The sequence below is a fragment of the Ipomoea triloba genome, chromosome 13 (assembly GCF_003576645.1).
Source record: "Ipomoea triloba cultivar NCNSP0323 chromosome 13, ASM357664v1".
In the NCBI taxonomy this organism is placed as follows: domain Eukaryota; kingdom Viridiplantae; phylum Streptophyta; class Magnoliopsida; order Solanales; family Convolvulaceae; genus Ipomoea; species Ipomoea triloba.
The window spans coordinates 13,419,500-13,471,125 of record NC_044928.1 but is presented as its reverse complement, the minus strand read 5'-3'; the positions used below and the strand labels follow the sequence as shown (position 1 = coordinate 13,471,125).

The following is a 51,626-nucleotide window of genomic DNA, read 5'->3' as shown; positions in this document are numbered from 1 at the left end:
GTTTTGGTCATTTTGGTCCGCGAATAAACACAGAAAATTCCATCTTTTCCCTTGGCAGTGTGCTGTCCGGAATTTTTCTCTCTCTGGACCAGTTTTGGAGAAAAATTCGAAAACCATACTTCCACTACTCCGATCATTATGAAATTTTATATGCGGATTCTACACTTATAGAACTACATGTCTAAAAAAAATAGGATTAAAATACCTTACCAATTTTTCCCAATAAATCTCGGAAGTTACTGCCAGAATCTACCCTGATTTCCTTTCACTGTTTTCACAAGTATAAGCCTATATGGACATAAATATAACATATACAAGCATATCCAAGCTATGAACATGTATACAAAAATATTCCCAAAGCTCCAAAAACACCATATTTCAACCAAAATCAATTATCCAAATTCAAGTGACTAATTCCAACTTAAGGGAATTCCTTACCTCAAAGGTTTATTAACACCTTAGGAAGAAATTCTTGGATCTTTCCCCAACTTTCACCTTAAAACCCTAGGTCCAAATCAACACCAAAACATCAAATATCAAGAAACTAAGCATAGATTCATAACCTAGGAAGGATTACAAGGCTTTCTACCGAATAAAATCGAAAACTTACCGAATAAAATTGAGAGTTGAGAAGGATTTTGGCTATGGAAGCAATGGAGGAAGAAGAATGGTGAAGATGATCTCTCTCTCTCTCCTCTCCTCTTCATTTCGGCAAAAGCAAGGGAAAAAGGAAAAAAAATTGGCTTTTATACTACATCACAATCTTATGTGATAAGATTGGAAAAAAATAATAAAATAATAAAATATCTTCCAACTTATCAGTTGGGGTCCAAACAGATAAAGTTTCGGTGGAAAATAATCCAGATAGAATAATTTCCGAAACTAAAAATTTATTCCAGACTAACCCTCAAAATTGGGCTAGGTTCGGTACACCGCGAAATTTAGCGATGTACGATCAAAATAAATTTTCGCTGCTATGGGCTAATCTAATTAAATAGGAAATTCAAGAATAATAGTATGGTGTCTAGAAATCCATTTCCTAGGACAAACAAGTCCAAATACTAGTTCCTAAAAATTTTACGGTTCGTGACCGGTACGTAGGTTCGCAGCTTAATAACAACTATACTCACTTATAAAAATTCTTTTGAAATATCTGAAGATCATAACTTAGGAATGTCAACGCCTTAGGATAATGTTAATAAAATACGGGGTATTACAAATTTTCAGTTCGGATTTCCTTAGGAAATGGATGATTATGCATATTAGGACTAAGTATGAACTTCCTGCTTAGTTAAGTTGAAATTGGACGGAGTATAAGGGTGAAAATTTGTTGTGATCGTAGCATCGCAGAATTTCGCGGTGTACCGAACCTAGCCCAATTTTGAGTTTTAGACTGGAATAAATTTTTGGTTTCGAAAATTTTTGGATTTAGATTATTTTCTACCGAGAATTCATCTGTTTCAATCCCGGTCAGTATAAGCTAAGATATTTATTCTACTTACCACTAGAAAGTGACACATGTCACTAATTTTCACCATGTATTATTATTATATCATTTTAGAGATGATATAACTAGCTTAAGTCTTCAATTTTATCCATTTTCCCCTCAAAAATTCGAAATTTCCAAGAGGAAAACAAGAGAGAATATTTCATCTTCATTCTTGAGTTCAAGCTTCAACAACTAGGGTTTTCCACATCAAGATCATCTTTGTTCGGTAAGACTTCAATTTTATTCGGTAGAAAGCTTTATAATCCTTCCTAGAGCTTGAATCTAAGTTAAGATTTCTTGTATGTTGTGATATGTTGTTGGTGGAATCATAGGATTTTAAGGTGAAATTGGGGAAATCAACTCCAAGAGTCTTCTACGAGGACTAGTAACCCGGTGGAGGTAAGGAATTCCCTTAAGTTGGTTTAGTCACTTGAAATTAGATAATTGATTATTTGGTTGAAACATGGTGTTTTGGAGCTTTGGGAATATTTTTGTATACATGTTCATAGCTTGGATATGCTTGTATATGTTGTATTTATGCCCATATAGGCTTATACTTGTGAAAATATTGACAAGAAATTAAGCTAGTCTCTGGCAGTGACTTCCGAGAATTTCAGGGAAAAATTGGTAAGGTATTTTGATCCAATTTTTTTTAGAGAGGTAGTTCCATAAGTTTAGAAGCTGCCTATAAAATTTCATAATGATCGGAGTAGTGGAAGTATGGTTTTCGAATTTTTCTCCAAAACTGGTCCAGAGAGAAGAAAATTCCGGACAGCACACTGCCAAGGGCAAAGATGGAATTTTCTGTGTTAATTCGTGAACCTAGGTGACCAAAACTTTTTATGGACATCAAGTACTTTGAGTTGGGGTTCTACCATAAAAATTTCAAGTGAAAAAGAGTTCGGGAACTATTTTTACCGGCTCAATCTTTTGGACTGCGCCAAGCTGAATTACTGTCCAGAATAGGCGGAACGTGTTGGACGCGGCCCTGGACGCGCGTCCAGTGGAGTCCAGTAGGTTCGGGAGTAAGATCAAATTGTATAAGCTTTGATTATTATTATTGATGTTTAGATGATGGGGTTGTAATGAACCTAAGAGGTTATGAGAATGATTATAGATTCAGGATGAATGAGTATCATGGGTTGTTTAATGAATTTTGTTAATTAATGATGGCGGATTAAGGTAATGATTAAGAGTACTTAAGGATTAATTATGGTGATTATTGAGTAATGAGAGGATGCTAAGAATATGATATAGATTGGTGATTTGGTTCACGTTGAAGCCTAGTGATGAGGATAATGTTGGACTAATGACTAAAGGTTTATGTTAATTATAGATGGGTAAGTTGTTGAATGTGAGAAATTGTGGTCTAATGATGAGTTATGGTTTAGTGATTTAAGGTTTGAAATCAATTATGAATTATGGTTAAGGGTGGTGATTATTAATAATGGTGATTAGGAACTATTATTCTTATTACTAAGTAAGGAAAGTTATGAAGATTATGAGCTTATAAGGATTATGATTAAAGATTGGATTAATGATGGAATTAAATGAGGATGATGGAATGATGGATAACGTTATTGATAATGGTGATGTCATTATGTTGTTGAGCTAAGATGTTGAATTATAATTATGGTGGTGATATATAATGCTATAATTATGGTACATGAGTTATGAATCGGTGATTATGAATTAATGGTTTAGATTAATGGATAATTATGGATTATGGTTAATAATGGTGTTAATGCTTTCGATGACTTGATAATGATGTTATAATGTTGTTGACTTGTTGTCGATGATGGATTACAAGGTTAGTAGTTACTAATGACAATAATTAATGCTTAAGAATGATTAAGGTTCATTGTTGGATTATGGGTGACTAAGTGTTGTTTATAGATGTGTGATTTCCTTAAGTTATAATGGTGTTGATGATAGTGAAAGTTGTTGATGACGATAGTGACAAAGACAACTATCTATTATTAATTAATGGTGGAACCATGATTATGGATCACCGATGATGATTGGATTGTAAGAGGAACTGAGATTCATGATAAGGAATAAGTATTGGGAATGGATATATGTAGTGTTAGTAGAAATATATAAGTATCCGATGAGTGACCAGCTTGTGTTCAGTATTTTCTCAACTTTGTTTTCTTCCAAATTTTGCTCGTACTTGAACTACGTTTGAAAAGCCTTTGGGCAAGTGAAAATGTTTATGAAAACTTACGGTGAAGAACCAAAGGAAGTGGAAGAGTGAGCGTCTAGAGGAAGTTAGTAACATTTTCAAGAAGATAAGGTAATCTTTATGTCGACCAAAACCTTTTTCCACCATGATATTCATGAATTTCTTGATACCAAAACCTTTTTCCACCATGATATTCATGAATTTCTTGATAAAGTATGGATATAAAGATTTTAGTAGATGAAAGATTGGTGTGATTGTGGTATATGATGAATATATGTAGATATGTGGATGATTATATGAGGTAACTAGTATACGATTATGTTGTGATGAATATATGTAGTAGACATGTATATGTGTTTACAACCTTATATATATATATATATATATACAAAGGTAGACCTATATTGTTGCATAAAGCGAGAAAGTAAAGAATGAGACAAAATGAAATCACGGTGTGAAGTTGGAGGATATTCCTTTTTAACATTCATAATGGAATTACAAACATTGGGCCCCAAAATGATTGGTGTTAACCACTTGAGTAACCTTGTAGAAACATATCCAGGGTTACTAGAGCTAGTGACTAACCTGCGGGCTTGGAATCCCGACAAGGGGTGTGCACACTAAAGGTCCTAGATCTGCTTCCCCTAGTTGGAATAACTAGGTTGTGGTGAGATGATGGAAATGAGAAGGAAATTATGGTGTGAATTGGAATATCTTTAACTTCATTATGGTAAAAACTGGTTATTTCTATTTAAATGCTTATATGATTATGATGATAATTATGACTATGAGGATGAGTATGAGTATGAGTATGATTATGAGTATGATATGGTGCATACATGTGGAAGTTGTGATTATTGGCACATATTTTATTTGAAACAATAATGAGGAAATGAATATCTCTTCTATGAGAAAAACTTTACATGATTTAACGTATATACACTATTATGCTATCTACGAATCATTTGGTTGCAGGTGGATTTTCAAATCAAGGGAAAAACTTTATAAAGCTTTCAAATTGTTATGTTTTCAAACCTTTGTCTACTTTTAAGTGACAATGGATTTCCTTACTTAGCCGTCGTGCTAACTACACTTCATTATGTCCTTTATTAGATGCAGTCTAGCGTGGGCCCCTGTGGCCGATGAGCTCAGAATAGGATGGGAGTCGAGGTTGAAGACTACTCTATCCTAGAATAGACACCCTGGAAGAATTATTTCCATATGTATTAAGTTGGAATATTGATGTGGTTATTCGATGTTGTAAGTTTAGCCTTAGCGTTTGGGTATAGGAGAGATACCTAAGCGTGGCGGTAACCCCCAGTTTTTTTGCTGGTTAGATGCTTCCGCAATGTATTATATTTTAAGGATTTTGTAATAAATCCAAGATGTGAAAATTGGGGTGTTACAAGGAACTAGAGGGCGTGTTATTGCCAATACTATCTAGGAGGGCTCCTAACCTTATGCCAAATATGAATGTTTTAAATATGCTTTGGAAGTTACACTTTGCACCAATTTGCATAATATGACACAAAATTGAAAATTTTTATGTGTGCTTGCATGTTCTTCACCTTGCATTTTGTTTGGACCTCAATCAAGGATCTCTCTGTTAGGAACATCATGTAATAGGTTTTGATGATACCAACTGTAAAATAGAATCCCCAAAGTCTCGAAGTATAGGCAAAACGTGTAAGTTCGACAAGTAAACCAAGAGCAAAAATACAACCGGGTAAATGAGCCCAACTCGGAAAATATTTAAGCTCAAAGTAAACTTGGATGAACATTTTAGAAGTTTCGTGTTGTAAGTTCTTAATAGATAGATCAGAAGAAGGCACAAAACATCACTGGAGTAATTAGGGTCTGCGAGACATCAACTAAGTCTCGAGACATAAGTTCGAGACATCAGATCCGTTCGAGACATCGATCCGGTTCGAGACATAGGATCGAAACATCAACGTGTCGAGACATCAATCATGATCTCGACAGGTTCTTCTCCTTTTGCCGATGTACGATCAACACTCAGATAAAGTAATCTAAGTTTGGAGAAGAAGAGTATCACGGAGATAAAATATTGAGGAGGTGCCAAATGAATATTCTACGTATGGGAACGCAAGATGACCGGAAGTGGATAACACGTCAGACTTCCACATCAAACAGTCAGAAGGAACACCAACCTCAAGCTGGTCTTATCCCCTAAAAAGGCCTTAGTGGGAATATAAAAAGGGTAACTTTTGTCAAAAAGGAGAAAGTGGAGCATGGGCTCAAGAAAGTGAAATATGGAATATTCACTACAAGACAAAAGGCACAAGTTGCAAGGCCACCACTCCATGAAACATGCTGAAAAGCTTTCAAGACCCATGATCGGCATGGGAGCCAGATTTCAAACGGAATAATTTTCCCTCTAACGGAATTATTCCTCAAGTCTCATATATAAGCACTGGAAGACATAACAAGAGAAAAAGGGACGCGAACAATAAAAAGAGAACAAAAAGGTGTCTGAAACGAAAGGAAAAAGTGCAAGTGCTTAATTTGGAATATCACTTTGATATTCACTAGTGCGAGAAAACACATCTTAGTGTTTGAGAGAGTTACATTGCTTCAACGACAATCATATCCAGCAGGTGATCAAAGCTGCTCAACAAGGAATACCATCCAATGATAGCTCTTGATCAAATTGGAGACTGTTACGCAAACCGTGACAATCAAAGGTCCTTGCTTTGGAGAAAGCAAGAAGAGGCGGAGTAACCTGGAGGCTGTCTTGTGAAGATCCTGAGGCTTGACGCGGGCTTGGTGATAAAAGGTCAAGTGCTCGATAGGTGGAGTAACAAGAAGCGGTGCGAAAAACCTAAGGAGTGAAGAGGCGGAGTAACCTGGAGGCTGTCTTGTGAAGATCCTGAGGCTTGACGCGGGCTTAGTGTTCAAAGGTCAAGTGCTCGATAAGTGGAGTAACAAGAAGCGGGGCGAAAAACCTGAGGCTTGAGGTGACATTCTTGATCAAAGCTCAAGCGCTCGATATTGTACTAGAAAGGGAAGTTTTTAGTGCAATCCTTCCAGGGAGTTTCTGGAAGAAGAGTGGACGTAGGCGGGTTAGCCGAACCACTTAAAAATCTCTCTCGCATTTACTTTCTGTTTTTATCTCTCGCTAACTCTCGAACTGCACTGCATATAACCACACCTCTCGAACTAACCTCAAACTCGTGCGCATAAAACCTTGTCTTCATCTTGTGAGGTATAAGACTTAAACATCCTAAGTCCAATACACACGAGAGGTCGAAAAGATTTGCAAAATCTTATACAAGTCTATTCACCCCCCCTCTAGACTTGTACCCCATCCCCTCGGGACCAACAATTGGTATCACAGCAGGTTCTTTGATCGATATAAACCTTTGTTTATATTGCCTGGAGATCTTTCTTTGAAAAATCTTTAAAAGTTTTAAAGCACAAGATAATCTTTTCAATATGGATAGCATGTTGTCGAGGCATCTTCTTTTTTATCTCAACAGGTTCGACGACTGGAAATCACGCATGCTTGCGTACTTGTCAGCTCTTCATGACGAGATGGCCGATGTTATCACTGAATGACCAGTCAAGATCTTAATGGTAAACATTGCTGCAGAGCAAAACAAGGATGCACCAAAGTACGTCCCTAAGCCCAAGGAAGAATGGTGTAACCCCTCGTCTTTTCCGATAAGTTTAAGGTTCGGAAAATATATCTTTAAGCTATGATATTCATAAGATGATCTCCCGATATGTCAAGGTAATTTTTTTTAGTTGTTATTAAGCTATGATCGTTCGTGGCGGTCACGAACCGTAAAATTTTTGAGGACGAATTTTAAGTTCGGATTTTCCTAGGAAATGGATGATTATGCATATTATGACTAAGTATGAACTTCCTGCTTAGTTAAGTTGAATTTGGACGAAGTATAAGGGTGAAATTCGTTTCGTTCGTAGCATCGCGAAATTTCGCGGTGTACTGAACCTAGCTCAATTTGGAGCTTTTGACTGGAATAAAGTTGTGGTTTCGGAAATTATTCTTTCTGGATTATTTTCCACCGAAACCTTATCTGTTTGGACCACAACTGATATGTTGTGGAGATATTTTATTAATATTATTATTATATATATTGAGGATAAACATCCCACATATTATATTTTATTATTATTATTATTATTATTATTATTATTATATATAATATCATATTTCGTATATATATATGTATATGATAAGAATGAAGTCAATTTTCATTTCTTCATTTCCATATCTTCATTCCAGTTCGTGAGTTCGTGAAGGAGGGAGAGAGAGAGAGAGAAGCAAGTTTCAAGCTTGGATCGCGATTTGTTCGGTAAATTTCAATTTTAATCGGTTAAAAGTTATGTTTTTACCTCATAGTTCATAGTTTTGGGTAGAATTTTGTTGAACCATATTTGTATTACCGTGTTTTATGTTAGGGTTTTAAGGTGAATTTGGGGAAAGATCCAAGATTTGCTTCCTACGGAAGGTAAGGAATCCCTTTATTTGGTTGAGGTTATTTGAAACTAGATAATTGATAGTTAAGTTATGAATTATGATTGATTTGGGTACATGAAACCTATGTGTTATGTGCATTAGGGAAATTATGAATTTATGTGTAAATTATATGTGTATGTGCGGTGAATATATATATATATATATGGTGTATGGGTGTGTGACGCAAAATATATATATATGTGTATATATTGTATAGTGTATGTGGGTGTGACATGAGGTATATATATATTACATATGGGTGTGTGCGTGTGAGATATACATATATATATATAATACGTGTGAGTGTGTGTAATATATATATATTGTGTGTATGTGATATATATATACTGTATACGTAGGTATGTAAGTAGTATTACATAATCATATATATATAGTATGTGTAGTGTAACATATATATGTATATATATAAGTAATATGTACATATTATATATGGTATGAGGTGATTGTTAATGTGCCTAAATACTTAAGTTAAGCATGCTATGTATATTATAATGTGTATGTAATGTATGTACAAATGTTGTATTATGTATATTATAAAGCATGTATGTGTAGTTTATATATACTTATACGTATTATGTACATATACTTAGTATGTAGGTACGTATAGTATATATGTATAGTATGTATTTATGTATATATATACGTAAATGTATATATATTGTGTGTGTGTGTATAGGGTAGTATATATATATATATACGTGATGTGTGTATATATATATGGTATGTGTGTATATATGTATATACGTATATTATGTATATATGTATTTATACGGGTGATGTGTGTATATGTAAACTGTATATATGTACATATATGGGTATGAATGTATAAATAAATGTTGTAGTATATATATGTATATGTAACACCCCAATTTCTGCTCCGACAACTATTACAATATGCGTAATATAACACTGCGGAAGCTTATACATCTTACAGCAGTAAACTGGGTGCTACCGCCACACTTAGAGTGAAGCCTATCACCTCTTTGATAAAACTTCCACTCTAAGTGCACAGGCTAAAAGAAACACACTCAACATCAACACCCCAAACATCAAAATATAATATTCTAGGCATATATATTAATATCAAAAGGTATTTATAAGAATTTGCCCGACGGCTGTTACTTACAAACTTCGGGTCCTCCACTGCCCTAACAGACTAGAGCCAGCCAAAACTAAGGCTACCAAAAGATATATATACACAAAAAGAGAAAACCATCCAAAAACTTCCCAACTCTAGCCCTCTAATCCAAACTTCGGTACACCGGTGTGGTGTACGTGCCCCAAACGAGGTGCCACTCTCCCTCGAACCACATGATGTGATCGAGGAAGCGACACTCGACTAACATCATTGACCACTCGTCACGAAAATCTCGTGGGTCGGAGTCCCACGGACACGGGTAGCGGACAATGAACTCGATAGGGTCAGAACCGGGAATAAGCTCTATGGGGTAGTACCCATACTGAGCATTTGACTCATCTACTAAGTCCAAAAAGGAATAAGGATTGACTGGGCTGACTGGGGTTGCTGGAGTATAGTCAGGGGCCGCTGGAGTATAGTCTGGAGAGCTTTGAGAATCGGGTGGAGAATAGGGGTCTCTGTCCGGCGTGTCATGCAAAGTCTGACCAACAAAAGTAGGTCCCGGGCAAACATGATCAGGAGTGTTTGCCGGGCTACAGGATCCTTCACTGGATGACATCTGAAATGACGTACACGGTGAAGTGTAATTAGCACAACGGCTAAGTAAGGTAATCCATTTGTCACTTCCATCAGATAAAAGTTTTGACAAATAATTCATAAAGGTAAATACACATTACCAAATATGGTGTCCAGGCCTTTCATTACTGCAATCAACAATTAATGCCATATAATCACAAGCATATAATGAGTATATAAGTCACAACACATTTCCTTATCAAACTTCCTAGTTCATCAAACTAGGTTGCCTTTGATTTCTTTTCATACAGGATAGGTTTTCAGAACTATCCCTGTCTATCACATATGTCAATGCCACAATTATGACTTCTAGTTGTCTTCAATTATGAAAACGTTACTTAGTTTCTGACTAGAAGCAAGAGACCTTATTGAGGATACAAATTTCTTTGACTAGACCGAAATCGGATCTGGACATGGGGATTACGGTCCTGCCCCAAGTCTCGTTCGTGATCCCTTGGACGAAGGTTCATCATTATGGTCCCTAGTTTGGCCCCACCTAGGTCCATAAAGCTGATACCAACCCGAAATGACATGAGTATCTATACTTAAGTGTGCACACCCCCACGGCCTACGCCTGACTGAGTGATATAGAAAACTCCCCTGCGCCTGACTGAGTGACGCAGAGCCTCCCTTCGCCTGACGAAGTGACGTAGAGACTCCCTACGCCTGACGAAGCGCCTGACGAAGTGACGTAGAGACTCCCTACGCCTGACGAAGTGACGTAGAGACTTGGCGAATAGCTCCCTACGCCTGACGAAGTGACGTAGAGACTTGGCGAATAGATCCCTACGCCTGACGAAGTGACGTAGAGACTTGGCGAATAGACTTCGACGCCTGACGAAGTGACGTAGAGACTTGGCGAATAGACTTCGCTTTACGTATGAATAAAACCTGCGCCTGACTGAGTGACGCAGAAACTCCCTACGCTTGACGAAGTGACATAGAGGCTTGGCGTATACTTCCGTACATATATTGAAGAAGACCATCGGTACTATAGCCCGAGGTAATATAAATGACAAGGTCCTCTTTAACTTCTTGAAACTAAGGTTTTAAAAACATTTCCCCTCCTTTCTCATCTTCTTTTGGACATTTTCCACAAAATCAAGTCCCTATTTTGAAAACAATTACCATTCTCAACTTGGTTCACAAGTCTCGTCTCTCAAAACATCTTTCTCAAAACATTTTCCATCATCACACTACACATTTGTATATATGCATACCACGTAAGCCTAACACTTTCCACATATTTATGCATATTCACTTAAGGTACACATACCAAATATATACATATTACAACACTCCATTTAAATATACATACATACTCATATATGTACATATATTATAATACACACATTACACGTATATATATATATACATACCACATATATATATACTTAATACTCATACCATATATAATATGTATATATTACTTATATACACATACGTAGGTTATGCTACACATCCAATATATATAAATATGTAATACTATTTTCATATATATAAATATATCACACACATACATATACAGTATATATATACCACACGCACACATCATATATATATTACACACACTCACAATTATCATTAACACATCAATAATCATACTAAGCATAATTCAGAAAATTCAGCTTGGCGCAGTCCGAAAGATTGAGCCGGTAAAGATAGTTCCCGAACTCGTTTTCACTTGAAATTTTTATGGTAGAATCCCAACTTATAGTACTTAATGTCCATAAAAATTTTTGGTCATTTTGATCCACGAATAAACACAGAAAATTCCATTTGTTCCCTTGGCAGTGGGCTGTCCGGAATTCTGTCTCTCCCTGGACCAGTTTTGGGAAAAATTCCGAAAACCATACTTCCACTACTCCGATCATTATGAAATTTTATATGCGGGTTCTACACTTATAGAACTACATGTCTAAAAAAAATTGGATCAAAATACCTTACCAATTTTTCCCAATAAATTTCGGAAGTTACTGCCAGAATCTACCCTGATTTCCTTTCACTATTTTCACAAGTATAAGCCTATATGAACATAAATATAACATATACAAGCATATCCAAGCTATGAACATGTATACAAAAATATTCCCAAAGCTCCAAAAACACCATATTTCAACCAAAAATCAATTATCCAAATTCAAGTGACTAATTCCAACTTAAGGGAATTCCTTACCTTGTAAAGGATTTCTAACACCTTAGGAAGCAATTTTGGATCCTTTCCCCAATTTTCACCTTAAAACCTAGATTCAAAATCAACACCATAACATCATGTATCAAGAAATTAAACATAGATTCATAACCTAGGAAGGATTACAAAGCTTTCTACCGAATAATATCGAAAACTTACCGAATAAATTGGAAGTTTAGAAGGATTTGGCTATGGAACTTTGGAAGAAAAAATGGTGGAAGATGATCACACCTCTCTCTCTCTCTTTTCGGCATTTGGGGAAGAAAAGGGGAAAAAAATTCCTTTTATATTTAATCCCAACTTATGGGATAAGCTTTAGGAAAAAAAATAATAAAATAATAAAATATCTCCACAACATATCAGTTGTGGTCCAAACAGATAAAGTTTCGGTGGAAAATAATCCAGAAAGAATAATTTCCGAAACCACAAATTTATTCCAGTCAAAAGCTCCAAAATGGGCTAGCTTCGGTACACTGCGGAAATTTCGCGGTGTACGATCAGAAATAAATTTCGACCCTTATAGCTCATCCAATTTCAACTTAACTAAGCAGGAAGTTCATACTTAGTCATAACATGCCTAATCATCAATTTCTAAGGAAATCCGAGCTGAAAATTCGTCCTCGAAAATTTTACGGTTCGTGACCGGCACGAACGATCGCAGCTTAATGACAACTATACCTCCGTATAAAAATTCCCTTGACATATCGGGAGATCATCTTATGAATGTCATAGCCTAAAGATATATTTTCCGACCCTTAGACTTATCGGAAAGACGAGGGGTTACAGTATATATATGAGTATTATGTATATATATATATACATATAGTATGTGTACTTTATGTGAATATGCATATGTGGAAAATGTTATGATTGAATGCATATATACATATGTGTGGGTTGTGACGATGGAAAATGTTTTGAGAAACAAGACTTGTGAACCAAGTTGAGAATGGTAATTGATTTCAAAATGGGGACTTGATTTCGTGGAAAATGTCCAAAAATGATTTCGACTCAAGGAAGATGAGAAAGGAGGAAAATGTTTTCAAACCTTAGTTCTAGTAAAAGTGGTGAAGGACCTTGTCTTGTAGCCTACGGGATAAAGATGTGCTTAAAATGCCTCACCCGTATGGTGGTTATGTGATTGTATGACCAGTTCATACTGTTGTGGGCGAAGTCTATTCGCCGAGTACTATATCACCCGGAAGGAAAAGGGTCTCCTGCGGGGGTGTGCACACTTAAGTATAGTAACTCTATTTTCGGGTAGGAGTCGTTCTTATGAACCTAGTGAGGCTAGCTAGGAATCATTCCAACGCTCCTATAAGTCCAGGGGATCAGTATTAGACCGGGCGATGACCACTGAACCCGAGTTGAACGATCCAAGTGGTCAGTCAAAAGAGGAGAAAGGATACTCCAAAGGCTTCACACTCACTTACTATCTGGAACTAATTGGATTTTGAAGTATGAATGTAGTTACGCTGTAGCTACGGAAAAGAGATGGTGAAACGTGAAAATGCCCAAAGGTTGTGGGTGATCTATTTTTGAAATGTGAAAAGTGATGAGAATGTCCTCTTGAGGAAAGGTTTTTCAAAGAATATGTTTGAGAACAAATGTGGGATTTGTGTTTTCCATTACTTGCTTATATGCTTAAATGTTTAGCATTATATGCTCTGAATAAGCAATGATTATTATATGACCTCGTCTAGAGCGAAAGTGATTCAAGATTGATATTGTAATTGTTGCCTATTATGTGTGCAAGTTGCTATGTGTAACTGTTGCGGGTAGAACCTCGGCCGATGAGTAAGGATAGGGTTTTGATGTAACAAAGTTTTACAAAACCTTTATTTAGTTTTGAATAACCCGTGGATATCCTTACTTAGCCGTCGCGCTAACTGCACTTCAATGTGTTTCTTAACAGATGCAGTCTAGTGTGGGCTCCTGTAGCCCGGGGAACTCCACTAGTTCCTCAGAGTTCTATTTTCCCCTCTTGGGCTACGAAAGCCATGTACAGATGCAGTTTAGTATGCCCCAGGCTACGCTCCAGGTCCTCCTGCTCCAGTCTATGCTCCTGACGCAACCATGCTCCTGACTTTTGTGTATATATATCTTTTTATAGCCATGATAGGTCCTTAGTTGGCTAGTAAGGTTGTGCTCTGAATAGAAGAGAAGTGCAGGTTGAGGTCTACTATGATGTTGTTGTAGTATGTTGGTGTTGTAAGTTTAGCCTTAGCACTTAGAGTGGAGTTTGTCAAAGAGGTGATAGAATTCACTGTAGGTGTGGCGGTAGCACCCAGTTTTCTGTTGATAAGATGTAAGCTTTTGCAGCGTTTGATTACGCATTTGTAATAAATGTTAAGGTGTAGAAAACCGGGGTGTTACAAAGTGGTATCAGAGCCTAGGTCAAAGCCTAGGTGGAACCTTTGGGAATCGGGTCGAAGCCGAGTTTAGAGCCTAGATTAGATTCGAGTTTCGAGTCAGCCAGTTTCGAGTTAACCAAGTTTCAAGTGAGCTTAGGTTCGATGAGATTAACCTAAGTCGTTGTTACGGTGTAATGAGCATAAACTTTGGAGCAGAGCTGGAACGGAAGCCAGGCAGCATAAAAGGGGGGTATTTTACTTTTATCCTACAGGATCTCATGATTCTGGTAGTTGAATATGTGATCAATACTTGTGATTTTTGTATGTGATAATCCTTGCTTAGGATGATTGTGAGTAAGCTTCCTGGCATAATGCACTAATTATCACTGTGCTAAGTTTGAACCCCGGCTTAGGGGGTATGTCGAAGTGAACGTTAGGAAACGTTGTATAGGACTTGTATAGGTGCTATACTGACTGCCTAACGAGCTAACGTCTTACTAATTTGAAACTATCGTCCAATGAGAATGCCACCGAGACGAAATGTGCCTGTCAATCAGGGAGATGACATATCGACGATGGATCGTATGGCTCTCGCGATGGAACAAATGGCTGGATTCATGATGGCTCAACAAATCCAAAATCAAAATCACGGGCAGCCGCGAGTTGATTTTGCAAAAGCCATAGCAAGTAGGCAGCCACCATACTATGTGGGGGAAGAGGACCCGGTAATCTTAGAAGAATGGATCAGAACGTTTGACAAGCTGCTCAATGCAGTCAACTGTCCTGCAGATCAGCGAGTACCTTCCGCCGTGTATTATCTGATAAAAGCGGCAGACAACTGGTGGTCGACAGCTGGACCCAACTTTCTGCAAGACCTAGACTTTGGCTAGGAGGAGTTTAAGGAAGAATTGCGAGGACAATTCTACACAGAAAGAATCAAGGGAATTAAGTGCGAGGAATTCCTGCGATTGAAACAAAAGGGAGCAACTATACAAGACTATCATGATCGGTATGTGGAGCTGATGAGATTCGCTCAGGACATCGTACCTGATGAAGCCAGCAAGGCGAGGAGGTTCGTACGTGGACTAGATTGGAACGTGAGAGGGGCGATTGCACCGTTTATGTGCACTACTCTCAAGGAAGCGTATGACAGAGCATCCGACCATTACCAAGTGTACCTGGATCAACAGAAGGTCTACGGCAAGAACAAAAGGAAGGGTGATGATAGACTGGGAAAATTCAGGCCGGACAACAGGGAACCTAACCAGGGTAGATTCAATCCAATGCAAGGAGAAAGGAAGGGAGGAATGAATCAGAGGAGAAGTTCTGCTTGCCGGAGATGTGGACGGGATCACCTTGGAGAAAATTGTCAAGGGGAGAAAATCAAGTGCTACCGGTGCGGTTTCTTGGGGCACAGGTACTACGAGTGCCGAACCTGAATGGGCAATTTTCAGGGGAGACTGACTAACGCAGCTCCAAATTCCAACAACAAAGAGAAAGCACCCATGGGGGAAAGCAGCGCAGGAAACCTAGGGCAAGATCTACGTCGTCAATAGCAGACAAGCTCAGGCTAACAACGTTATGACTGGTACATTTCTTATTAACTCGGTACCGGCTTAGTATTGTTTGGTACGAGAATTATCAGTTCATTTATATCATCTGCGTTGCGGATAGATTGAAGTTAAGGTCTGCTATTGAGTTAGATTTGAATGTAAGAACTACCTCGGGAATAGTGGTGGTCTTGTGAAACCGTAGATGGTAAGAAGGAAGTTTCGGGGACGAAACTCTTTTAAGGAGGGTAGACTGTAACCCCTCGTCTTTTCCGATATGTTTAAGGTTCGGAAAATATATCTTTAAGCTATGATATTCATAAGATGATCTCCCGATATGTCAAGGGAATTTTTTTTTATTAGGGAGTATAGTTGTTATTAAGCTATGATCGTTCGTGGCGGTCACGAACCGTAAAATTTTTGAGGACGAATTTTAAGTTCGGATTTTCCTAGGAAATGGAGGATTATGCATATTATGACTAAGTATGAACTTCCTGCTTAGTTAAGTTGAATTTGGACGGAGTATAAGCGTGAAATTCGTTTCGTTCGTAGCATCGCGAAATTTCGCGGTGTACTGAACCTAGCTCAATTTGGAGCTTTTGACTGGAATAAAGTTGTGGTTTCATAAATTATTCTTTCTGGATTATTTTCCACCGAAACCTTATCTGTTTGGACCACAACTGATATGTTGTGGAGATATTTTATTAATATTATTATTATATATATTGAGGATAAACATCCCACATATTATATTTTATTATTATTATTATTATTATTATTATTATTATTATATATAATATCATATTTCGTATATATATATGTATATGATAAGAATGAAGTCAATTTTCATTTCTTCATTTCCATATCTTCATTCCAGTTCGTGAGTTCGTGAGGGAGAGAGAGAGAGAGAGAGAGAAGCAAGTTTCAAGCTTGGATCGCGATTTGTTCGGTAAATTTCAATTTTAATCGGTTAAAAGTTATGTTTTTACCTCCTAGTTCATAGTTTTGGGTAGAATTTTGTTGAACCATATTTGTATTACCGTGTTTTATGTTAGGGTTTTAAGGTGAATTTGGGGAAAGATCCAAGATTTGCTTCCTACGGAAGGTAAGGAATCCCTTTATTTGGTTGAGGTTATTTGAAACTAGATAATTGATAGTTAGGTTATGAATTATGATTGATTTGGGTACATGAAACCTATGTGTTATGTGCATTAGGGAAATTATGAATTTATGTGTAAATTATATGTGTATGTGCGGTGAATATATATATATATATATGGTGTATGGGTGTGTGACGCAAAATATATATATGTGTATATATTGTATAGTGTATGTGGGTGTGACATGAGGTATATATATATTACATATGGGTGTGTGCGTGTGAGATATACATATATATATATAATACGTGTGAGTGTGTGTAATATATATATATTGTGTGTATGTGATATATATATACTGTATACGTAGGTATGTAAGTAGTATTACATAATCATATATATATAGTATGTGTAGTGTAACATATATATGTATATATATAAGTAATATGTACATATTATATATGGTATGAGGTGATTGTTAATGTGCCTAAATACTTAAGTTAAGCATGCTATGTATATTATAATGTGTATGTAATGTATGTACAAATGTTGTATTATGTATATTATAAAGCATGTATGTGTAGTGTATATATACTTATACGTATTATGTACATATACTTAGTATGTAGGTACGTATAGTATATATGTATAGTATGTATTTATGTATATATATACGTAAATGTATATATCTTGTGTGTGTGTGTATAGGGTAGTATATATATATATATATATATATACGTGATGTGTGTATATATATATGGTATGTGTGTATATATGTATATACGTATATTATGTATATATGTATTTATACGGCTGATGTGTGTATATATGTAAACTGTATATATGTACATATATGGGTATGAATGTATAAATAAATGTTGTAGTATATATGTATATATATGAGTATTATGTATATATATATATACATATAGTATGTGTACTTTATGTGAATATGCATATGTGGAAAATGTTATGATTGAATGCATATATACATATGTGTGGGTTGTGACGATGGAAAATGTTTTGAGAAACAAGACTTGTGAACCAAGTTGAGAATGGTAATTGATTTCAAAATGGGGACTTGATTTCGTGGAAAATGTCCAAAAATGATTTCGACTCAAGGAATATGAGAAAGGAGGAAAATGTTTTCAAACCTTAGTTCTAGTAAAAGTGGTGAAGGACCTTGTCTTGTAGCCTACGGGATAAAGATGTGCTTAAAATGCCTCACCCGTATGGTGGTTATGTGATTGTATGACCAGTTCATACTGTTGTGGGCGAAGTCTATTCGCCGAGTACTATATCACCCGGAAGGAAAAGGGTCTCCTGCGGGGGTGTGCACACTTAAGTATAGTAACTCTATTTTCGGGTAGGAGTCGTTCTTATGAACCTAGTGAGGCTAGCTAGGAATCATTCCAACGCTCCTATAAGTCCAGGGGATCAGTATTAGACCGGGCGATGACCACTGAACCCGAGTTGAACGATCCAAGTGGTCAGTCAAAAGAGGAGAAAGGATACTCCAAAGGCTTCACACTCACTGTAATACCCCGTATTTTCCTAACATTATTATTTTATCCTAAGGCGTTGACATTCATAAGTTATGATCTTCAGATATTTCAAAAGAATTTTTATAAATGAGTATAGTTGTTATTAAGCTGCGATCGAACGTCCCGGTCACGAACCGTAAAAATTTTAAGAGCTAGTATTCGGACCCGTTTATCATAGGAAATGGATTTTTAGACACCATATTATTATTCTTGAATTTCCTATTTAATTAAATCAGCTCATAGCAGCGAAAATTTATTTTGATCGTACATCGCTAAATTTCGCGGTGCACCGAACCTAGCCCAATTTTGAGGGTTAGTCTGGAATAAATTTTTAGTTTCGGAAATTATTCTATCTGGATTATTTTCTACCGAAACTTTATCTGTTTGGACCCCAACTGATAAGTTGGAAGATATTTTATTATTTTATTATTTTTTTTTTCCAATCTTATCACATAAGATTGTGATGTAGTATAAAAGCCAATTTTTTTTCCTTTTTCCCTTGCTTTTGCCGAAATGAAGAGGAGAGGAGAGAGAAAGAGATCATCTTCATCATCTTCTTCCTCCATTGCTTCCATAGCTAATTTCCTTCACATCTCTCAAGAACGTTCGGTAAATCTTCGATTTTATTCGGTAAAAAGTTCTATTTTCCTTCCTAGAGCATGAATTTGAGAGTAATTTCTTGAAATCTCTTGTTATGGTGGTGCTTTTGATCCTAGGGTTTAAGGTGAAATTGGGGAAATCAACTCCAAAAGCCTTCTACGAGAACTAGTAACCCGGTTGAGGTAAGGAATTCCCTTAAGTTGGTTTAGTCACTTGAAATTAGATAATTGATTATTTGGTTGAAANGAGAGAAAAATTCTGGACAGCACACTGCCAAGGGTAAAGATGGAATTTTCTGTGTTCATTCGCTGACCAAAATGACCAAAACTTTTTATGGACATCAAGTACTATGAGTTGGGGTTCTACCATAAAAATTTCAAGTGAAAAAGACTTCGGGAACTATTTTTACCGGCTCAATCTCTCGGACTGCGCCAAGCTGAATTACTGTCCAGAATAGGCAGAACGTGTTGGACGCGGACCTGGACGCGCGTCCACTGCGCGTCCAGTGGAGTCCAGTAGGTTCGAGAGTAAGATTAAATGGTGTAAGCTTGATTATTGATTATTGATGTTTAGATGATGTGGTTGTTTGATGTTCGTGAGATCAACCTAAGCTTGATTGTTGTTGATGTTAGATGATGGATTGGTAAGGCTCCTAAGAGATTATTAGGAGTATAAACATGATGATGTTGGACCGATTTTGATACTGATGATGGTGGCGTTTATTAAGCTTAATGGTGATTAGTATATTGCTAAATTATGGGTTATGGTGACTAATTAGTTTGATTATGGACTTATAATGATTAAGGATGCTTAGGGATAGTTGAAATAGGAATTTATGAGCTTTATGTTGAGGGGTTTAAGTGCAAATATTATTGATTTTGGGAATGATTAAGGATTAATGATGAACTGATTATGTTAAGTATATTGATGATTCGGTGCTGATAATTAAATTTTGATGAAGTAATAATGAGGATGAGATTATAAATTAGTGGTGTTGAAGGTACTGTAATGTTGTCATTGATGGTGGATTATGAAGAAATTAAGGTTAAGGGTTAGATATGGATTAAGTATAGTGAGGAGGTAATTAGTAGTTATTAAGTATGAATTACTTATGGGTTATGGATGATGTTGTTGCTTGAAGCTTAGGGATGATGTTAATATTATTGTTGTCGAAGTGATCTGTTTATATGATTTGTTAGTGGTGAAATTACTGCTAAGGATAGAGTTAAATAAGGATGATGGAATAATGAATAATGTTATTGATAATGGTGATGTCACTAAGTTGTTGAGCTAATTGACGATTATAGGTGAGGATGCATATTACCGTATGGTGATAATGAAGTGTGTGGCAATGAGGGGTTCATGGTTTAATAGTAATTACTAAATGTGAAGCATGATATGATAATTGTTGGTGATGATGCTACTATAATTAGAGGATAATTAGGCTTAGTTTCTAATCATGGTAATTTTTGACATTGATGATGGGTTAAGAGATCATAATTACGTTATTATATATATATATATATATATATATATATATATATATATATATATATATGCGAAAGTATGTTTATACTGTTTAAAGTGCATAAGTGAGAAAGTAAAGAATGTGATAAAATGAAATTATGGTGTGAAGTTGGAGACTATTCCTTTTAACATTCACAATGGATTCACAAACAATGGGCCCTGAAGTGATTGGTGTTAACCACGTTGAGTAACCTTGTAGAAACATATCCAGGGTTACTAGAGCTAGTGACTAACCTGCGGGCTTGGAATCCCGACAAGGGGTGTGCACACTAAAGGTCCTAGATCTGCTTCCCCTAGTTGGAATAACTAGGTTGTGGTGAGGTGGTGGAAATGAGAAGGAAATGGTGGTGTTAATTGGAATATTTTTAACTTTATTATGGTAAAAGCTGGTTATTACTATTTAAATGCTTATATAATTATGACTGTGATGATGAGTATGATTATGGAGTACCGATGAGAATTGGATTGTAATATGGACTGAAATTTATGATAAGGAGTAAGATTAAGGATGTTAATATGAATGGTGCTAGGAATCGATTGATTCATAAATGGTTGACTATGGGTTCGTACCATTATAATAATAGTATTAAGAATGGATATATGTAGTGTTAGTGGAATTTATATAAGGGTATAACTAGGTAGATGGATTTCAAGTAAGAGACAGGTGAATGTTGATTCACTAAACACTTTTTGTACAAGTCTTCATTGTTAACTTATTTTCAGGTGAAATCTCATCAAATGGGTATAGTTACAAAACTCTCTTATGCGTGTTTTCAAACCTTTGTCTACTTTTAAATGACATTGGATTTCCTTACTTAGCCGTCGCGCTAACTACACTTCAATGTGTTCTTATCAGTTGCAGATTAGTGTGGACCCTTGTAGCCCAGCGAGCTCTGAACAGAAGGGAAGTACAAGTTGAGGTCTACTCTATCTTAGAATAGTTACTCTGGAAGGAGGACTTCCTTATGTATTAAGTTTGATATTGATGTTGTAGTTTGATGTTATTTTGAGGTTGTAAGTTTAGCCTTAACGTTTAGGTATAGGAGAGATACCTAAGCGTGGCGGTAACACCCAGTTTTCTGCTGGTTAGATGTAAGCTTCCGCGACGCATTAGCAGTGATTTTGTAATACAAGTAAGAGTTGAAAATTGGGGTGTTACACTTACTATCTGGAACTAATTGGATTTTGAAGTATGAATGTAGTTACGCTGTAGCTACGGAAAAGAGATGGTGAAACGTGAAAATGCCCAAAGGTTGTGGGTGATCTATTTTTGAAATGTGAAAAGTGATGAGAATGTCCTCTTGAGGAAAGGTTTTTCAAAGAATATGTTTGAGAACAAATGTGGGATTTGTGTTTTCCATTACTTGCTTATATGCTTAAATGTTTAGCATTATATGCTCTGAATAAGCAATGATTATTATATGACCTCGTCTAGAGGGAAAGTGATTCAAGATTGATATTGTAATTGTTGCCTATTATGTGTGCAAGTTGCTATGTGTAACTGTTGCGGGTAGAACCTCGGCCGATGAGTAAGGATAGGGTTTTGATGTAACAAAGTTTTACAAAACCTTTATTTAGTTTTGAATAACCCGTGGATATCCTTACTTAGCCGTCGCGCTAACTGCACTTCAATGTGTTTCTTAACAGATGCAGTCTAGTGTGGGCTCCTGTAGCCCGGGGAACTCCACTAGTTCCTCAGAGTTCTATTTTCCCCTCTTGGGCTACGAAAGCCATGTACAGATGCAGTTTAGTATGCCCTAGGCTACTGTGACACCCCCAACCTCACACCGGCTGAGATAGCTAAACTTTAACACAAAAGCTGCCAATCTCAACTATAAAACGAAAACATAGCGGAAGCGATTTCAAAACTTAAGGGGCATCATGCCAACATAGCGGAAGCGATTTCAAAACTTAAGGGGCATCATGCCACATCTAGGTATAACACAGCCTAGATGCACAGGCTTCATGCCACATCTAGGTATAACACAGCCTAGATGCACAGGCTAAACACCACATCTAGGTATAACACAGCCTAGATGCACAGGCTAAACATAAAACGGACTAAGCTCACAGCCTAGATGCACAGGCTAAACATAAAACGGACTAAGCTGTCATAGATATAAACCAAGATAAACATAAAACGGACTAAGCTGTCATAGATATAAACCAAGATAAAATTCTCAAAACATAAACCACAATCATCGAAAGTACTCAAACCACTAATCCAAAGTATACTAATAATATCTCAAGGCACACAGGCCAAAACCAAAGTCTAAACAAGGTAAACTAAGGCTAAACATCCTCATAAGGAAAGCTCTAGCGCGCTCTCGCATAACTACTCCATACCTGGAAAACACACAAAGAACCATTAGCAAAAGAATGCTAAGCAACCACCATTCACACCCGCAAGGAGATATAGATATACATAAGCTTGTAAATAGGTTTACACACCCATATAGAATATAAACACCAACGAACTGTTCAGTAGTTGAAAACGATACTCAACAATAATAAGCTGAACGAATCACAAACCAAGACTCAGTCAAACAAAGCCAATAGCCAACAACAAAGCATAATGCAATAACGAACCGTAACCGAGATCCATAAGGTATCGACCGAATTAGCATAAAGAGCTCATAAAACGGACCAAGAAGGAACCCCAACTCCAACCTCCAAACCAAGTCAACCCAACCACCAAACCAAGTCAAACCACATAGGCAGAAGTCAGGAGTCAAGAGTCAATCCCGGAAAAACCGGTACACAGGGGTGACCAACCCAAAGTCAGTGGTCAAGAGCCAAACCCGGAAAACCGGTACACAGGGGTGACCAACCCAAAGCCAGTGGTCAAGAGCCAAACCCGAAAAACCGGTACACAGGGGTGATGAGCCCAATCACAGGGACCGAAGTCCAATCACAGGGACCGACAGTCCAATCACAGGGACCGAAGTCCAATCACAGGGGTAATCAACCCAATCACAGGGACCGAAGTCCAAAGTCAGAAGTCAATAGTAGCACAGTCAAACCATAGTCAATAGTAGCACAATAGTCAACTCCAACCAACAACCACCAACAACAACAACCGAACCACCATCACAACCTCATACTCCAACATCACTCAAAGCAACCAAAACAAAGTGTTCATCTCAAATATGAACACAAACCAACTCCCAGATAATGAATCAAAGGATCAATAGATCAAGAATACCAAAAATGGAAACCAAAGACATGAATCAATACTCCAAACTATGGTATCAAATACCCAATAAATGACATGAATAAATACTCCAAAGACATGGTAAAATACCCAACAAAACAATCCAACAATAATCAGAACAAAGGAGAACAACAGACAACAACAACAGCGAAACTGCTCACTGGAAATCAATTCCCAGTGGCCTAACGGAACACCGCAACGGAGCACACCTCTCCGCCGACCTCCTCCGCAAAGAGGAGACGGTCTCCCTCAACGGGCCTCTCCCCTCCGCCCGACACCACCGTCGCCACCTTGCGGATCGCCCTCGCGGGTTACATTGTGCCGTCCGGGTCTTCCGCAAGGCCAACCCAATTTCCAGATTCCAGAACCGAGAACAGACATGAACAAATCCAACTTCCAGAATACAAAATCAGACCAAATACACTCACATTTCATCCAATTTAGAGTCCAAAAATAAGGAAATCCATAACATCATTGATCATACAACACAAGGCAAAAGATCAAGATGAAAACCAACAAAATACATCCAAGAAATAGGCTAACAACAAGAATTTTCAGGATTTCCAACACCAAGAACATTATATATAGAATAGGTGAACAAAATAGATTTTGATGGACATAGTGGTTACCTCAAAGAGCTTTCTCCAATCTAAACAAGCCTCAAGCTAGCTCACAAAGCCCCACCACCTTGTTGATCATCTTTTACCCAACGAACCCCAAAAGAACATTATAAGAATATGCAAAAAGACTAGCAAAACCATAAAATGCAAGGTAGATTCTAGGCTAGATGCACTTACCCAATCCTAAACAAGCTTAAAGTAGCAATCTTGACTTGAAAACTTGTAGGAGAAATGAAGATCAATTTTAGGGAAATATGGAGTGGAAAGTGGCGTGAGAGAGTATAGTAGGGAGGAAGAAAGGAGTGAAAGTTTTTAGGGTATTTTGATCTTCAAAATATATACTAAGAATACATACAATATTTAGGGTGTAAGACATTAAATGATGTGGGCTTAAGTAACTTATAGAATAGTGGGTGTAGGAAATTAAATATAATCAAGACTAGTAAGTTGGGCTTAATAAATTCACCCCTTACAAATTAAATACAAGAATTAGCCCATAAGATGTCTTAGAAACAATATATATATATATATATAATGTATGATCAAGAATGTGGGCTTGTAGGATTATTTAATTACAAAGGTTGTAAGGGTCCAAATTAAATAAAATCCCTTACAAGAATAAATTCAATTAGTTGGGCTCTTGATTAGAATAATTAAATTAGGCTCAAGAAATATATACATATATATATATATATATATCAAATTGAAGGAATTAGCCCAATTGGAATTAAATTAAATTGCCCAAGGAATTAATTATCGAACGAAAGGCTTGAACGAATTTACGGGGTGTTACAGCTACGCTCCAGGTCCTCCTGCTCCAGTCTATGCTCCTGACGCAACCATGCTCCTGACTTTTGTGTATATATATCTTTTTATAGCCATGATAGGTCCTTAGTTGGCTAGTAAGGTTGTGCTCTGAATAGAAGAGAAGTGCAGGTTGAGGTCTACTATGATGTTGTTGTAGTATGTTGGTGTTGTAAGTTTAGCCTTAGCACTTAGAGTGGAGTTTGTCAAAGAGGTGATAGAATTCACTCTAGGTGTGGCGGTAGCACCCAGTTTTCTGTTGATAAGATGTAAGCTTCCGTAGCGTTTGATTACGCATTTGTAATAAATGTTAAGGTGTAGAAAACCGGGGTGTTACAAATGGTCAAGCAAAGATAGGAAGAGAAATAACCTTGACAACATTGCCAAGGATCTCCTCTTCAGAGCCATAGATGAGACTATCTTCCCCAGAGTGAGAAAATGCAAAATGGCCAAAGAGGTATGGAATACCTTAATGCTGATAGGTGAAGGAGACGAACAAGAAAAGGAGAACAAGCTCACCGTGGCCATGAAGAAGTTTGAAGATTTCAAGATGAGGCCAGGGGAAAGCATCGACAGCATAGAGTCTCGGTTCACGAAGCTTACAACCGAGATCAGCGATCTTGAGAAGGAAATACCACAGAAAGAGCTAAATCTGAAGGTTCTACGTGGCCTAACCAAGGAGTGGGAAGTGAAAGTGATAACAATGCGGGATCACAGAGATCTAAGGGAAACCAAAACCGACAAACTCTTCCGGGATCTCAAAGCTTTTGAGTTCGAGATGTTCCCAAGAGACGAGGACATGGTGGACAGACGAAATGTGGCGCTTGTCGCCGATCAACCTACCACTTCGTCCAGGTTAGACTCGAACCCGAAAGATATTTTTACTGATGAACAATTTGCTCTTTTTATGAGAAAGTTCAGGAAATTCATGAAGAAGAATCCAGAGAGCAACATTAGTTCACCTTCCTCCTCAAGAAGGAAAAACGAGAGATATCCATCCAGAAGGATGGAGGAGGAGAACCAGGGCCTATGCTACAACTGTAGGAGACCAGGACATTTCAAGGCTGAGTGTCCTTATCCTCCTGTAAGCAAATATCAAGGCCAAGAAGGCAAAGACTCCAAGAAGGTGGAGGAGTCTAGGGATAAGCCAATACAAAGAGGCTTCAAAGGTCTATCAAAGACACATTCGCGCTGGAAGGCGCTTGTCGTCAAGGAGATCGAGAGATCAGCCGAGGAGTCTAAGATATCGAGCTCCAGTGAAGGCAGCAGCAGCTCAGAAGATGAGAGATGGCTCATCTGCTTGTACACCGAGGAAGAAGAGGATCAATGCTTAATGGCTATTAACAATGAGGTAACCTCTACTTCCACGTCTCGCTGTTCTACGTCTACCTCTCGTTGCTCTTCTTTCAGAAGCGATGAGGATCCTTTTGAGATCATGGAAATGCTCAGAAAGAATCTTAACATCGCTAACAGCACTCATGATAAAGTGATGAAGGAAAACAGGAAACTAATTGCTGAAAGAGATATGCTTAAGAATGTCTCGAAAGATAATTCAGAGCTTACTCTCAAAGTAAGCAACTTAGAAGCTGAAATAATCCAACTCAAAGGAGAGTGCAAAGCTCGAGAGACTCGAGAATATAATCTTAGACAGGTCATTGCATCATACACCAATTCCTCTAAAGTAATGGAGAAAATGGTGAATGATCACAGACCTACCTGTGATAGAACCGGTCTCGGGTTCCGTCAAGACAGTCTCTCGAGAGCTAAGCAGACCAATGGTTTGGGAACTTCAAATAATGAAGGATCTCGACCCAAACCTAACAAGGGTCATAAAGGACCATCTAGAGAGACCAGAGTAGCTATTCACAAACCGTCCCTATACACCAGAAATGGGAAGTATAGGAAAGCTGCAAGGAATGGCTGGGTAAAAATTATCGAGAGGTCACCTAACCACCTCTCGCAAAGCCATTCTAAGTACAAGAAAAGCTACACTCCATATAATGCGGCTCAAGGCAAATATTGAGGGTCTGAGATCCATAGAGTTAGGAACTCACGGATCGTAGAGGGCAGACACTACCCATTCAATGAGGACTGGTCACAAGATTACAAACCGTGGAAGAAGCCTCAGTTCCAACGGTACCACGTGACCAAACATGCCATGAAGGGCTTGGTGCGCAAGTCTGAGGTCAGTCCTCAACCTAAACTGATCTATGCGCCTAAAAAGCCCAGAGTCTTTGCTAGCATTCCTTACGATTATCAAACGTATAATGGCTACATTGCACCTAGGCCCGGAGTGATGGGTCAAAGGTATAAATGGATGCCTAAATTAACTAACCATCCAGGACCCAAAGTTTGGGTACCTAAACTTGCTTGATTTCCTTGCAGGACACCAGGGACGTGTGGTTCATTGACAGTGGATGTTCGAGACATATGACTGGAGATCTGACTCATCTAGTGAACATCCAACCTATCGAAGGTCCCTTGGTGACATTTGGCGACAACGAGAAGAAAGGACGCACGAAGGCTGTTGGTGAGATTCATAAGAATGAATTGGTTATCAAGGAGGTATCATATGTTGAAGGACTCAAGTTCAACCTCCTAAGCACAAGCCATTTCTGTGACAAAGGCTACAAGGTCATCTTCACCAAAAGCAAATGCCGGATTATCAGTGAGGAATCTCTCGAAGTCGTCTTGGAAGCAGCAAGGAAAGGAAACATGTACATAGTGGATTGGATCTCTGCCAAACCATCCCTATGTATGCTAGCAAGGAGCAAGGAAGACTTATGCTGGGATTTGCACAGTAAGCTTAGTCATCTGAACTTCAAAACCATCAACAAGCTTACTAAGAGGGATCTAGTGGAAGGACTGCCCAAAGTGACGTTTCGAAAGGATAAAATTTGTGAGGCATGTCAACGCTGCAAGCAGATCAAATCCTCTTTTAAGTCAAAGGCCGAGATGTCATCTACTAGACCTTTAAGTCTTCTTCATATGGACTTATTTGGCCCATTAGTGTAACCCCTCGTCTTTTCGAATAAGATTAAGGTTCGAGAAATATGTCCTTAAGCTATGACATTCATGAGATGAGTGACCGATGCGTCAAAAGGATTTTTATAAGGAAATATAGCTGTTATTAAGCTGCGATCGTTCGTGCCGGTCACGAACCGTAAATTTTTCGAGGACGAATTTTCAGCTCGGATTTCCTAGGAAATGGACTATTAGGCATGTTATGACTAAGTATGAACTTCCTGCTTAGTTAAGTTGAAATTGGATGAGCCATAGGGGTCAAAATTTATTTCTGATCGTACACCGCGGAATTCCCGTAGTGTACCGAACCTAGCCCAATATGGAGCTTTCGACTGAAATAAATTTGTGGTTTCAAGAAATATTCTATTTTAATTATTTTCTACCGAAAATTCATCTGTTTTGACCCCGAACTGTCTAAATTGAGATATTTTCTTAAAGCTACCAATAGGAATTTGACATGTGTCACTCAAATGTGATCCCAAAGATTTTATCTTGATTTATAAAGACTTTTCTCCTCCCATTTTGGCCATTTGGCCGAAATAATCACAAGGGAAAAGGGAAGAGAAATTTCCATCATCTTCTTCATCCAAGTTCAACCACCATAGCCAATTCCTTCACACCTCTTCAATTTATTTGGTAAATTGTTAATTTTATTCGGTAGATAGTCTTATATTCCTCTCTAGATTCATAATCTAAGTTTAGATTTCCTAAATTGTGTTGTTATGATGTTGGATTCTAGTCTAGGTTTTCAAGAAGAATTTGGGGGAAATCACTCAAAGACTCTTTCTAAGGATTTTAGTAGCTAATTGAGGTAAGGAAATCCCTTAAGTGGGTTGAAGTCACTTGAAATTAGGTAATTGGTAATTGATTTGTGATTGTGGAATTTTATGTGAAGTTACTATGTTTATGTTTATATATATACTAGAAATGACTATGTTCCACATAATATACATATGTATATGTCATGTTATGGTACTAGTATGTGTAATTATCTATACTATGAAATATGTTATGTTATGTTGTTAGTATGCCAAATTACCTATATTGTGAGTATAGTATATGTCAATATATATATATATATACATATATACGTGTATGTAGTATATATATATCATATGTATAGGATGTATATATGTACATGTATTTATATAGTATACAACAAGTAGGTACAAGTAGTATAAAGTATGACATCATGTATACATAATTGTAGTATATGTACCGTATTATATATATATATATATATATTATGTGTGTGTATAGGGTAGTATATATATATATATATATATATATATATACGTGTTGTGTGTATATATATATGGTATATGTGTATATATGTATATACATGTATTATGTATATATGTATATATACGGGTGATGTGTGTATATATGCATAAATATGTATAATTAAATAAAGTGTTGTAGTATGTATATATTTGGTATGTGTACCGTAAGTGAATATGCATAAATATGTGGAACGTGTTATGTGGTATGCATATATACATATGTGTAGTGTGATGATGGAAAATGTTTTGAGAAAAATGTTTTGAGCGACAAGACTTGTGAACCAAGTTGAGAATGGTAATTGATTTCAAAATGGGGACTTGATTTTGTGGAAAATGCTCAAAAATAATTTTGACTCAAGGAAGATGAGAAAGGAAGGAAAATGTTTTCAAAACCTTAGTTTCAAGAAGTCAAAGAGGACCTTGTCATTTATATTACCTTGGGCTATAGTACCGATGGTTTTCTTCAATATTCTATTCGCCAAGTCTCTACGTCACTTCGTCAGGCGTAGGGAGTCTCTGCGTCACTCTGTCAGGCGCAGGTTGTATTCGTACAGCAAGCGAAGTCTATTCGCCAAGTCTCTACGTCACTTCGTCAGGCGTAGGGAGTCTCTACGTCACTTCGTCAGGCATAGGGAGGCTCTGCGTCACTCAGTCAGGCGCAGGGGAGTTTTCTATATCACTCAGTCAGGCGTAGGCCGTGGGGGTGTGCACACTTAAGTATAGATACTCATGTCATTTTCGGGTTGGTATCAGCTTTATGGACCTAGGTGGGGCCAAACTAGGGATCATAATGATGAACCTTCGTCCAAGGGATCACGAATGAGACTTGGGGCAGGACCGTAATCCCCATGTCCAGATCCGATTTCGGTCTAGTCAAAGAAACTTGTATCCTCAATAAGGTCTCTTGCTTCTAGTCAGAAACTAAGTAACGTTTTCGTAATTAAAGACAACTAGAGGTCATAATTGTGGCAATGACATATGTAATAGACATGGATAGTGCTGAAAACCTAGCCTGAATGGAAAAGAAGTCAAAGGCAACCTAGTTTGATGAACTAGGAAATTTGATAAGGGAATGTGTTGTGACTTATATACTCGTTTTATTCTTGTAATTATATGGCATTAACTGTTGTTTGCAGTTATGAAAGACATGGACACCATATGTGGTAATGTGTATTTACCTTTATGAATTATTTGTCAAAACTTTTACCTGATGGAAGTGACAAATGGATTACCTTACTTAGCCGTCGTGCTAACTACACTTCACCGTGTACGTCTTTTCAGATGTCGTCCAGTGAGGGATCCTGTAGCCCGGCAAACACTCCTGATCATGTTTGCCGGGACCTACTTTTGTTGGTCAGATTCTGCATGACACGTCGGGCAGAGACCCCTATTCTCCACCCTACTCTCAAGGCTACTCTCCAGGCTATACTCCAGCATCCCCTGACTATACTCCAGCAACCCCAGTCAGCCCAGTAAATACCTTTTGGTAGCCTTAGTCTTGGTTAACTCTAGTCTGTTAGGTTGTGGAGGACCCGGAGTTTGTAAATGACAGCCCGTCGGGCAAATTCTTGTAGATATCTTTTGATATTAATATGTATACCTAAAATATTATATTTTGATGTTTGGGGTGTTGATGTTGAGTGGAACTTCTTCTAGCATGTGCACTTAGTGTGGAAGTTTTATCAAAGAGGTGATAGAATTCACTCTAAGTGTGGCGGTAGCACTCAGTTTACTGCTGTAAGATGTAAGCTTCCGCAGCGTTATATTACGCATTTTGTAATAATTGTAAGAGCAGAAATTGGGGTGTTACAAGGTGGTATCAGAGCATGGTTTTGAGGTCCTTATTTTGGGCAATAGAATGAGTTAGGCTCTGTCACAAGTTAGTATAAGAGCCTACGATTCGAGTCAGCCTAGGGTTCGAGTCAGTTTAAGTTGACCTTGTTGGAGTTGGAGCTGGAGGCCGGACAGAGAAACGGGTACCTTGTCATTTCGTGCATAATCTGTGATTTAATTGTTGCGTAGTATAATTACTACTTGTCAATGCATATATATGCTGATTGTTGGTCATATTGGTTTAGGTTGGCTGTTGGCATGATGCCTTGCTACTGTTATGCCATGGTATAAGGGGAGTAATTCGGACTGAGAGTCTGAAAATTTGAATTGTAAGTGTCAAAGCCAAAAGGAAGGGCTTGATAGTATTAATGGTTAGGTTACCTCTTGACCGAGGATGACTTCTAGTTTTCTTTTAAAACCGAATTCCTCGTACTCCTTGGTTAGTTGAAAAGCTCTTTCATTTGAAAACTGTGGCCCGAAATGCTTTTGAGTTTCGGGGACGAAACTCTTTTTAAGGAGGGTAGACTGTAACCCCTCGTCTTTTCGAATAAGATTAAGGTTCGAGAAATATGTCCTTAAGCTATGACATTCATGAGATGAGTGACCGATGCCTCAAAAGGATTTTTATAAGGAAATATAGCTGTTATTAAGCTGCGATCGTTCGTGCCGGTCACGAACCGTAAATCTTTCGAGGACGAATTTTCAGCTCGGATTTCCTAGGAAATGGACTATTAGGCATGTTATGACTAAGTATGAACTTCCTGCTTAGTTAAGTTGAAATTGGATGAGCTATAGGGGTCAAAATTTATTTCTGATCGTACACCGCGGAATTCCCGTAGTGTACCGAACCTAGCCCAATATGGAGCTTTCGACTGGAATAAATTTTTGGTTTCAAGAAATATTCTATTTTAATTATTTTCTACCGAAAATTCATCTGTTTTGACCCCGAACTGTCTAAATTGAGATATTTTCTTAAAGCTACCAATAGGAATTTGACATGTGTCACTCAAATGTGATCCCAAAGATTTTATCTTGATTTATAAAGACTTTTCTCCTCCCATTTTGGCCATTTGGCCGAAATAATCACAAGGGAAAAGGGAAGAGAAATTTCCATCATCTTCTTCATCCAAGTTCAACCACCATAGCCAATTCCTTCACACCTCTTCAATTTATTTGGTAAATTGTTAATTTTATTCGGTAGATAGTCTTATATTCATCTCTAGATTCATAATCTAAGTTTAGATTTCCTAAATTGTGTTGTTATGATGTTGGATTCTAGTCTAGGGTTTCAAGAAGAATTTGGGGGAAATCACTCAAAGACTCTTTCTAAGGATTTTAGTAGCTAATTGAGGTAAGGAAATCCCTTAAGTGGGTTGAAGTCACTTGAAATTAGGTAATTGGTAATTGATTTGTGATTGTGGAATTTTATGTGAAGTTACTATGTTTATGTTTATATATATACTAGAAATGACTATGTTCCACATAATATACATATGTATATGTCATGTTATGGTACTAGTATGTGTAATTATCTATACTATGAAATATGTTATGTTATGTTGTTAGTATGCCAAATTACCTATATTGTGAGTATAGTATATGTCAATATATATATATATATACATATATACGTGTATGTAGTATATATATATCATATGTATAGGATGTATATATGTACATGTATTTATATAGTATACAACAAGTAGGTACAAGTAGTATAAAGTATGACATCATGTATACATAATTGTAGTATATGTACCGTATTATATATATATATATATATATATATTATGTGTGTGTATAGGGTAGTATATATATATATATATATATATATATATATATATATATACGTGTTGTGTGTATATATATATGGTATGTGTGTATATATGTATATACGTGTATTATGTATATATGTATATACACGGGTGATGTGTGTATATATGCATAAATATGTATAATTAAATAAAGTGTTGTAGTATGTATATATTTGGTATGTGTACCGTAAGTGAATATGCATAAATATGTGGAACGTGTTATGTGGTATGCATATATACATATGTGTAGTGTGATGATGGAAAATGTTTTGAGAAAAATGTTTTGAGAGACAAGACTTGTGAACCAAGTTGAGAATGGTAATTGATTTCAAAATGGGGACTTGATTTTTTGGAAAATGTCCAAAAATAATTTTGACTCAAGGAAGATGAGAAAGGAAGGAAAATNTTATATTTTGATGTTTGGGGTGTTGATGTTGAGTGGAACTTCTTCTAGCATGTGCACTTAGTGTGGAAGTTTTATCAAAGAGGTGATAGAATTCACTCTAAGTGTGGCGGTAGCACTCAGTTTACTGCTGTAAGATGTAAGCTTCCGCAGCGTTATATTACGCATTTTGTAATAATTGTAAGAGCAGAAATTGGGGTGTTACAAGGTGGTATCAGAGCATGGTTTTGAGGTCCTTATTTTGGGCAATAGAATGAGTTAGGCTCTGTCACAAGTTAGTATAAGAGCCTACGATTCGAGTCAGCCTAGGGTTCGAGTCAGTTTAAGTTGACCTTGTTGGAGTTGGAGCTGGAGGCCGGACAGAGAAACGGGTACCTTGTCATTTCGTGCATAATCTGTGATTTAATTGTTGCGTAGTATAATTACTACTTGTCAATGCATATATATGCTGATTGTTGGTCATATTGGTTTAGGTTGGCTGTTGGCATGATGCCTTGCTACTGTTATGCCATGGTATAAGGGGAGTAATTCGGACTGAGAGTCTGAAAATTTGAATTGTAAGTGTCAAAGCCAAAAGGAAGGGCTTGATAGTATTAATGGTTAGGTTACCTCTTGACCGAGGATGACTTCTAGTTTTCTTTTAAAACCGAATTCCTCGTACTCCTTGGTTAGTTGAAAAGCTCTTTCATTTGAAAACTGTGGCCCGAAATGCTTTTGAGTTTCGGGGACGAAACTCTTTTTAAGGAGGGTAGACTGTAACCCCTCGTCTTTTCGAATAAGATTAAGGTTCGAGAAATATGTCCTTAAGCTATGACATTCATGAGATGAGTGACCGATGCCTCAAAAGGATTTTTATAAGGAAATATAGCTGTTATTAAGCTGCGATCGTTCGTGCCGGTCACGAACCGTAAATCTTTCGAGGACGAATTTTCAGCTCGGATTTCCTAGGAAATGGACTATTAGGCATGTTATGACTAAGTATGAACTTCCTGCTTAGTTAAGTTGAAATTGGATGAGCTATAGGGGTCAAAATTTATTTCTGATCGTACACCGCGGAATTCCCGTAGTGTACCGAACCTAGCCCAATATGGAGCTTTCGACTGGAATAAATTTTTGGTTTCAAGAAATATTCTATTTTAATTATTTTCTACCGAAAATTCATCTGTTTTGACCCCGAACTGTCTAAATTGAGATATTTTCTTAAAGCTACCAATAGGAATTTGACATGTGTCACTCAAATGTGATCCCAAAGATTTTATCTTGATTTATAAAGACTTTTCTCCTCCCATTTTGGCCATTTGGCCGAAATAATCACAAGGGAAAAGGGAAGAGAAATTTCCATCATCTTCTTCATCCAAGTTCAACCACCATAGCCAATTCCTTCACACCTCTTCAATTTATTTGGTAAATTGTTAATTTTATTCGGTAGATAGTCTTATATTCATCTCTAGATTCATAATCTAAGTTTAGATTTCCTAAATTGTGTTGTTATGATGTTGGATTCTAGTCTAGGGTTTCAAGAAGAATTTGGGGGAAATCACTCAAAGACTCTTTCTAAGGATTTTAGTAGCTAATTGAGGTAAGGAAATCCCTTAAGTGGGTTGAAGTCACTTGAAATTAGGTAATTGGTAATTGATTTGTGATTGTGGAATTTTATGTGAAGTTACTATGTTTATGTTTATATATATACTAGAAATGACTATGTTCCACATAATATACATATGTATATGTCATGTTATGGTACTAGTATGTGTAATTATCTATACTATGAAATATGTTATGTTATGTTGTTAGTATGCCAAATTACCTATATTGTGAGTATAGTATATGTCAATATATATATATATATACATATATACGTGTATGTAGTATATATATATCATATGTATAGGATGTATATATGTACATGTATTTATATAGTATACAACAAGTAGGTACAAGTAGTATAAAGTATGACATCATGTATACATAATTGTAGTATATGTACCGTATTATATATATATATATATATATATATTATGTGTGTGTATAGGGTAGTATATATATATATATATATATATATATATATATATATATACGTGTTGTGTGTATATATATATGGTATGTGTGTATATATGTATATACGTGTATTATGTATATATGTATATACACGGGTGATGTGTGTATATATGCATAAATATGTATAATTAAATAAAGTGTTGTAGTATGTATATATTTGGTATGTGTACCGTAAGTGAATATGCATAAATATGTGGAACGTGTTATGTGGTATGCATATATACATATGTGTAGTGTGATGATGGAAAATGTTTTGAGAAAAATGTTTTGAGAGACAAGACTTGTGAACCAAGTTGAGAATGGTAATTGATTTCAAAATGGGGACTTGATTTTTTGGAAAATGTCCAAAAATAATTTTGACTCAAGGAAGATGAGAAAGGAAGGAAACAAAAATAATTTTGACTCAAGGAAGATGAGAAAGGAAGGAAAATGTTTTCAAAACCTTAGTTTCAAGAAGTCAAAGAGGACCTTGTCATTTATATTACCTTGGGCTATAGTACCGATGGTTTTCTTCAATATTCTATTACCTTGGGCTATAGTACCGATGGTTTTCTTCAATATTCTATTCGCCAAGTCTCTACGTCACTTCGTCAGGCGTAGGGAGTCTCTGCGTCACTCAGTCAGGCGCAGGTTGTATTCGTACGGCAAGCGAAGTCTATTCGCCAAGTCTCTACGTCACTTCGTCAGGCGTAGGGAGTCTCTACGTCACTTCGTCAGGCGTAGGGAGTCTTTGCGTCACTCAGTCAGGCGCAGGTTGTATTCGTACGGCAAGCGAAGTCTATTCGCCAAGTCTCTACGTCACTTCGTCAGGCGTAGGGGGTCTCTACGTCACTTCGTCAGGCGTAGGGAGGCTCTGCGCCACTCAGTCAGGCGCAGGGGAGTTTTCTATATCACTCAGTCAGGCGTAGGCCGTGGGGGTGTGCACACTTAAGTATAGATACTCATGTCATTTTCGGGTTGGTATCAGCTTTATGGACCTAGGTGGGGCCAAACTAGGGATCATAATGATGAACCTTCGTCCAAGGGATCACGAATGAGACTTGGGGCAGGACCGTAATCCCCATGTCCAGATCCGATTTCGGTCTAGTCAAAGAAACTTGTATCCTCAATAAGGTCTCTTGCTTCTAGTCAGAAACTAAGTAACGTTTTCGTAATTATAGACAACTAGAGGTCATAATTGTGGCAATGACATATGTAATAGACATGGATAGTGCTGAAAACCTAGCCTGAATGGAAAAGAAGTCAAAGGCAACCTAGTTTGATGAACTAGGAAATTTGATAAGGGAATGTGTTGTGACTTATATACTCATTTTATTCTTGTAATTATATGGCATTAACTGTTGTTTGCAGTTATGAAAGATATGGACACCATATGTGGTAATGTGTATTTACCTTTATGAATTATTTGTCAAAACTTTTACCTGATGGAAGTGACAAATGGATTACCTTACTTAGCCGTCGTGCTAACTACACTTCACCGTGTACGTCTTTTCAGATGTCGTCCAGTGAGGGATCCTGTAGCCCGGTAAACACTCCTGATCATGTTTGCCGGGACCTACTTTTGTTGGTCAGATTCTGCATGACACGTCGGGCAGAGACCCCTATTCTCCACCCTACTCTCAAGGCTACTCTCCAGGCTATACTCCAGCATCCCCTGACTATACTCCAGCAACCCCAGTCAGCCCAGTAAATACCTTTTGGTAGCCTTAGTCTTGGTTGACTCTAGTCTGTTAGGTTGTGGAGGACCCGGAGTTTGTAAATGACAGCCCGTCGGGCAAATTCTTGTAGATATCTTTTGATATTAATATGTATACCTAAAATATTATATTTTGATGTTTGGGGTGTTGATGTTGAGTGGAACTTCTTCTAGCCTGTGCACTTAGAGTGGAAGTTTTATCAAAGAGGTGATAGAATTCACTCTAAGTGTGGCGGTAGCACTCAATTTACTGCTGTAAGATGTAAGCTTCCGCAGCGTTATATTACGCATTTTGTAATAATTGTAAGAGCAGAAATTGGGGTGTTATAATTAGATCCACCCAGCTTGAGAGGAAGGAAGTACACTCTTGTGGTAGTAGATGACTACACAAGATTCAAATGGACCGTGTTCTTAACCAAGAAAAGCGAGACAAAGGTTGCCTTACCTAATCTGCTAAGACAAGTTCAAGTGGAAAAGGATGTCTCGATACTTAAGATCCGGTCAGTCCAAGGAGGAGAATTCGTTAATCAAGTCATCGAGAGCTACTGCACAGAGAACGGGATTCATCATCAATTGTCAGCTGCTCGAACACCTCAACAGAACGGTGTTGCCGAAAGGAGGAACAGGACTCTCAAGGAGGCAGCAAGGACCATCTTTTCACAAGCTAACATATCACAAGGATTTTGGGCTGAGGCAGTGAACACAACATGCTAAACCCAAAATCGGTCCTGGAAAAACTCCGTATGAGCTGTGGAACGAAAGGAAACCGAATGTAAGCCATTTCCATACATTCGGATGCAAATGCTATATCCACAACAATGGAAAGACCCACCTTAGAGCTTTCGACGAAAAGGCAGATGATGGAGTATTTCTGGGATACTCATCAACAAGCAGGGCGTTCAGAGTCTTTAACAAACGGAGATTGGTGGTCGAAGAATCCATAGCTGAAAAGAGTGAAGAAATCTAGCCAGAAGCATTCGAGAGATCAATCTTACCTCTCGATGGAAAACAGTTTGCAGTTCGAGACGTTGCAGAACTCCACTCAGAATCGGACGATGAAGAAGAAACGAAGAAGGATGACCCTCAACCAGTTGATCAGATCCAGATCACAGAGGAACCCCAATCATCTCAACCCATCATCGAGGAATCAATTGAGGAACCACAACCTGACTTAAGATGGCTAAGAAGTCATCCCGCTGATCAAGTAATTGGAGATGTACATGATAAAGTCCGGACCAGATTAGCATATAGAGAAAGCATGTTTGCCTGCTTTCTTTCTCAAATAGAGCCTAAGGTGATTGATGAGGCTCTAAATGATCCAGATTGGGTGCAAGCCATGCAAGAGGAACTTCATCAGTTCGAGAGAAACGATGTGTGGGAACTAATTTCGAGACCTCATCATCAGAACGTGATTGGAACAAAGTGGGTTTTCAGAAACAAGATGAATGAGGATGGAGTCATTGTTAGGAACAAGGCCAGACTTGTTGCCAAAGGATACTACCAAGAGGAAGGTATAGACTTTGATGAAACCTTCGCTCCAGTGGCACGTCTCGAAGCCATTCGAATCTTTCTCGCATATGCCGCCTTCAAAGACTTCAAAGTGTATCAAATGGATATCAAGAGCGCTTTCCTGAACGGACTTCTTGAAGAAGAGGTGTACGTTGAACAACCTCCGGGTTTCTTGAAGGACGTGGGAGCTGACAAAGTATACAAGTTGAAGAAGGCACTCTACGGCTTAAAGCAAGCTCCGAGAGCTTGGTATGATACCTTATCCTCCTTTCTAATTCAGTGTGGGTTCACCAAAGGCCTAGTGGACAAAACACTATTTAGGATCAAGGATGGGGATCATATCTTATTGGTGCAAATCTATGTGGACGACATCATCTTTGGGAGCACCAATCCAGATCTATGCGAGAAGTTCTCCAGCTTGATGAAAGGGAAGTTCGAAATGAGCATGATGGGAGAGCTCAATTACTTCCTAGGACTACAAGTCAAGCAGCTCAATGAAGGAATTTTCATCAATCAGGAGAAATACACCAATAATCTGCTCAGGAAATACAACATAGAAGGGAAGTCCTCAGTCAAAGTACCAATGGGAACCTCTCTACGTATCGATGCTGACAGTGAAGGTCGAGAGGTCGATCAGACTATGTATCGAGGTATCATCGGATCTCTTCTTTATTTAACAGCATGTAGACCAGATATATCCTTTGCAGTAGGTGTATGTGCTAGATTTCAGGCAAGTCCTAAGGAAAGTCATCTTAATGCATCTAAAAAGATCCTAAGATATCTCAAGGGTACGCAAAGTGTTGGGCTTTGGTATCCGAGAGGTGGATCTTTCGAACTTACTGGTTACTCAGATGCGGACTTTGCTGGTTGCAAAATTGATAGAAAGAGCACATTTGGGACATGTCAGTTTCTAGGAGGGATACTTGTCTCATGGTTCAGCAAGAAACAGCACTCAATAGCTACAAGTACCGCCGAGGCAGAATATGTAGCAGCTGGAAGTTGTTGTGCTCAGATTTTATGGATGAAGCAACAGTTAATGGATTATGATGTTGAGTGTAAAGAAGTTAGGATTATGTGTGACAACACAAGCGCCATAGCCATCACTCAAAATCCAGTGTTACACTCAAGAACTAAGCATATAGATATCAAGTATCACTTCATCCGGGACCATGTTGAGAAAAAGGACATTGTTTTGGAATATGTTGCAACGGAGAAACAACTAGCAGATATTTTCACTAAGGTTTTATGTGAAAATGGATTTTCTCAACTAAGGTTAGAATTGGGAATGTTAGAATTGGGTTGAATAGTCAAATCTTATCTTCTTGTATTAAGTGCCAAACACTGTTTCGCTTGTGAGGGGCGGTTACAGCAACTTTATGGCAGCCTTGGAGTTACATGACATTGAATGGTCATTCAATAGACCATCTCGTGACTCAACAGTTCCTACTTTTTGCTATAAAGAGGTGTTTCTTCCTCATAATAAATCACAATTCTCATTTCAGTTTCAACATGGAGAAAAAGAAAGGAAAAGATGATGATTCCATTCTTTTATAGAGGAAAGAAGCCAGCAGTCAAGACCAAGGATTTCCAAGGAGAAAACTATCCAGAGTTGGTGAAGGACGAAAAGATTGCGGAGCTTCCTAATAATCCAAGCAAGCATCCTATTCCCACTAAAGGTGAATGGATCCCCAGATGCAATGAGATCTTCAAGGGTGAGACACTGGAGTCAGGAGAAGGATCTCGCATCAGTGGACCTTCCACAGCTCCACATTCTGGAAAAGGACCTTCCTCAACCAAATGGAGAACCAAGGGAAAGGGAGAGGAAGACCAGATGGGACTTTCTGAGGTCTGCAGCAGTCGAAGGAGTAGAGAAGAACAAGAAGGGGTGGTCGTCTCTAATCCAGAAACCTAGAGAGGATTAGCGATGAAGATGGTCACTTCATGCTACTTGAAGCAATCCCTAGCGAGCAGCATACCGTTCAAACCTATACTGAGGAAGCTGCTAAAAGAGTCTCTAGTAAATTAGGACATGTATAGATTCATAAGATATGTAATTGGAAGTCACTAAATGAACTAATGGAATTGTTCTAAGTGATATCTTTTGTTTGAATCTATCTTCTCTATCTTACTACTCATTCGCAATCTATAGTCGAAAGGTCATCCGAGAGATACATAGTCAGTTTGTCCAAACACAGTATTGTTGGTCCCGAGGGGATGGGGTACAAGTCTAGAGGGGGGGTGAATAGACTTGTATAAGATTTTGCAAATCTTTTCGACCTCTCGTGTATATTGGACTTAGGATGTTTAAGTCTAATATCTCACAAGATGAAGATAAAGTTTTATGCGCAGCGGAAAAGTTATCCCCTTTTAGTTTAGCACGAGTTTGAGGTTAGTTCGAGAGGTGTGGTTATATGCAGTGCAGTTCGAGAGGTTAGATAAGTAAGCGAGAGATAAAGCAGAAAGTAAATGCGAGAGAGATTTTTAAGTGGTTCGGCCAACCCGCCTACGTCCACTCTTCTTCTAGAAACTCCCTAGAAGGATTGCACTAAAACTTCCCTGTTATAGTACAATGTCGAGCGCTTGAGCTTTGATCACGAAGCCCACCTCAAGCCTCCAGTTTTTCACCCCGCTCCTTGCTACTCCACCTATCGAGCACTTGAACTTTGATCACCAAGCCCGCTTCAAGCCTCAGGATCTTCGCAAGCAAGCCTCCAGGTTACTCCGCCCCAGGTTTTTCGCCCCGCTTCTTGTTACTCCACCTATCGAGCACTTGAGCTTTGATCACCAAGCTCGCCTCAAGCCTCAGGATCTTCACAAGACAGCTCCCAGGTTACTCCGCCTCTTCTTGCCTTATCCAAAGCAAGGACCTTTGTTGTCACGGTTGTGTAACAATCTCCAATCTGATCAGAAGCTATCGTTGGATGATAAACTTTGTTGAGCAGCTTTGATCACCTTCTAGATATGTATGTCGTTGAAGCTATTGTAACTCTCTCACAACACTAAGTTGTGTTTTCTCGCACTTTTGAATATCAAAGTGATATTCCAGTTTTAGCACTTGCACTTGAACGTTTGAGTTTAGACACCTCTTATGGTAGCTTAGAATTCTCGAACTTCTTTTGAACTTGTGTCTTCACGTCCTTATATATGAGAGTTGAGGAATAATTCCGTTGGAGGGAAAATTATTCCGTTTGAAATCTGGCTCCCATGCTGATCATGGGACTTGCAGGTTTCCAGCATGTTTCATGGAGTGATGGTCTTGTGACTTGAGCCTTTGTCTTGTAGTGAATATTCCATATTCCACTATCTTGAGTCCATGCTCCACTTACTTCTTTTGGCAAAAGTTACTCTTTTTATATTCCCATCATTCCTTGTTTGTAGGGAATCAGACCACCTTAGGATTGGTGCACCTTTTGACCGTTTGTGGTGGAAGTCTGACGTGTCATCCACTTCCGCCCATTCTGAAAATTTACGTTCAGCACCTCCTCGAAATTCTATCTCCATGATATTCTTCTTCTCCAAACTTAAGTTACTCCATCCTCTGAGTGTTAATCGTATTTTGGTTTCTGGAGAAGTTTCAGTCCATCGAGACCTAGTTTGATGTCTCGACTGGTTGATGTCTCGATCCTATGTCTCGAACTGGATCGATGTCTCGAGACATTGATGTCTCGATCTATGTCTCGAACTCTTCTGATGTCTCGAGACTTAGTTGATGTCTCGCAGACCCTTATTCCTCCAGTGATGTTTCGTGCCTTCTTCTGATATATCTACTACAAACATACAACACGAAACTTCTAAAGTGTTCATCCAAGTTTACTTTGAGCTTAAATAATTTCCGAGTTGAGCTCAAGTTACCCGGTTGTATTTTCGCTCTTAGTTTACTTGTCGAACTTACACATATTTCCTATCTTTCGAGACTTAGGGGATTCATACTTTACAGTTGGTATCATCAAAACCTATTACATAATGTTCCTAACAATTTCCCCCTTTTTGATGATGCCAACACTATACTTACTTATATGGCTGATTTCAAGAGAAAAAAAACTTTGATTTTATTTTCAGCGCATACGGTAAGTTTGACATGAAAGCTAATCTGCTTTAAACATGAATAACAAACTCACGCAACACCCCCAGCAAAAGATATATATATATATATATTAAGATTTAAGGGAATGTTTTACAATGAAGGACATAGCAGAAAAAAGTTATCATAAGGAAAAGAGTAACGAAGCTAGAATGCATGTAGACATCGAGAGCTTACTGCTTGTCTGCTTTTCTTTTCTCGTTGATAGCTGCTCGTGTCTTGATGGGGTCTTTGGAGTTCACCAGATTCAGATACTCATCTGATACGTCAAGATGAAGGTAGTTGATGAAGGCTTCACCTATGAAACTCCCTTCGATTACCCCATCCCTCCACCATTCGATGCATTCGCTGGCAGTGAGGCCACTGTGAGAAGATAAGTCAGTTTTGTTGAGAAGACTTACTATGATTCCATTTAGGAATTCTGTAGAGTCTTCCTTGATTCCCATTTTGTAGTTTCTCATGAATTGCTCATCTTTCTTCTCTTTGGCCGTTTGTTGTTCTCGCCTCTTTCTTTTCCTTTCTCGGTCTTCTTCTCTCCTTTTCTCCATTTCCAGTGAGCGCTGAACCCTTAGATCCTCCTTCCTTTTGGCTTCCTCCATTGCCTTGCTCATTGTTCTTGGAACTTTCGGAGGAGGTCCAGCGGTTAAGGGTTCACTAGCTGCCCTTTTTCTGCTTGTCGATGTCCCTATTAATCCTTGATTCCCATTCTGATTTTCCCCCTTGTTGGCATCATCCAGACGGGTAAGGAGAGTGGACATACCTTCGAAGAGTGATTGAAGCTGGGCAGGCACTTGGTTCGACAGGTCATCGAGTAGTGCTTTGATTACATCCTGTCGAAGTTCACTGGAATTCTAGAAGGCTCGAAGTTCAGCTCTTAATTCTGCAACTTCAGCTCTTGCCCCAGCAGCTTCTGCCCTTGCTTCTGCAGCCTCATCAGTGGCTCGTCTAGCTGCATCTTCAGCACAAGCAACTTGTTCTAACAGCTCCTCATGATCGGATAGAGCCGTGTGCTCGGAATCAACAGAAGGTAATGACTTGAAGTGGAGAAAATTAACTTTGCGCTCAATGCTGGTCAGTTTCTGAGAATGATCGGTCATGAATTGGCGCACCTCGCCAATGAAAGCTTCTTCGGCCTGTCGATCATAGTCAGAAGTAGGAGAAGAAGAGTTTGTAGTACCTCTGGTTGGAGGGGACTTGGGTGCATCCAGATTTCCACCCATGACATGAAGTTGCGAGTCCACCTCTCGATTGTGTGTCTGAGGATCAGCAGGAGTACTGGGTTCAGAGCTTGAAGGTAGCTCCATATCAGGCGCTTCCCGGTTTCCACCTGAGGGATGGATCACTTCTCGCTCATCACCTCTCAAACCTGGAACCTCAGCTTCAGCAACTGGTGGGATTGGATCAGCTGAGGAAGGAACTTCTGTATTGAATGCTTCCCGGTTTTCATCCAATTGATGATCCTCCTCAGTGGTACCTCTCGAACCAGAGCTGGTTACTTGAACATCTGCTGGAGGGATCGGGTTTGAGGAAGGAGGTTCTCCATCGACAGGTGCTTCCCGATTGCCACCATTGATGGGAACAACTTCTTCCTCATTTCCTCTCGAACCAGCAGGACTTGGGACATTCTGCTCGTGTTGCTCACTGGACTGCACATCAGACTGCTCAGGTGAATCAGGAATCACTACAGTTTCAGGAGCAGCGGGTGCACTCCACCGTTGTCTATCAACCATCCTGGCTGTAAAGGTTGATGCTGTATCATCTGGTAGCAGGAATGGTGATGGCAGTTCCATGTCTATTGGAAAGCCTGGTAGTTGGAGCAACAGAATTTCACCCTCTCGAACTGTCTGTGCTTCGTCGGTGTCAGTCGAGGGTGCGGACTCAGGAGCTGGTAGTAGCTGGACTGTGTTGGGTGCTACTTCAAGTGCCTCAGAGGTCTCGGATTCACCTCTCGAAGTTGCCACCTGTTCGTCCAGAGCAGATTGGCTCATTTGGGACATTGGAGTTGCTGCTGTTGCAATTTGATCTCTCGATTCATCTCTCGCAACTCCTGAGGTCTCTCCTGGACCTCTCGTATCAATTACTTGGTGTCCCAGGGATAGAGCAGTGGCGAGCCTGAGATCTTCTTGGTATTGGGCCTCTAGTTCAGGATCCACTTCAGGCTCGTCTTGTTGTTCATCAGCAGCTATGCCCTTGCCTTTGTCAGATCGGCCAAGATTTGTTTTGGTCACATGCATTTCATGGGCTAGCTCTTGTAGTTCATTGGCTGGGATCTCGTTAAGTTTTAACCAGTTCAACGCAAATATCTCCTCAGCCTCCATATCTGCTGCTCGTGCAATCAGTTGATCAAAAGGACCTGTCCTCCAGTTGATCCATTGAAGTACCCTGAATAAATCATCAGCACTCGACACATTTTTAGCACTTTGATCCAACTGAGAAGTGACACCTTCATCTGCATCATTCTGCCCATCAGAAAGAACCTCTGTAGTAGAAGTGACTTCCACATTCTGTTCAGTGATCTCTCGATCGTGATCCGAGAGATCATCTTCCAATCTGACATCTGCTATTACTTGAGCAACTGATCTATCAATTTGAGCAGATTCGGTGGGTGTCAACTCTACATTATGAGCATTTTGCACTGGGCGCCTAACCACAGTGCCCTGATCATCAGCAACAAATTCTCGAGCTTCTGCTGTTGGAACTGTTATCTCTCGAACCACCTCTCGTGGTTCCACAACATCTACCTGCACTGGATCACTGATCCCAGTGCCTTCAAACTCTCGAGCCTCCTCTCGAGGCATATTCTCAGATTCATCAGCACCATCATCAACATGCATATCAACAAAAAATTCACCCGACATGGACCTAGTAGGGGGCACTCTCTCAACCTCAGCAGCCAGAGTAGCTTGAGGTTCCCCCTGGGCTTGTGCCCTATCCTCGAATGGTACTGGTATAATAGAGGGTGTCACCTCTCGAGTTTGGGTGACAGCAACGGTCTTGGCTTTCTTAGCCCTCTTTGGCAGAACAGCTCTCTTGATCAGAGTTCCCAAGGGCTCATCATCAGAATCCTTCTCCTTAGTTTGGGCTTTCCTTTTGCCCATTCCCTTAGGCCTTGAGGGAGAGGGTGCAATCTTAACACCCTTAGCCTTCGGAGCTTGAGATTTCGTCCTACCCATATAGGTATTTCGATGAATCTCTCGCCCTTCCCTCAACTGTAAGCCTTTCAAACTCAATAAATGCTGAACAACAAAACCAAAACCAACCTTTTTACTGATCGACAGGTTGGAGCTTGAGATTGAGCCTTGCACTTGTTGTTTGAGGAAGTTGAAGATGATGTGTGCCCAGTCCATTTTGACGTTGTTCCAGATAGCATGGAGGATTTTGAGAATGTCCAGACTTATTTCATCGGTTCCGGACACCTTGCCGAGGATGAATTTCATGATGAGGTCGGCGGCAATAGCAAACCTCTCCTTCAAGTGGAACTTGCGGAGGGCAGAGGTTGCTCTGGGCGGTGCAGTCTCCAATCGGATTTTGTCCCAAAAAGCTTGCTTGTCCAGTTTGTAATCCGAGAGGTGCTTGACTGCCTCCTCTGACGCGGCAAAATCAAATGCTGCCCTTAGGTCACCTACAGAGGTCGTGATGTGGATTTCATTGAAGCGGCTCGCAATCTCGCCCTTCGTGACCTTAGCATTTGCGAACCATTCTGTGAAGTCGAGGTCGTGGATGGTTCGATAGTCATGCGTCATGTATTTTATGAGCCCGGCTTTCTCAAACTTCTTAAGTACCTTCGCTGCCATCCTTGGGTTCGTCGAGTGATTGACGAAGCCATCTCTGTCAAGGATACTTCCCGCCTTGACTTGCTTGATAAGAGTGCGTATGTGTTCCAACTCTCGCTGGTATGCGTCGGAAGATGAGGTCGATGTTGATGATTCGGACGCCATTGATGAAAGCTTGGATGGTTTGGAGGGAATGTGTACAGGGAATGAAATTTGGGGATTTTGGGTATTCGGTTTGAGCTTGAGTCCGGGTAGGAATGATGAATTTGGCTTTTATATCATGTGGATTTGGGTCGGATATGTGGGTAGGGTTGAGAGTTTGACCCGACTGAAGATCCCGGTTAATTTGAAATAAATGAAAGTTCAAAAATACCCTTTTGTAACGGTTGAAAGAGAAGGCATGGTAGGGGTATTTTGGTAAGACTTGTAACGGTTTGGAGTTTGGGATAATGGGATTTATTTGATAATAAAATCACTTTATGAGCATGCTCCCACTAATCAAGATAGTGCCCCCAAAATAGGAAAACCGTCAGTAACCGAAGACCACGTGGCTAGGAGTTATTTTTCAATTAGCCGGTGCACAGATAGCCGTTGGATTCTTGCATTCACCTTTCGAATGTTGATCCTTCATGTTAGGAACATCATGTAATAGGTTTTGATGATACCAACTGTTAAGTAAGAATCCCCAAGTCTCGATACATAGGCAAAACAATGTAAGTTCGATAAGTAAACTAAGAGCGAAAATACAACCGGGTAATTTGAGCTCAACTCGGGAAATATTTAAGCTTAAGGTAAACTTGTTTGAACAACTTAGAAGTTTTCGTGTTGTAAGCAAACAGATAGATCAGAAGCAGGCACGAGACAACTCTGGAGGAATAAGGGTCTACGAGACATCAACTAAGTCTCGAGACACAAGCCAAGTTCGAGAGGTAAGGACCTCTCGATATACCTATCGAGTTCGAGACGTAAAGAATATTCGAGAGATAGACCTCTCGATACATGGGATTGAAACATCAAGTGGTCGAGACATCTTTTATGGTCTCGATAAACCGGCACTTCTCCAAGAGGCTGAATGTTAGTCAACATGTGCAGATAAAATACTCTAAGTTTGGAGAAGAAGAATATCATGGAGATAAAATATTGAAGAGGTGCTGAGCGGGAGGTTTCAAAATGGACGGAAGTGGATGACACGTCAGACCTCCACCACAAACGGTCAAGAAGTGCACCAATCCTGAAGTGGTCAGATTCCCCAAACAAGGAATGATGGGAACATAAAAAGAGTAACTTTATCCAAAAGAAGCAAGTGAAGCATGAACTCAAGAAAGTGGAATATGGAATATTCACTACAAAACAAAAGGCTCAAGTTACAAGACCACTACTCCATGAAAAATGCTGAAATTGTGCAAAGACCCATGTTCGGCGTGGGAGACCAATTTCAAACGGAATAGTTTTCCCTCCAACGGAACTATTCTTCTACTCTCATATATAAGGACGTAAAGACACAGAAGAAACGAGGGTTGTGAAAGAGGTCAAGAGGTTAACAAGAGGTGTCTGATAAAAACGTTCCAGTGCAAAGTGCTTAACTTGGAATATCATCCTGATATTCAATACAGCGAGAGAACACATCTTAGTGTTCGAAGAGAGTTACAAAGCTAATGTCATACATCCAGAAGGTGACCAAAGCTGCTCTACATCAAAGTTGATTCAACGATAGCTTGTGGTCAGATTGGAGATTGTTACATTCAACTGTGACTATCAACAACGTCTTGCTTTGGATTAAGCAAGGGAGGTGGAGTATCCTGGCTGCTGTCCGAGCGAAAGAAACCTGAGGCTTGACGCGGGCTTGGTGATCAAAGCAAACCTTGTGAGTGAGGCTTGAATTCCTTGTAACCTGAAAGAAACCTGAGGCTTGACGCGGGCTTGGTGATCAAAGGTCAAGTGCTCGAGAGGTGGAGTAACTGGAAGCGGGGCGAAAAACCTGAGGCTTGAGGCGGGCTTGTGATCAAAGCTCAAGCGCTCGTTATTGTACTAGAAAGGGAAGTTTTTAGTGCAATCCTTCCAGGGAGTTTCTGGAAGAAGAGTGGAAGTAGGCGGGTTGGCCGAACCACTTAAAAATCTCTCTTGCATTTACTTTCTGTTTTTATCTCTCGCTAACTCTCGATTGCACTGCATATAATCACACCTCTCGAACTAACCAAACTCGTGCTAACTAAAAGGGGATAACATTTCCGCTGCGCATAAAACTTTGTCTTCACCTCGTGAGGTATCGAACCTAAACATCCTAAGTTCAATACACACGAGAGGTCGAAAAGATTTGCAAAATCTTATACAAGTCTATTCCCCCCCCCCCCCTCTAGACTTGTACCCCATCCCCTTGGGACCAACAATTGGTATCAGAGCTTTTTCTCTGATCGATATAAACCTTTGTTTATATTGCCTAGAGATCCTTCTTTGAAAAATCTTCTTAAATATTTTCAAAGCACGAGATAATTTTTCAATATGGACAGCATGTTGTCGAGACATCTTCTCTTTGATCTTAGCAGGTTTGACGATTGGAAAACACGCATGCTTGCGTACTTATCAGCCCTCCATGATGAGATGGCCGAGGTTATAACTTCTGGACCAGTCAAGATCCTAATGGTTAATACTGCTGCAGTTCAAACCCAAGAAACACCAAAGTACATCCCAAAACCTAGGGAAGAATGGACCAGTGATGATAGGAAGAGAAACAACCTGGACAATATTGCCAAGGATATTCTCTTCAGAGCTATAGACGAAACCATCTTCCCAAAAGTGAGGAAGTGCAAAACGGCAAAAGAGGTATGGGATACTTTGATGTTAATTGGTGAAGGTGACGAACAGGAAAAGGAAAACAAGCTCACCGTGGCCATGAAGAAGTTCGAAGACTTCAAGATGAAGCCAGGAGAGAGCATCGACAGCATGGAGTCTCGGTTCATGAAGCTCACAACCGAGATCAGTGACCTTGAAAAGGAGATCCCACAAAAGGAGCTGAACCTGAAGGTCTTACGTGGCCTCACTAAGGAGTGGGAAGTAAAGGTGATCACGATGAGAGATCACCGAGATCTGAAGGAAACCACAACAGACAAACTCTTCCGGGATCTCAAAGCCTTCGAGTTCGAGATGTTCCCAAGAGATGAGGACATTGTGGATCGACGAAACGTAGCACTTGTTGCTGAGCAACCATCCACATCTTCAAGGTCAGACTCTAATCCTATGAATGTTATGTCTGACGAACAGTTTGCTCTCTTTGTGAGGAAGTTCAGTAAATACATGAAGATGAACCAGGAGAGCAACAAAAGTTCACCTTCCTCTTCAAGAAGGAAAAATGAGAGATATCCATCCAGAAGGACGGAGGAGGAAAATCAGGGTCTATGCTACAACTGTAGAAGACCGGGACATTTCAAGGCCGAATGCCCTTACCCACTAGTAAGCAAGCATCAGGGCCAAGAAGGCAAGGATTCCAAGAGAATAGAGGAATCCAGGGAGAAGCCAACACAAGGTGGCTTCAAAGGATCATCAAAGACGTATCAGCGCAGGAAGGCGCTTGTTGCTGAAGAATTCGAGAGGACAATCGAGGAGTCCGAGACGTCGAGCTCCAGCGAAAGCAGCAGCAGCTCAGAGGATGAGAGGGGGCTCATCTGCTTATACACCGAGGAAGAGGAGAATCAATGCCTAATGGCCATTGACAACGAGGTAACCTCTACTCCTACATCTCGCTGCTCTACTTCTACCTCTCGTTGTTCTTCATTTAAAAGCGATGAGGACCCCTTCGAGATGTTGGAATCGCTCAGAAGGAACCTTAACATCGCCAATAGCACTCATGCTAGAGTGATGGATGAAAACAGCAAGCTAACTGCTGAAAGAGATATGCTTAAGAACGTCTCGAAAGAGAATTTGGAGCTGACTCTCAAAGTAAGTGAGTTAGAAGCCAAAGTAATCCTACTATCTGAAGAGTGCAAAGCTCGAGAGACGAGAGAGCTTAATCTTCGAAAGGTCATAGCATCATACACTAATTCCTCCAAAGCTATGGAGAAAATGGTGGTTGATCACAGACCTACAAGTGATAGAACCGGTCTAGGGTTCCATCAAGACCATCTCTCGAGAGATAAACAGACCAATGGTTTGGGAACTTCAAGAAATGGAGGATCTCAACCCAAACCAAATAAAGGTCATAAAGGACCAACAGAAAAGACCAGAGTAGCTATTCATAAACCGTCCCTATACACCAGCAATGGAAAGTATAGGAAAGCTACGAAGAATGGCCGGGTAAACAATATCGAGAGATCACCTTGCTATCTCTCGCAAGGCCATTCCAAGTACAAAAAGAGCTACACTCCATATAATGCACCTCAAGGCAAATATGGAAGGTCTGAGATCCACATAGTTAGGAACTCACGGATGGATAAAGGCAGACTCTATCCATCTAGTGAGAATTGGTCATCAAATCACAAGTTCTGGAAGAAACCTCACTTTCAGCAATTTCACATGACCAAACAGCGTATGAAAGGCATGGTGCATAAGCCGGTCAAAAAGTCTCTACCTAAGTTGATTTATGCACCAAAGAGGCCTAAAACCTTTGCTAGCATTCCTTATAATTATCAAACGTACAATGGCTACATTGCGCCTAGGCCTGGAATAATGGGCACAAGGTATAAATGGATGCCTAAACTCACTAACCCACCAGGACCCAAAGTTTGGGTACCTAAACTTGCTT

At 39.1% G+C, this 51,626-nt stretch overlaps 1 protein-coding gene across 1 annotated transcript; it reads left to right on the top strand.

Annotated features, from left to right (window-relative positions):
• The first annotated feature begins 25,724 nt into the window (after positions 1-25,724).
• On the top strand, positions 25,725-26,374 carry LOC116001225. Its single transcript, XM_031241114.1, has 2 exons — positions 25,725-26,111; positions 26,339-26,374. Exons 1-2 carry the CDS (start codon positions 25,725-25,727, stop codon positions 26,372-26,374), a joined length of 423 nt encoding a protein of 140 aa, XP_031096974.1.
• Positions 26,375-51,626: the final 25,252 nt, after the last annotated feature.

What these genes read in the sequence shown, in the direction of transcription:
- LOC116001225 (XM_031241114.1), top strand. Translation starts at nt 25,725, where the DNA reads ATGTTAAGGTGTAGAAAACCGGGGTGTTACAAATGGTCAAGCAAAGAT. An exon ending in CCAAGGAGTGGGAAGTGAAA is followed by an intron (nt 26,112 to 26,338) that starts GTGATAACAATG and finishes GAGAAAGTTCAG; the next exon opens with GAAATTCATGAAGAAGAATC.